This window comes from Adiantum capillus-veneris, chromosome 27 (genome assembly GCF_014529385.1).
Source record: "Adiantum capillus-veneris isolate H3 chromosome 27, ASM1452938v2, whole genome shotgun sequence".
NCBI lineage: Eukaryota > Viridiplantae > Streptophyta > Polypodiopsida > Polypodiales > Pteridaceae > Adiantum > Adiantum capillus-veneris.
The window spans coordinates 30,674,282-30,746,370 of NC_140957.1; the positions used below are offsets into that span (position 1 = coordinate 30,674,282).

General features: G+C 44.7%; 1 protein-coding gene across 2 annotated transcripts; it reads left to right on the forward strand.

The window, feature by feature from the left end:
* The first annotated feature begins 9,408 nt into the window (after positions 1-9,408).
* On the forward strand, positions 9,409-60,356 carry VPS25 (E2F/DP family winged-helix DNA-binding domain-containing protein). Of its 2 annotated transcripts, XM_086502736.1 has the most exons (7): positions 9,409-9,646; positions 9,738-9,877; positions 9,952-10,005; positions 10,309-10,397; positions 23,437-23,512; positions 49,752-49,863; positions 59,916-60,356. In XM_086502736.1, the coding sequence occupies exons 1-7, from the start codon at positions 9,594-9,596 to the stop codon at positions 59,929-59,931; spliced, it is 540 nt and encodes a 179-aa protein (XP_086358862.1). In that variant the 5' UTR covers positions 9,409-9,593; the 3' UTR covers positions 59,932-60,356. The 2 variants fall into 2 exon arrangements, with proteins under 2 accessions (XP_086358862.1, XP_086358861.1); XM_086502735.1 differs by lacking the exon at positions 49,752-49,863 and having other exon boundaries at positions 9,418-9,646.
* Positions 60,357-72,089: the final 11,733 nt, after the last annotated feature.

Consider the following 72,089-nt stretch of genomic DNA (forward strand, 5'->3'; position numbering starts at 1 on the left):
AGTGTGAGAGAACCTACTATACAAGCTAATATACAAGAGATGTAGAGAAGTGATGTACTACCCTACACCTAACTGCTTGCGAAAATGCGCAAAAGCTCTCTGAGGGAAGTCCTTTTGTAAGTAGATCAGCAGGATTTTCTGTGGTGTTAACTTTGACAAGCTGAAGTTGCTTATCCTCGAGCATTTCCCTGATGAAGTGATACTTCACATCCACATGCTTTGTCTTTGAGTGATAAACTGGATTGCGAGCCAATTGTATAGCACTTTGACTATCACAATATAACACAGGCATCTCTTCTTTGATTCCCAAATCTGTTACTAGTCGATTAAGCCAAATTGATTCTTTGCATGCCTCTGATGCTGCAACATATTCAGCCTCTGTAGTAGAGTGAGTAACACAATCTTGTAATCTAGAACGCCATGATACTGCTCCACCAGCCAATGTAAAGACATACCCTGACGTAGACCTTCGGTTGTCTAAGTCACCTGCATAATCTGAGTCTGTAAAACCCTTTACACTTAGCTCCTGACTCCCATAGCATATACACATACTCTTTGTAGCTTTCAGGTATCTCAATATTCCTTTCACTGCCTCCCAATGTTTCTTGCCTGGGTTTGACATGTATCGATTTACTACTTCCACTGCAAATGCAATGTCTGGGCGAGTAGCAATCATTGCATACATCAAACTACCCACTGCAGACGCATATGGAATCTTATCCATTTCAGCCTGTTCTTCCTTAGACACAGGACAATCTTGTTTGCTAAGTTTCACATATGGTGGCAATGGAACACTCAATGCCTTTCCCTTCTCCATATTGAAACGTTGCAAAACCTTGTCAATATACTCTGTTTGAGATAACCAAATCAACTTCTTTGATCCGTCTCTCTCAATGCGCATACCAAGTATATGACTTGCCTCACCCATGTCTTTCATGTCAAACGATTTTGCCATCTTTGACTTCAAAGCTGAAATTTCTTCCAAGTGCTTGCCAGCAATCAACATGTCATCCACATACAAAATAAGGATCAGCCAACTACCATCCTTAGCCTTCTTTGTATATAGACAGTGATCGAACTCACTACGTTTGTAGCCTTGAGAAAGCATAAACTTGTGGAATTTATGGTACCATGCCCTCGGTGATTGTTTTAAGCCCTAAAGACTCTTTAACAACTGGCATACCCAATCTTCTTTGCCTTTCTCAACAAACCCTTCTGGCTGCTGCATGTAAATTTCCACATCTAAATCACCATGCAAGAACGCTGTCTGGACATCCATTTGGTGCAACACCAAATCTAATATGGCAACCAATGCAAGAAAGCATCTCAATGTAGTCATCTTGACCACCGGAGAGAAGACTTCATCAAAGTCAATGCCTTGTTCTTGATCAAAGCCCTTGGCAACAAGCCTTGCTTTGTACTTTGGCTGACTATCATGAGCGGTGATCTTATACCTGTAAACCCATTTACAAGGTAGAGCCTTTTTGCCCTGTGGTAATTTAACTAGCTTCCATGTCTTGTTTTTATGCAGAGCTGTCATCTCTGACTGCATGGCCAATTGCCAATTCCCGGAGTCCTTCATTTGCACTGCTTCCTTGTAACATGAAGGCTCATTGCAATCAATCAACATGACATAGTTCATAGATGGAACAAACCTATCAGGAGGTCGCGTGACACGTCCAAATCTACGCACAATAGGTGGCTCAGGCTCAGCCACAACCTGTGGTTCCACTCTATCCTGTCCTTGCTCCTCTTGAGCCCTGACATTTTGTCTTGCATATGCCTCACAGCGAAAGACTCTGAGATGCTTGTATGAGGGCATTTTGCCTGACCATACCATCTCTGGCACTGAATCCTTCTGCAAAACCTTGCTAGGAGATCTATTTACAAGATGAACAGCTGTTGATACAGCTTCAGCCCAAAACCCATTTGGCAGTTGTGCATTAGACAACATACTTCTGACCTTCTCTTGTATGGTCCTATTCATCCTCTCAGCAACACCATTTTGAGGAGGATTGTAAGGAGCAGTAAGTTCACGTTTTATACCTTTTGACTCACAAAAGTCCTGAAAGGCCTTTGAAACATACTCTCCACCATTGTCAGTGCGTAAGCATTTAAGCTTCTTGCCACTCTGATTCTCCACAAGTGTCACAAACGTTTTGAAAACACTAAACGCTTCATCCTTGTGCTTGAGAAAGTAAACCCATACTTTCCTCAAGTAATCATCTATAAATGTCATAAAGTAAGAAGCTCCCCCCAGAGATAGGTTAGGCATAGGTCCACACAAATCACTATGAACAAGTGCCAACTGTGTATCTCTTCTACTGCTTCTATGCTTATGTGGCTGCTGTGTTTGCTTACCATACAGACAATGTTCACAAAATTCAAAATCATTAAATGAAAAGCCATGCAAATAACCAGAACGAGACAAGATTTCCATTCCCTTCTTGGACATATGTCCTAACCGGCTATGCCACAAAGAAACATTCGGCTGCTCGGTTACATTGATTACATTTTTAGAGACATTTGATACATAAATCATGTAAAGTCCTGCAGACTTTACTCCATGTGCTACTGTCATAGAACCCTTGGATATCTTCCACATGTTCTGTCCAAAAGTGGTGACGTAGCCAGCATCATCAAGTAAACCTGTGCTGATCAAGCTCTTTGTAATTGCAGGAACATGTCTCACATTCTTCAGTGTGAAAGAAGAGCCATTCTGAAACTTCAATTGAACATCTCCAACACCTAAGATCTCACATGTCTGCCCATTGCCTAGCCGAACATGATCTTTAGTGGTCACATACCACTCCTTGTTTGGAGACACATGAAGTGATGCCCCTGAGTCTATAATCCAGTCACTCAGTGCATTTCCATCAGATGCTGTAAGAAGAGCTGAGTCCATTGTATTCTTCAAGAAGTAGATGTCTCCTGACACTAGACTGTCATCCTCTGCAACAATGTTTGTCACATTTATTTCTTGAATCTTCACTGAGGACTTGTTCTTCTCACTATGGTCTTCAGCTTTCTCTTTGCCTTTTTCTGCTTTCCATTCTCTGCAGTCTCTTTTCATGTGACCCTTCTTACCACAATGGTAGCATTCTATGTCACTCTTGCCTTTAGCACTGCGGGACTTGCTACGAGACTGATTCCTCTTTCCACCTTTGTACTTTTCTTTGGTCCTTCCCCTGACAACTAAGGATGTTCCTTTGCCTTTGTCCATTGTCTTTCTATTGGTTTCTTCAGTAAGCAGACTTCCTTCTACACCTGCTATGTTCAAACCATCTGGAGGTGCATAATTACTCAAAGCTGTGCGAAAAGTGTCACAACTTTTCGGCAATGTGATCAACAGGAACATAGCTCTAACAGGTTCATCAAACTTGACACCTTGAGCTGACAACTGACTATAGATTGTGTTGAATTCATTCAGATGATTGGACATAGGTGTCCCTTCTTTCATCTTCAAGTCAACAAGCTTCTTAAGCCAGTATACCTGTGAAGCTGCACTCTACTTCTCATAAAGATCACTCAGCTTTAACCATGCTTGATAAGCCGACATCTCGTCTGCTACATTGAAGTAAACGCTTTCTGCCAAAGTCAGCATAATGGTAGAAAGTGCCAATTCATCCATTTCGCTCCATTCATCTTCGTCCATATCTTCTGGTTTTATCCCCTTGAGCTTTATAGGTTTTATCTGCTTCTTTTGTACCAACACGTGCCAAATCTGTTTCTTCCACAATGGGAAATTGGTTCCATCCATCTTCTTGATATTGTAAAGAGCAGTGTCCTGTGATCCAGCCATAGCTACGCTTCACAGTAGTTTACTTTTCTGGGAAAAATTCGGCAGAGTTTCCCCTGTAAACTGACCTCTGAACCAATATCAACCTGTCAAATGAACCAAGAAAGCTTCAGATTCTGCAGAAATTTTGGCAGAGTCTCCTTTGTAAAATGGCTCTGGTGTACTAAAAACAGACCAAAAAGCAGCTCAAAAAACACCGTCTCTCTGACACTGTAAGCTGCGGGTAAACCTGTCGTGCACCTGTACTGTCTCTGACTGTCCTGTAAGCATAGACTGCGACAATGCCTCAATAGCAGTAAAGCAAAGATGCAATCCCAGTTGTCTAACTCACAGTCAATACATCCTAGCTGCCTATCTAAGGGTGCTCGAGGGATCGCTCCAAGACCTGTATCACCGAAAGGATCTCAGCATTCGAGAATCCCCCAGCTCAATAAAACCTCACTCGACCCTCAACAAAGGCTGCAGTAAATCTGGCAGTACATAGACTTCCCACAAAGTCATACATCCACAAATTTCCCACTGTATGTTGTAACCGCTGCGGCGGTTGTTTGCTGCGTGACTCACAGCCAGCAAACCCTCAACATACATACATCATCTCTGACAATACATCCCATGTGGAAGTACCTGCAATGTCAGGATGAAATTTGGAATATCAAGCAGCAAACACAAGCTACTTGATGAACTAGTGGATGTCGACTACAGTCTGTGTGTAGATGCGCCCGTGTCGTATGTGACACGCCTCCAAGAACTGTGAGCCGTCCTTCTATGTGTAGACAGCCACAAATCAACACTCTGGGAGTGTCGATATCCTCAGCACTTGCAGTCGTAGGCCGAAAAACCCAAATTTGCAGAGTCGGATCTGCACCCGCTGAGACCATGTAGTCGAAAATGGCCCGCGCAGAACTTTGTCGAAGCCGAACGGTGACCGAGATGACCTCAGAATGAAATTCTGAGCACACCAAGGCCTACGGGTACTCCCACAAGATTTGGGGCCGTGTCTTCGCCTGTCGAATTTCACTCCAATCTGAGCTGGTGACTCTAGCCTCCTGCAGTGCTGCCCCGAGCCTCGATCTGAGCTCTGATACCAGTTGAAGGAGTACGAGCAGAAGTGCGACGCGAGAGAGAGAGAGTGCTAGAAGAAGAGCACGACAATATGGTGAACTCGCTCTACTATAATGTGTAGAGCATAGTGAGTTCTTATTAGGTTTTTACAAAAGAACATGTGTACATACCTGGCGGCCCGCCCACTTACCTGGGCGACCACATTGGGCTTTATACCCCAACAAACAATGCTCGAGATCACAAGACTCTCCCACCCAAGAGCAAACCACTGATCAAGCAAAGAAGGTGAGCAAACAGTCAAGCTCACTAGCCTCTGCAATAGCCTCTCCTCACTCCTGCGAGAGTGAGTATAAGAACACCAAACTGTGTCCAAATTGACAAAACCTGTCAAAGTGAGAGTAAACACTCGATCACTATCAAAGTGGGAATATATCGACCACTGTACAAGATGGCATAACACTGTAACTTTTATGGAGAGAAGACAGGGAAAACAAACAGAATTTCCTTTGCAAAATGAGTCAAAACGCAAACTGCAAGCCAAAAAACTGTAGATAACCGCCAAAGTGGGAGTCAAATCCCATTAAACCATCAGAGAGCAAACTGCGAATACACATAAACCATGGCGAGAAATCTTGGGAAAAATCCGACAGAGTTTTCCCTGGAAACTAAGTAAAAACTCAAAAAATCTCACCAAATACGCATGACAATAGACATTGTCTCAGTAGCAAAATCCACAAAATGGTCTACATGCAATGCCAAAATCCTGGCAAACTGGCTCACTCCTGACTGAGTAGCTCCATGGACGTGTACCTATCCAAAAAACACTGCAAACCTGTAAACCTACTACTTGCGAGCTATGGCTAGCTCAAACTGTATCCGCATAATGCATGCATAGCATGATGATGCATAGTATGAAACTTCACAAAACCGTGCTGAAAAAGCTCTCTGAAATGCCCCACACAGTCAAAGAATGCGCATGAAACCGCATCTGGATGTGTAACGATCCAAAAGTCACATCCCAAAGTATCACTTGCATACGAAAAAATGAGGTGAATTCTCTCTCAAATAGCACCACAGTGTGCCATACATAGCCAAAGATGCAAACCGCATCACTCTCTACAGTGTAGGAATCAAACGGTAAAACCTTGATATGTCGAGATTGTTGACAAGCTGCTGCAAAAAATTCAATGCTCAAAAATTCAAAATCCTGATATGACCAACACCTCTGGAACGTGCCAAAACCTTAGGGTAGACTCCTAGATCACATGTATCCGAGTCCGAGTGTGAGAGATATGCCAAAAGCTTTCGTTTTCAGCTTAAAAACACAACATAAACTTGCTGATGTTGCACTTGCTATAATTTCAGAAAATGGATATCACATCGCCTCTGGAATGTGCCAAAACCCCAACCTAAACTCCTGGATCGTATCCATCCGACTCGTGCGACGGAGATATGCAAAAAACACAGTTTCAGGAGCCAAAAACAGCATAAACGAGCTTCAACACTTCTTGTTTCTGCTCTTTCTCTGCAAAATTCAGCAATGGCTTGCTAGACAAGCTGTACACAACCTGAATATACATGTCTAAGCTGAGATCTGACACCATCGAGCCATATCCACCGCCGCCGAAGCCAAGCTTTGTCGCTTCCGTCTCGCCGGGAGGCTGTCGCGTGCGTCGCCAAAGCTCTGATACCAATTGTGAGTGCACGAATGCGGTGCGTGTGCGGAGAGTCAGAAGGGGGGAGAGAGAGAGAGTACACAGGATGTGGGTGGAGCTTCCAAATCTCACTGTATGAGCACAATGTGAGAATGAGTGAGAGCTCCTTATGCTTTGTATGTATAAAAAATAAGGAGATAAATGTGGGCGGTCGGACACTGGCCGACGGACACGGAAAAAGCACGGTGAGGCACACTGCCTTTACCTAACAAATAGTGCTTCCTCAAGGAGGGGAGTGTGGCTTGCAAGATGGGAACGTTTTTTTTTCTGTTGGAAGACATCCAACTTCTATTGAGAATGCTAATGACTGAGAAAAATAGTTTGATGCTTGCCTCCTAGGCATAGAAAGCATGTCATGGCTTCCTAGATCACCTCTATTATGTTTAGGATCATCAACATTCTTGCACAAATAGAGAGTGTAATAGGATCGAGTTCAAGCTACAAGCTTGTGATAGATTGTAATGATGAGTGTCATTGCAAAAGGACAAAAGAGTCTCAAGGAAAATGCAGACTGGAAGGAGGATTGAAAGATCCATATAGATGATGGCATGCAAAAATATTTCACATGTGTGTATGTATACTTAATTCTTAAAAGACCCATCCACATGCTACCTCTAATTGGTCATTGTCAACTTAGAAGAGCCACACCACTAAAGACTCTCTCTTGGGATGTTATGGTAATTTTTTATTTGTTGATCATGCTAAGTATTTTTCATCATATATTACTGATGTTGCTAGGATCTTGTCTTTTACCCTTTGGTCTCACCAAGAAAGGAGTCGGTTCAAGATTTTGCAACATCAAGATATTTTTTAATTAAATATAACTCACTTCATTGACTATTGGAAGATTTTCTCAAATTACTTGCTTCAATCATAAAAAATTGACCAAACCCTGGCTCCCAATTGTAGGAGTTCCCCATGCTAATGCAAAGGAGGGTGCACCATAATTATTTCAATAGGGGGGGATAGCACCACCTCCCCTTGCACACTTGTGTTTGTAGGTTATGAAGTCAATGGTTGGTGTAGAATGTGCACATAAGTGACTAGTTCTTAATACAATTAAAGAAACTAATACTAAGATTTATCCCTATCTCTTGCTTTTGGTTGTTTAAATTAGCAAGGAGAGTGATGTTGCAAGAGCGCTTCAAAAAGTAAAACTAGTGGCGTATGTGGGAGATGGTTTGCAATCTCGACCTATGTACTTTAGAATTATGACATTTTTTTCTCCTATTCTTCCCAAACTTTGAACCTTGCATACATCCAGTATGCGATGTGAATGTTCATAACCTAACTAGTTTCTTCATAACTCTATTATAAATCGCTCATGTAGCCACTCAATGTAGAAGTTTCCTCATAACGAAGATAATGCCTACACACACTTACACATGAAGCCTCTAATTCTTGATTTAGTACATTGTATTCACACTTCCTTATAGTTGATAAGCAAGCACATGCACACACCAAGTTGGACATGAATGGCAAAGGCATATGGGGACAACGAGGTCTTGGTGCTCATTACCTTGTTGACAAAGCATTTACCATGCATTGGGTTATGTCAACCACCTTACCTTTCATTTAGTATATAATTATCCATTGCTACCACACACCTAACCAAGCAACCTTTACCCCTTTGCCTATTTGGGATGCTTGTTTTTAAGCTGCAACCTACTTCACACATTGCATTGACAAGCTCTTGAAACTATACCTTGGAACTAGTACTATTTTCATCATGCTTGTTTTTAAGCTAAAACATACTTCACACATTGCGTTGACTAGCTCTTGAAACTATACCTTAGAACTAGTACTATTTTCATCATGATATTGTCATGCGCCCCCCCTTAAGACTAAGTAACACGGGGTCTTCAATGAAGCCTTGACCATGGGATCCACGATGGGGAACTACAAGCGGGAATCACTAGATGCACCACACCGTTCAATTTTTGAAAAATAAACGAGGACTAAGGTCACATGATGCGCGCGGGCATGGTGGTTATGCCATCAACCTTGCTAGTAGGAGGGCCCGGGTTCGAGACACATGGGTGCAAGGGGGGGGTGCATTTTTTTTGTGCCGCCCATCTGCCTCGAGATTCTTGCAAGGGGTCAACAATCGTCGATCCCACCGCCTGCAGCTCTTAAAGACTCTTGTGTTACTTAGGTTGGGTTCACAGTAGGCGCCAACAACACGTAGGTGAACCCAACAACCTATCAAATGCGCCCACGTGGGCATGCACGTTCACAGTAGGCGGCGGAAGTGCGCGCTGTTTGCTGCGAGTGCATGGAAGGGTTGCCCCTTTTGCTTCCAAAACTCCCCCCCCCCCCCCCCAGGGTACTTCCACCCTCCACGATGGACAGCTTGTCATCGAAATTTCTTAAAAAAGCCTTTAAAAAAAGTGACTACAAGGACTTTGAAGCCTTTCCAAAAATAATTAACACACCACCACCAACCCACATACACACAAAATAATTCCTTCCACTCTTTGTTCCCCCGTCACCCAATGTTCACACTAGATGGCGGAAGAAAACAGAGTCACTTTTCGTTCCACCCTCTATGTGAACAATTGGGTGGCGGAAGTGTGCATTTTGCAACTCTACCACCCGGAGAGGCACCTTTTGGAGTGTTTCTTTCGCCTCCTCGATGTGAACCCAACCTTAGTCCCCCCCCCCCCCCCCCCCCCGGCGCCCCCCATTTTGACTCTTGAGCCCCCACTGAGGGTAGGCTAGGATCTCTCTATAACTTAATGGAAATTGTGAGGTGACGAGGCTAGAAGGCTGGCCATTGACTAAGAGGTCTTAAGTTCAAGACTCGTCCGATAGCTCTTTGAGGTCTTCAGTGAAGGATTCACTTCTTGTCTTGCCTTTCTTATTGCACTTCAAAGTTCTAGAAAAAGCAGAGGCTGCAGGACGTAAGGATTGATCATAGCCAAAACCAATGCACTTGTTATTCTGATTATCGTTTGAACTCAGGAGCTACACCCCAGAGTCGAGGAGCGCATTGCACAGGACAGAAGTGTTAGGCTATGGAGGAGGAATTCCAGTGGCCGTATTTCTTTCATTATCCGCCTTACTTTACGTAAGATTAGAGCTTGATGTGCTTGCACCCACAACTCCAATCGGCACCTCACGATGATCTGGTTTGTGTATGCATGCATTCGAATCATCAGCTTGCAGCCCGTAAAGGACACGAGGGACAAACAGATCCAGGTCTGGAAAGAGCTCATACTCAAGTACTGCAAACATTTCAAGGTCTTCATCCTCCACTTTGAAGATGATATCCCCTTGTTTTTCAACGCTTCCATTGACAGTATGTATGTTCCATCTTTTGGATATGGGTTTCCTTATATGCCTTGACTTTCAGCCATTGTCGGCTTTTGACAGGAAAGCTCACTTATGAGGCCCGACAGCTTTTTCTAGGTGCTCTTGTCTCGGAAGGTATTCATGCTGATATGTTCTGTGAATAAAGATATAAAATGTGTGTGCTTATATGCCATTAGATGTGTGAATTCACATGATATCTATTGCGGGAAGTTAGACTCTTCCACATGAATAACTCAGGTACTTCAGCATGTCATTGGATGTGCAAGTGCATGTGGAAAGTTAATTTCTTCCAAGATGGTTCAATTTCTTCCCCATTTTTTCTTGTCTATTTTGCACTCAGAAGGCTAAAGACAAATGGCTTGAAAAAACGCAATTCTTATGATCATAATTTCTGATGTCTTAGGTTTTGTTTTGTAGGTAGAGCTGAATGGCTGGATAAAGAACATCAAAAGTGTCTGATACTTTGGAGGAAGATTCAAAATTGGGCTGATATTATTCTTCAATTTGTAAGTTGCAGGCTCGCGTTGTTCAGAGATGGAGCTAGGACTAGAACATGCCTCTTAGAACTAAGTTTTTAACTGTATCATTGTTAGGCCTCAAAAAATGTAGATTGGTTGCTTAATGTTAGGCCATCTATTATTTTGGAAGCCTGTTTTTGTTAGTATTGGACCTTGGTCAGGGTCGCATTTCCAACATTGGCAGCGGCCTTTTTGCACAGAACCATGATGACACAAGCCATACTCCATAAACGAGCGTAGGGAGTGGACATCAGGCTCACCTCCCATCCATAGAGCCAATACGGGTTCACCCTCGAGTGTGGGAGCTTGCAGCCAACAGGCTAGCCTCTACCACTGGATTCCTTAACCGCCCTAACCATAGGGCCGTGTTCACAGTTGACCGGATATAGCTTAGGTGCCCATTGTGATGCCTGGGACATAATACTTCCCCCCTCATTTTTAATTGTTGTCCTCAACAATATCCTCGGTTATAAAACTGGAGAAATGACTCGTCAACAATCTTATGGGTGCTTCCACTAGATCAAAGACTCGGGGAAAGAAGCCTTTTGAGAATGCTTGACCCTTTGATCAAGAACCAATTTGGGTTCAAGTGGAATGTAACGAGTGGTATCCTCCAAAGGCAGGACTTCCTCCAGAGGAACCACGTGTTCATCCTGTCCCAACTGCTACTTCAAGCCGCCAACGTGTGAACACAGGGTGGACAATAATGTCGGAGGGTAGATCCAGTTTGGAGGAGACATCATTTATCTTCTTGATAATTTGAAATGGCCCACAATATCGTGAAGATAATTTCGAGCATTCACTAGTACACCCATATCCTTCGATACCTAAAGGTACACCGATATCCCTGCGTGGAGATCACGAGGCTCTCGATGCTGGTTAGCATAAAAGGAAGCCCGATCTTGGGCGGTCTTGATGCTTCCCTGAGCGATCACGGTCATTTCTTGCATGTCGCGCAAGAAATCAGATGCGGATTATAATAGGCTTGGACACCCCAAGCTGAGGATACAACACACGTGAGAGAATTGAACAAAACTGAGAAAGAAATGACACGGCACGCCGAAGGTTCGTGCCCAAAGAGATTGGCCTCAAAGCATAGTCACAAGGGACGCGTCAGGGGACGTCAGGGGACGGGGCTCAAATGGATTTTTAGTGTAAAAAAGAGGGCGGGACGGCAAGTGGGGATGGAAAAGAGGGGTCGGGAAGCGCAAAATGGGCGTCCCCTGTGACTATGCCTCAAAGAGTGGCCTCAAAGAGTGGCGTCCCTTGTGGTATTTTGTTATTATTAATGCTTCACAAAGTACAATGTCAAAGGGTCCTCTTCTCCCAAGCTAATCTGCTTGAGACTGAGGCCCTGATATAGGCCCTGAGCCTTCCAAAAGCAGTATACATGAAAAGCTTCAAATCTAAAAGCATCTTGGCCCAAAAGCTAGCGTTAGACGCTGCCAGCATGATTTGCGGAAATCTATACGGCTTGTCATGTCAGCAGCGTAAAACGCGGGCGTCAGGACTCAGTACAACTGCCACGTCATCAGCCTGCCACGTTTTTAAAAAAAATCCTTGTGTCCCTGAGGCGCTATCGAACAGGGTCCCATTGTCAAAGGTGGCAGTGGAAGATGCAATGAAGACAAGAATTGGCTCGTGATCCAGTGGGTGCCTCTATTCCGATCTAGAACACCTGTAATGCCAAACACATGAACAAGGCACACCTGTGGAGAAGAGAGATTACTGAGGTAGAAAGAGACAGAACATCTGAGAGAGAGAGAGAGAGAGAGAGAGAGAGAGAGAGAGAGAGAGAGAGAGAGAGAGAGAGAGAGAGAGAGAGAGAGAGAGATTTGGAAAAGGCTCTCTATGTTGATAATAATCAACTCATACAAGTGACCAAGGGTGGTTCAACATAGAACTGATATGCCCAATGGATAGACCCGAGGTACACACAACTGCAACTGCTACTGACGCTGCCAACTGCTTGTGCACACGAGACCACTGTCACGGTCTCATCATGGGCAGCCAACTCCAAAGTGCTCCTCCTCTTGATACCAGCTCAGATCTGGAGAGAGAGATCAACATCCCTCGAGACTAGCCACTATATGACTGCCCTCTAGAGGGCGAAACATCTCTCACCACCTAGGCCTGCACCATCGGAAGGGTGCTCTGCATTTGATTGTGATCGCAGACACGAGGAGAGCACGCGGCTGGACTGCTGCCCACTGTCACTGCACAAGGCAAAAATGCCAGGGCTGCCAGCCCTAAGGGCCTGCCGGCTGCACAAAAAACGCAAGTGAGGGGGCTGCCCAAAAAACGCAAGTGAGGGGGCTGCCTCAAGGGGCTGCCCAAGGGAGGGCGGCCCAACCTGGGACTGAACTGCATACCCAAAGGGGTGACACCCCCTTGCTCCCTATATAGGGAGAATATATGACTGCCTGACCCAACCCTCAGCCCCCCACGACCTGGTATAAATCCCATAAATGGGAAATTAGGGGGAAAAATAGGATGCTGGCCACTAGAGCCCTGGGAGGTGACTCGACTATAAGGAGGCAAAAATTAAAATTCCCTATGGTAGAAGGAGCCTACATGGCTATGGAATTGAGCCAAAACCCGAGCTAAACATGGCTAAAGACAACCTGACATGAGAAAACAACCTCACACTGGCCGGGCACAGCCACAAAACAGCCCTCACTCCCTAGCACCTGTCCCTGGGAGAAACGGGGACCGACTGGACGAATCCAGAGAGATGATTGAACTCTAACACCTCCTGGAAAGGAAGTCGGACTAGGGAGCTGGAGTGAGCAATCTGCAACTACAAAGAGAGGGTTTCAATGACGAGGATAGCTGCTAGAAACTCTAAGGTTGAATAGTACCTGCCAGTACACTATCCAACCGCTACGCCCGAAAGACATCCGGGAAGTATAATGCTGTCTGCTGAAAGTAAATCCAGTTTTATCAAGAATCTCCTCAAGCCAACCGACTCACAAGTCGAACAACCAGCATCTGCAGAAGGTATTGTTGTTGATCGCTCCAAGAGTATGCATCAAAATTGAGGGTAAAGGTTTAAATGATAAAAGACTGGTATTTGGATCATTTCCCAACTCTAAAGTACTCCACCCTCGAGGAAAGAGTGGGAAATCTACACCTCCGATCATATACCACCTGCCAGAAACTCCAAGTTGCTACGAAAGTCCAAAGAAAGGGACAATCGAGGCTACTAAGGAACTATATGTCTGATGACAAAGAATTGCACCAACCGTCATATACAACGATGAACTGCAACTTGTAGCTGTAGGAACTTCAACGAAACCGAGAAAGAAGCTGTAACTGATTTTCAGCTATCTGGAACACCACCCGAGAGAATATCACCCTACTCTCAGGGTGATTCGGGAACAAACATCCTACAAACACACATCAATACTGAGACTGCAGCTAACACGTCAAGATCAAGAGAAGATCCTGCTCCCATGCTCCCAAGCTCTGCAAGAGAAGAGCAAGGTGGTGTAGAAAGCCACCAACTAGACTGCCAATCTTGTCCGCTGCAGATGGAGCCACAAGAACGGTATGGAAGTAGTTTGCGCAAATTGACTCCCAAGCTGGCTCCATATCCCCCTCTAATGGGAGAACACCCGAACCATGGATAACTGTCATAACTCTCCAATAGTCTCTGTCTGTGTAACCGGATCACCCAATGGAGGTGAATCCAAAAGGAAAATCTTTTACACGTGGAACTTGGAACCAAATCTGGGAGAATGAAGAAGATTGTCTCCCCACTATGAAGAATGCCGGTTAACTGTAACTAGTTCCTAGTCCAAGGAGGACCACTATCCGCTTGTATGAAAGATAACATGCCAGTCTAAGGATAAGGGAAATAGGTGTGTCCTAAAATGGTACAGTCTCCAGGGATCAATCTGGAAGACGAGGCATAAGAACTCTGCTTGGATGCACTGGGAAGAGCAACCGTCACACCAAAAATCCAAAAGACAAGGCAACCACCGAAATGGCTAAGGAAGAACATCCGCAAAGATACTATCTGCACTGTGGGCTCAAGCACACCATCCAAAGCCGCAAGAAATGGGCAAGGGAAACCAAAGACTGAAAGACACCGTGCATGCTACCCCGTTGAATGGAGCACTGGTAGTTGATTGAAGATAATAACCTGGAAGCCCCCTCTGAAAGAGAAGTATCCTCAAAAGTACGCTCTGAGGTAACAACTGACTCAACCCACGTCAGAACATAGCAAACATTGTCACTGAAAGCTCCAAAGCTAAAGCTGAGAACTCCCCCCAAGATGGGAAGTCCCCCTCTTGCTCAATCCTGGGAAAAGAGAATGAGTCTATGAGAACCACCAGAAAGAAATCTGAGACAAACCTGGAGTAAAACTGCTTCCTCTGTAATTGAATAGCAAGACTTGAATCTCATGGAACTTGAGACTCAAGGAGAATCTCACCAGCGGTAAACTCGGACTGCTAAGAATAGGAAGATGTGAAAGGTCGTCACCTGAGGATCATGTTTGCCAAAGAAGCCATCGGGGTCCAATAAGAACCTAGCGATCAAGCAAAATTCCTTGAGATCAAACCAAATCTTCGCCACATCTTTGCATTTGCCGAGATCAAACCTGTAGGTACAATCCAATACAATATGCCAAATTGCATACAGACTCAGAAGAGCACATATACTCCCACTGTTGTAACTTGGTTCCTTAAATCTTCATTAAAAACTGTCTTTGTACTTGTGCTGAAGAGAACATACCCACAACTGAACTGTGGAATCAATATCCAATACACAACATGACTCCAATACTCAAGCGGAGAGTAAAGGAACCGGCTCGGGAAACAAACCCGTGAAGAACGCTTGGGCTAATTCGTATCATGCCAAAAAACAGGGAAAGGACTGCAAGGGAAGAACTTTGCTGTACTAGCCAGCCGTGGCCAAATGTGCACACCTGAAAAAGGGCTGTCCTCAAGGTTGGAGCTCTCCAAAGGGATGTATGGAAGAAGCATCTGAATGTTGCTGATTGCGAGAGTAGGAACTAGACGTCCCCACAAACTGTCGACAAGAAGTGTAAACCTGTCATCCAAAAGATCTTGACAAATTTGCTTTTCGATCATCAAGAAAACCGCACGTAGAAGGTTGCAAACCTATCCCGAAACTAGTGCTGACAAGCTCACAAGAAGTCGTAAACTATCCCACAACTGGTACTGACAAGCTCACAAAAGGGCAAAGAAGCGACTCTGTAGGGGCACACTACCACGAGGGAAGGAGAGAACATGGAGATAGGAGAAGTCCGTACTCCTACAAAACCTCCTCGAATTGTTGTCATTGTTGGCTAAGGGTTTGGCACCACATGCTCCACCTCTAAACCTCATCTAAGGAAGTCGGATGATCAAACAAGAAATGGTTCTGGAGATAAAAAAGTATCCCCCTTTGCTTGTCAATGTCAACTCCAAGACATGCACTATAAACTGCACATGAACTGCTGCATACCGGATGAACAAGGTTAAACTGAAGACGGAACTGGAACTTCCATCCTTAGATGGACAATGGAAAATCAAAGAACATCCTTTACTTCAAGCGGGAAGAGATCCCCCTCTGTCATCTATAATCCACAATCTGGGGACTAAAGGGCAACCGAATCATCAACTTGCTACCCATTGGATAGGTAGCTCCGTTGGCAATTCTAAGAAATATGTGCATTTGCAAAAGGCAAAGCAAGTCTGCCGATACATCTCCTTGAAGAAGACACAGCCATAGAAACCTGCTCCAGAAGTGATGAAGAAGATCCTACAGTTGTCCAAACGCTTCTCTCCGAAGAAGATGGAAATGAGTAGCTCCCCCTCTGGATCGAACAACCGCATGCTTGCTCCCCTTGCCGGAAGGCACAATAACATGACTCCATCTGGGATAACCAAAGCAATCCAGCACTGCTTACCAACTTTCAAGTCTTGCCGAGTGGCCTATTTTTAAAAGATCAGTTCCTACGAACTTATGGGTGTAAAGAGTTTTGCATCTCTCTGGATTCGTCCGGTCCGTCCTAGTTTCTCCCAGGGATAGGTGCTAGGGAGAGGGGGCTGTTTTGTGGCTGTGCCCGGCCAGTATGACGTCGTTTTCTGATGTCAGGTTGTCTTTAGCCATGTTTAGCTCGGGTTTTGGCTCAGTTCCATAGCCATATAGGCTCCTTCTACCATAGGACATTTTTCCTCCTTATAGTCAAGTCACCTCCCAAGGCCCTAGTGGCCAGTAGCCTATTTTCCCCCCTGATTTCCCATTTATGGGATTTATACCAGTTCGTGGGGAGCTGAGGGCTGGTTCGAGTAGTCATATATTCTCCCTATATAGGGAGCAGGGGGGTTCACCCTTTTGGGTATGCAGTTCAGTCCCACGTTAGGGTGCCCTCCCTAGGGCAGCCCCTTGAGACTGGCACCAAAGGTTAGGAGGGAGGCAGCCCAGCGTTTGTGGGCAGCCCCTTAGGGCTGGCAGTCCTGGTGTATTTTGCCTTGTGCAGTGGGCAGCAGTCCAGCCGCGTGCTCTCCTCATGTCTGCGATCACAGTCAGATGCATAGCACCCTTCCGATGGTGCAGGCCTAGGTGGTGAGAGATGTTTCGCCCTCTAGAGGGCAGCCATCCAGTGGCTAGTCTTGAGGGATTCTGATCTCTCTCTCTCTCTCTCTCTCTCTCTCTCTCTCTCTTTCTAGATTTGAGATGGTGTCAGGAGGAGCACTTTGGAGTTGGATGCCCATGACGAGACCGTGACAGTGGTCTCGTGTGCAGGAGCAGTTGGCACTGTCAGGAGCAGTTGGAGTTTGTGTACCTCGGGTCTATCCATTGGCCATATCAGCTCTATGCCGGACCACCCTTGGTCACTTGTATGAGTTGATTGTTATCAGCATGTAGAGCCTTTCCCAGATCTCTCTCTCTCTCTCTCTCTCTCTAGATTTGAGATGGTGTCAGGACTCAGGAGGAGCACTTTGGAGTTGGATGCCCATGACGAGACCATGACAATGGTCTCGTCTGCACGAGCAGTTGGCACTGTCAGTAGCAGTCGGAGTTTTGTGTACCTCGGGTCTATCCATTGGGCATGCCAGCTCTATGCCGGACCACCCTTGGTCACTTGTATGAGTTGATTGTTATCAGCATGGAGAGCCTTTCCCAGATCTCTCTCTCTCTCTCTCTCTCTCTCTCTCTCTCTCTCATTCTCAGATGTCCTGTCTCTTTCTACCTCAGTGATCTCTCTCTCTCTCTCTCCCCCATTCTCTGATGTCCGGTCTCTTTCTACCTCAGTGATCTCTCTCTCTCTCTCTCTCTCTCTCTCTCTCTCTCTCTCTCTCTCAATCTCAGATGTCCTATCTCTTTCTACCTCAGTGATCTCTCTTCTCCACAGGTTTGCCTTGTTCATGTGTTTGGCCTTGCAGGTGTTCTAGATTAGAGTCGAGGTACCCACCGGATCACGAGCCAGTTCTCGTCTTCATTGCATCTTTCGTTGCCATCCTTGACATGGTATTCGAGCCCTATGGCGATACAACCACCCGGATGCTCCGATGTGGCTGATCCGGTGCGGTTTTGGACATGATTGAGAGAGGAGAAGCTTGCTGTTTTTTTCCTGGTTTTCTCCAAGTTAAACTTCTTCTCCCTCTTTCACTAGAGATTTTAGACTTACACCACTCTGTTGCTTCACAGGTCTAGGGCATACATGTATAGCTAGTGTGCCTTCGGGCTGGCCACCCTTTGCATATGCATTTAAACTGCACTGTCCAGCCGCCCACTTCTGGGCCGGCCGCCCACCTTTGTCCAAGCGCCCTCATATATTTCCATATATCATTTATTTCTTGTTGGGTCGTGGGGGATTTTTCCAGGCTTTGCCCTACCTCCCTTTGGGCACCTATTTATGGGGGCAAGGGGGTACCACTTGCTGCTCTGGTAGTCAGTGGGGGGACTGATCGCCCCCTCTTCCACACATAGCGTTTTGTGTTCTCTCTCTCTCTCTCTCTCTCTCTCTCTCTCCCGCACACGCGCACTCTCACATGGTATCAGTCGCCAATGTTGAGGGCGAGCCATCTTCTGCATCAGGTTTTTCTCCCAAGGGTTGGATCAGCCAGTTTTTCAGCAGATCTGCCAGCGTTTTGCAAATGCTAGGCACGCGATGGAATATGGAGTTTTCTGTCGCGGAGGACCCCACCTGCTGTTTTTTCTCTGTTTTCAGCCCTGCGACAGCTGTGTGCACAGAGATAAACCCTCCCTGCACCCCCTGCACCGCTCACGACTCTGCCGGGAGTGTACGAGCATGCTGAAAATCCTGGACAGCAGCGTTTTCATCACCTCGCAGTTGCGTTTTTGGGTGGACAGCAGCCTCTTGGCTTGTGTTTTTCATGAAGTTACCTCCTGCCGGGACACCATCCGGTGGTGGTCCATGCGGTCTCTCAGTGACTGTTGCAGTACACGGTATCTTCAACATCGGCTTGTTCATCTACGGGCGTACGATCCTTGGGAGATCCATTCATTCTAGCGATCATTCGGCGGTTGTGCACTCCAGAGGGGGTGGTGAAAACATTCTGCTCTTGTAACCTATAACATGGCCCTCCTTCATTAAGACTGCTCCCAGACTGCGACCACAGGCATTACAGTATACCTCAAATGGTTTTTGCAAGTGTGGCAAAACCAACACTGACCAATTGTCAACTCTCATTGAGAGTCTTGAAGGCTGCAAACTGAGATGGTCCTTATGTGTAAGGAATCTCTTTTTGTGTCAAAACCTGTAACGGAGAAGCAATCTCCGTAAATTTTTGAATGAACCGTTGATAGTAAGAACACAAACCCAAAAAGCTTTGAACTTCGCGAACATTCTTCAAATCTGGCCAATAATCTTGAACAGTCTCAACCTTGGCCGGGTCCATTTTGACACTCTCCGGAGAGATGACGTGTCCCAAAAAGTGGATCCCTGGTAAGAAAAACTCGCTCTTCTTCCCATTAAAATATTGATGTTGCCGCGATGCCTGAAAACCCCATAACAAATGGTGTCGATGCTCTGCCTCATTCTTGGAGAATACGATGATGTCATTGAAAAAGGTGTCCACAAATGACCTATACTCTCGAAAAATCCTTTCATCATCCTTTTGAATGTTGCAGGAGCAATTGTGAGACCAAAAGGCATCACCAAATACTCCTACAATCCAAAGGACGTCTTGAACGTGGTTTTGTATACATCTCCAGGAGCGATCTTGATTTGATGATAGCCACTTTTCAAGTCGATTCTACTGAAACATGTAGAACCCTGTAGCTTGTCCAATATATCATCGATTGTGGGTATTGGAAACGTGTTCTTGATAGTGATTTTGTTGAGAGCATTGTAGTCAATGCGTATTCTCCAAGATCCATCTTTCTTTAAAACCAACAACAATGGCGAACAGTAAGTGGTGTACTAGGTTGAATGCGCCCCTTCTCTAAAAGTTCTTTCACTTGGTTCATAATTTCCTCGTTTTGGGCTCTGCTAACTCTGTAAGGTGGCCGGTTGGTGGCGTACTTCCGGGAATCAAATCAATGGTGTGATCTTCAGGATGCTGAGGAGGTAGCTCTCTTGGTAAGCCTTTAGAGAAACAATCAGCCTGAGCTTGTAAAAAGTCTTGTTGTTCCTTCTTGAGGTACAAATTTGACATTTTCTTGCCATCTATCTCATGTAAGAAGATCGAGTAAACAAATTGATTGGATTTCATCAATTTGGAAATGGTCGAAGCCGATACAAGTGGGATGGACTCGCCCTTTAATTTTACATCAAGAACTATATCTGTATCCTTTTCATTCTTCAAAGTTACTGTTCTCGCCTGTAGTCGACCACCACATTGATCTTATGGAACCAAGCTATTTCCAAAAGGACGTCACACCCCTCCAAGGGCATGATGTAGAAGTCCTTGTGCCCTAAATACCCTTGACAATGCAACTGAAGTTTGCCTATGACAGGAGTATTGGCAACATCTTGTCTTGGTGCTGCTAGAACTGCTTCAGTCGGTGGTCCCATGGGCCATTTTCATCTGGCATAATTCCAAGTTGAGCCGCCAAGTCAGTCGAGATGAAGTTGGCCTCGGCTCCTCCGTCTAAGAAGATGAGGGCTTCTTGATCTCGTACTTTGCTCCATGCTCTGCAGAGCTCTGTGCTTTCGTCCATTTGTTCAGGGTCTGTCCCCACAAAATCTGCTACCAGTCTTGATTTTGTCTTTTCTTTCTTTTCTCGCTCCTCCGCTGCTTTGGAACTCTCTGGCTTGTCCTCAAATTGTTCTTTAGGTGCTTTGTTAGGGCACCTGGCAAATACATGCCCCTGTTCCCCTCAACTGGAACATTTATCCTCTTTGAAGTATTCGGCACGTTGCTTTGCTGATAATCGAGGGCCTGAACGCTTCTTTTTTAGTTGTTTTTACTTTCTCTTGTTACTGTTGTTCGATTCTTGTCCAGTCCGAACTGCGACCAACTTGTCGGTAGGGTACGTAAGAGTGCCCCCGTGCATTGCAAACCCTTGCTTCGCATGTCCCATCAGTCATTGCATGGACTTGGACTTCTGCAGCAGACAATAATCCTGTATCTCTTTGGGTAGACCACAAAAAGATCGCTCTTATCTGCTGCTCGAACGTGATTTTCTTGAAAGAGGCCGGTAAGAAAGTGTTCCAAAATCTTTCACAGTAAGTATCTAGTGTGTCTTCCTTGGTTATCCTCAGACGATTCCAAGCTGTGATCACATCGTGTTCGTATTCTTGAATGAGCCATGAAGAAGTAAAAACTCACTTGAATTGAAGCCTCTTCGTTGGTGCCTCCCTTTGTAGGAGCAGGGTAGATCACCAGGTTTGTGCATTCCCCTTGAGGTAAGATGTTGCCCTCTGGCCCTTGGAATGCTTTGAATAGCGTCCTCTAGAGTAGGTTATGTCAAATTGTTGGATAAAAGCGAGGGCCTTGTGGTATCCTTAAAGCTAGCAAAAGTATCGAACTTTATTGCCTGTCCACCCTCCTTGAAGTCCTTGGGCCTCTTGTCCTTGTCCTCCAGAAAATCATAACATTGGCTCATCAGAATGCGAACTATCTGAGGAGGAAGAATCCTTGTTTGAACCATCAAAATACTTCCGAGATCTTCTGTGGGATCGGCTCTTCTTCGCGTTCTTCTTGCCTTTGCTATGTCTCTGAGTCTTTCTCCTCTTCTTGCTCTTTCTTTTCTCGTCTCTAGACTCATTAGGAAAGGAAACTGTATGGTCAGGAAATAGCTGGTTAAGTTGGGGAACTATCTACTCTTGATGCAAAGTGGTTGGACGATGAGGACTTGGCAAATACTCCTCAAATACTGGAGCTTTAGCTTGAGGCTTTTGGTTTAGTTGTGACTATTCCAGAAGTGCATGCCAATTTAGTAGGTTGAATCTATTGCAGTGCGTATTGAGCCACTCTATTTCTTTGTCACAAATTGCTATAGATTGAGAGTTAATCAAGTTCTCTTCCCTATTTTGGAGGTGCTGACAGTACTCTACCTAGTGACTTTTTTTGTATGCTTTGTATGTAGATTGTTTACCATGATATGTGAATGTTATGGTTGGAAATTGTTAAAACTAACAGATTGATTTACTTTTGTAAATGTGTGTTTGTTTGAGTATGTGACACGGGTGATGAGATATGAATGTTGAATATGACGAGATTTAGTGCCTTAAAACATCTGCCAGAGATGGGTGAGATTTGGATGTGATGGCTAAGTAAGTCATAATGACCATGATGCGTGTTTGATATCTCGACGAGGATAAATGTGAATGTGATTGTGATAATTTAGTGATGAGTGTTCTTTGTGCCAGACTCCAGTGCATGGTTTGAGTGGTCAAATTGCATGTGTGCATATAGTCAGTGTCCATTGAGTTAGTTTACTATTTAGTGTCTGTCTGTTTTGCCAGCGTAACCGAGGGCCATTACTCTTCTTAGGAAGGATGGCAATATCAAAACTGACTAGAGAGAAACAGAAACGGCTGTTTCTATCGGCCCAGAATACGTGCCACGTTTTGTGTTGCAAATCGTGAGTGGCAGCGTGGACCTTTTTTTTGGCGAAAGTTATTGAAAGCGTTGACTTTTACAGGGCCCCGGCCTTTTGGCCTTTCATGGCGTGGAACTCCGCCACTCTGTGTGTCTCTCTCTCTAAGGTTCAAGTTTTAACATTTCTTCAAGTGGGGTGGCTTGCTATAAAACAATGATTGATCATTCCTAATCTTTCTTTTTTTGAAATTATGGTCTTTCAAATATAAATAATGTTTTGACTATGTGTCCTATAAACAATGTATAAAATAATTTCAAGATTTCATGAGTCTAAATGGAGATAAAATCCATACTGTTGAGTATCGAACACTAAACATTCCCACCTTGAAGTTCTTGATTTTGGTTCTACTACCACTGGAGCGTGAGTGGTACTGTTGTAACTTTCCTTTTCGATTCTGCCTTATTTTTTGACCTTCACCCTGTATTCATTCTGTTGAACACTATACATTCCCATCTTGAAGTTCTTGATTTTGGGTCTACTACTACTTGGGCGTGAGTGGTATCATTGTGACTTTCCTTTTTTATTCTACCTTATTTTTTGACCTTCACTATGTATTCATTTTGTTGAGGAATCAAATATGATACTTACTGCTAAAATCTGAGGCTGGCTTGTTGATGGGAGAGGCTAGTAACCGACTTAATGTTTGTCACAATGTCCTTATTGGATTCTTTCGAAGAGCAATGGAAGATTGTAACAATTGCAATAGAAGACCTGCTTAGTGAAAATAGGCTTGTCCACAGAAAAGGTTGCACTATCTCAGAAAAGTAAAGAAGTTTTTTGGAAAGTGAGGAGGTTGATGGAAAACCATATATACTTGACAAGATCGTGATACTCTCACAATTTTGAAGGAATTTGCTACTTGGTCTCTGTTTTCAATCTTCCCAGATAAATGCATGTTCCTTGTGCCGACTCTAGAAGCATCATGAGAGAGAATATAATACATCTTTTTCCCTTTGAACTAAATATCTCGATTTGATTTTTACTTATGAATGTGCAGGTTCGTGACCATGGTATGGACGATGGTGTGATGACAATTGAAGAGATTCGATCTGGTGATGAAACTCGCGGGACAGGTATGGTGTAGGAACTTAATTAAGAATTAAAGATATCGCGACTGGTTTGTGTAATAGGCTTGGATACCAAGTGAGAAATCAATAGCAACACACGAATAGAAAATGCAACAACTGAAACTTGAATATATGTGTGTGTGTGTGTGTGTGTGTGTGTGTGTGTGTGTGTGTATATATATATATATGTGTGTGTGTGTGTGTGTGTGTGTGTCTATATATATATATATATACTATCAATGGAGTTCTGCTTCCAGATTTTCTTACTGGCCCCAAAGACTGGCGCCCCTTTTCGTATTTCTTTCTTTATTGATGATCATAAAGGTACAACGGTCGGGGGGTGCTCCTTTGCAATCTGTTGCCCAAGTGATTTATAGAGCCCACCCCCAAGGCTCCTTACAAAGGTTACAAGGAAGCCCTAAAGTTGGGCGTCCCCAAAAGCTTTTAGTGCCAAAAACAATGCCTCCATAAGGTAGCATCAAAAGCTGCAAGAAACAAACTGTATGGACTACCACGTGGTAGCGTGCAATTTGCGGTGCGTTTTATGGAACTGCCTTCCAGCTTTTGCTTACGTTATTTTTGATGCCTCGCTTTAATTTATGTTTGACTAAGCTTTAAGTGGGCCCTTTAGGTCCACTGAGTAATGCCACGTGTCACAAACTGCTGACGTGTCAAAGCCCTGAAGAAGGGAACCAACTTGCAGATGCTGGCGGAGGGGCCTAAACCCTAAGAACAACAAGTAACAGAAGAAGTCCTACCAATGTATGGGGACCCCATCCGATGGGGCCCCAAGAGACATAAAGGATTAAAATAAAGTAGGACCCACACACACACACAGAAAGACTTGTGGCATTACTGATGATGTGGCAGTTGTACGGTCAAATCCCGAAAATTGCACTTACATGATGACGTGGCAGGTTGTACAGATTTCTGCGTTTTGCGCTGACTACTGTACGGAATTCCGTGATTTACTCTGATAGCTTTTTGGCATTGCTTTTGGATCAGAAGCTTTTGAGTTTGAAGGCTTTTCATGTAAAATTGCTTTTGGGGCCTAGGGCCTTTAAATATGAGGCTAGGCTCATTCTTTAGCATGCTTCTTGGAGAAGGTGCAGAGTCTGGAGTACAGGCTTGTACTAGGTTGATGCAATATAAAGAATACCGAAAGGGGCGCCAAAGTTTGGGGCCAATACTCTCTGGGGTGGAATTCCGCCACTCCGTGCCGGGTGTCGTCTTTCTCTCTCTCTCTCTCTCTCACTTCAGTTGTTATTGAAGTGCTAAAAGTCTGTTTAGTCTGTTCTTTTCTATTGGCACGTGGTCTTGTGACAGTGGTATCGGAGCATCAGGCGTGTGCTTTTCTGAAAGCATACCGGTCCCACAAAAGAGCAGACCAAAGACTTTTGGAAAATTTTTGAGGTATCTTCGGCCTCCGACCTCGGACTTATTAGCCACTCCCACCCTTACTTCATCGCGCATCGGGTGCGCTCCCGTCTTCACCGCTCATGTCTTGCAGGGCATAAGCCATAAGGATTACTTGCAAGAGAAGGATCCAGATTTGTTTCGAGTCACTGTTTTTCTCAGAAGCAGTGCCATGCAGATGTAGATGTTGCCGCACAATTGCAAGGACTTGGCAAGCTTTCAACAAAAATTTTGCCGGAAGTTATATGGTTTCTGACATCTTCTTTCCGAGTGCAACTTCTGGCAGAGTGGGCTATCTTGAAATGCTTGCCATGAAAACCCTAGCAGTTTATATCTTGAAATTTCTCGACATCTCTCAATAGATGTCTCTTCACGAGCTGAAAACCTTGGAGGTCCAGTGTGATTACTATCTCTTGGGACTACCAGTGCCGCCAGAAGAACACTCTGTCCAAGAGCTGATGGACGATATTGTGGTCGGCTACGACCTTATGGAAGGAATCTAACCCTAATTTTTAGTACAGGTTTCAGGATGGAAAGTCAGTTGACTTTTTGAGCTCGATCGATGTCAAGATTGCTTTTTAAGTTTGAAATCTATTTGAGAACTTGTTTGGTGATCCTGTTTGGAATCTGTTTGAAATGGATGGTATCTGTTTTGAACCTGTCTTGGTGCCGATTTGAACTGTTTGACTTTGGTTTTAATACGGGTTTCATTGATTGGTGATTGTACTCTCGGGTGAAGAAGTTTGAAATACTGTTTTGGTATTGTTTGAACCTCGGAATGATGCAGGCCAATGCTTGGGGAGCGTTTTGTTGTATGTTTGAAAATCTCGGAACGTCGCAGGCTGATGCGTTCCGTCGTATGCTAGAAAAACCTTTGAACGACGTAGGCTGATGCTTGGGGAGCGTTTGGTTGTATGCTTGAACATCCAAGCGACGCAGATTGCGGTCTTGGGAGCGTTTGGTTGTACAGTCCTCTGAGCTCATGGCCCAGACCTTTTTAGGTTATTTGCGGGGGGAGTGACGAGGTAGTGTAACCGGCGAAATAACAGAACAACAAGGATGAAAACAGGCGTGAGGGTTCGAAAGCAGATGAGGAATGTGGATGAAAAGGCAAGATGAAAACAGGATTGGTTCCAGATTGCATACTGACCCAAGCACGATTGATGAGAGTACAGAACTTTGCTAAGCTTGGGGCAAAGTAAAAGACCAAGAAGCCCTGATTTTCTTTGATGGAGGAGCCAAGGCCAACTTCATTTCATTCGAATTGGCGGCGCGGCTCGAGATTACACCCTATCGGATGGGACCACTAGCGGAGGCAATTCTAGCGGCACCCGGCAGGGACGTAGCTATTACACTTGTCATTGGCAAACTTCAGTTGCATTGTCAGGGGTATTTAGGGCATGAGGACTTCTACATAATGCCCTTGGAAGGTTGTGATGTCCTCTTGGGAATCCCCTGGTACCATAAGAACAACGCCGTGGTCGACTATCGGACGAGGAAAGCGACTTTGACTACAGAGAAGGGCCGAACCGTTGTATTGGATATGAAACTTAAGGCGAGTTTGTCCCTATTGTATCGGCTTCGGCCGTTTCAAAGTTAATAAAATCCAGTCTGTTTGTTTACTCGATCTTTTTGAAAGAGTTGAATGATGAGAATAGGACAAATATGTCTGAACTTGATAACGAATGCCAGGATTTTCTCCACACTCATGCCGATTGCTTTTCAGAGGGCCTGCCAGGCGAGCTACCACCCGCTCGTCATGAAGATCATACCATTGATGTGATACCTAGAAGCACACCACCGAACCGGCCGTGTGAGCCGAGCCCAGAACGAAGAAATTATGAACCAAGTGAAAGACCTCTTGGAAAAGGGTCTTGTCCATCCTAGTACTTCACCGTATTGCTCTCCAGTGTTGTTGCAGAGAACTCCGTTTGAAGGGTTATCTCCCAAAAACCTTATTATCCACAAAAGTATAAGTGAGTATATACAAAGAGTTAGAGGTACGTGAGTTAGGCGGGCGGGCGGCCATATCCGTATAAGAGGCCACTTGGGCTTTAATCCCAACAACCTCCCACTTAAAGTCCAATGTGGCACTTTAAGTAACTGTAAATCTATGAACATAAATGTACAAAGATTTACATCGCTGCCATCTATCCAATGCCCAATAACTCACGACAATGCACAAAGCCCTCTCCTCGAAGTCCCTTTGTGAGTAAATCAGCAGGATTGTCCTTGGCGTGGATCTTCAGCAGTTGTATCTGCTTGTCTTCAAGTACTTCCCTAATGAAGTGATATTTCACATCAATATGCTTAGTCTTCGAATGGAACACTGGATTCTTTGCCAATTGTATAGCACTTTGACTATCACAATATAACTCTGGCATATCTACTTTGATTCCCAAGTTTGCTACCAATCTCCCAAGCCAAATAGCTTCTTTGCATGCCTCATTTGCTGCAACATACTCAGCTTCTGTAGTAGACTGCGTAACACAATCTTGTAATCGAGATCTCCATGATATGGCACCTCCAGCCAATGTAAAGACATAGCCTGATGTAGATCTCCTCTTATCCAAGTCTCCTGCATAATCTGAATCAGTGTATCCTTTGACACTCAAATCCTGACTACCATAGCATATGCGCATACTCTTTGTATGTTTTAAGTATCTCATGATACCTTTCACTGCCTCCCAATGTTTCTTTCCGGGATTTGACATATATCTGCTAACCACTCCCACTGCAAATGCAATATCCGGATGTGTAGCAATCATTGCATACATCAAACTACCCACTGCAGACGCATATGGAATCTTATCCATTTCGGCCTTTTCTTCCTCAGACACAGGACAATCTTGTTTTCTAAGTTTCACATATGGTGGCAATGGAACACTCAATGCCTTTCCCTTCTCCATATTGAAACGTTGCAAAACCTTGTCAATATACTCTGTTTGAGATAACCAAATCAGCTTCTTTGATCCGTCTCTCTCAATGCGCATACCAAGTATATGACTTGCCTCACCCATGTCTTTCATGTCAAACGATTTTGCCATCTTTGACTTCAAAGCTAAAATTTATTCCAAGTGTTTGCCAGCAATCAACATGTCATCCACATACAGAATAAGGATCAGCCAACTGCCATCCTTAGCCTTCTTTGTATATAGACAGTGATCGAACTCACTACGTTTGTAGCCTTGAGAAAGCATAAACTGGTGGAACTTATGGTACCATGCCCTCGGTGATTGTTTTAAGCCATAAAGACTCTTTAACAATTGGCATACCAAATCTTCCTTGCCTTTCTCAACAAACCCTTCTGGTTGCTGCATGTAAATTTCCACATCTAAATCACCATGCAAGAACGCTGTCTTGACATCCATTTGGTGCAACACCAAATCCAATATAGCAACCAATGCAAGAAAGCATCTCAATGTAGTCATCTTGACCACTGGAGAGAAGACTTCATCAAAGTCAATGCCTTGTTCTTGCTTAAAGCCCTTGGCAACAAGCCTTGCTTTATACTTTGGTTGACTATCATGAGTGGTGATCTTATACCTGTAAACCCATTTACAAGGTAGAGCCTTTTTGCCCTGTGGTAATTTAACTAGCTTCCATGTCTGGTTTTTATGCAGAGCTGTCATCTCTGACTGCATGGCCAACTGCCATTTCTTCGAGCCAACCACTTGTAATGCTTCCTTGTAACAAGATGGTTCTCCGCAATCTGTGAGCATGACATAATTTAGAGATGGCACATAACGATTAGGTGGTTTGGAGACACGCTCAGAACGTCTCACCACAACTGACTCTGCCTCTCTAGCCACTATAGGCTGTTCCTGAGCCTGACCATGCTGTCTTGATGTGCTAGCACTAGGTCCATCTTCCCTGAAGACAACTCTTCTGATCTCCTCTGTCTTCTCTGGCTTAGCGTGAAACTTGGCTTCATTGAAATGCACATCATTGCTACGAATAAGTTTTCTTGACTCAGGATCCCAAAGCCGGTAACCCATCTCGCCCGATTCTCCGTAGCCAAGAAATATACACTTCTTGCTCTTTGGTTCTAACTTATTTCTGAACTCCTTAGGAATATGGCTATAAGCTTCACAACCAAAGACTCTGAGATGCTTATACGAAGGTGCCTTGCCTGTCCATAGCATCTCGACCACTGCACTCTTATCCAGAACCCTACTAGGAGACCTGTTGATCAAATGGACTGCTGTAGCCACTGCTTCCGCCCAAAATCCATTAGGCAACTCAGCATTTGACAACATGCTTCTGACCTTCTCTTGTATGGTCTTATTCATACGTTCTGCAACTGCATTTTGTGAAGGATTGTATGGTGTAGTAGGTTCCCGCTTTATCCCTTTTGCTTCACAAATGTCTTGAAAAGCTTTGGAAACGTACTCTCCACCATTGTCAGTTCTCAACTTCAGCTTCTGACCACTTTGATTCTCCACAAGCTGCAAGAATGTCTTAAAGACCTTGAGCACCTCATCCTTGTGCTTCAAGAAGTAAACCCATACTTTGCGAGAATAGTCATCTATGAATGTACAAAAGTACGCTGCTCCCCCTAGTGACAAACTAGGCATTGGTCTGCATAGATCACTGTGCACAAGAGCTAACCGTTCGTCCCTACGATTCCTCTTTGATATGTGCGGTTTCTGTGTTTGCTTACCATAAACACAATGCTCACAAAACTCGAAATCTTGAAATGAAAAACCAGGCAAATAACCATAATGAGAAAGTATTTCCATTCCTCTTTTTGACATATGTCCCAGCCTACAATGCCACAGTGACACACTTGGCTGCTCAATCACATTAATTACATGGTTTTTAACCTCTGAAACATGTAAAGTGTACAGAGTTCCTGACTTGCTGCCATGTGCTACAATCATCGAACCTTTGGAGATCTTCCAAGCGTTGTTCCCAAAGACTGTCACATAACCCGCATCATCCAACTTCCCTGTACTGATCAAGCTCTTTCGAATTGCGGGAACATGTCTGACATTCTTGAGCCATAAAGAAGAGCCATTCTGAAACTTCAACTACACATCTCTCACTCCAATTATGTCACAAACCTGCTCATTGCCAAGTCTGACATAATCTTTAGTAGTCGCATATGATGTAAACCACTCTTTGTGCGGAGAAACATGTAAAGATACCCCTGAGTCGATAATCCAATCACTCATAGCATGTCCATCCTCTACAGTCAAGAAAACAGAATCAAGATTGCTTGTGAGGAAGATGTCACCAGCTGCTATACCAGAATCACTGTCTGAACCAGATCCTGTGACATTCACCTCTTCAATCTTCGCTGAACTCTTCTTTTCATCTTGCTCAGAACTCTTTGTTTTGCCTTTTTCTTGTTTCCACTTCGTACAGTCTCTCTTCATGTGACCCTTCTTGCCACAATGGTAGCATTCTATGTCATCCTTTGACTTTGAGTCACGAGACTTACTTCGGTTTTGTGTCTTCTTACCCTTCTTCTCTTTAGACTGTTGTCTCCCTCGAACGACGAAAACACTATTGCCTTTGCCTTTGTCAATGTTCTTCCTGTTTACTTCCTCTGTGAGCAAGCTGCCTTCTACATTGGAACTTGTAAGACCTTCTGGCGCGACAGAATTACTTAACGTTGTACGAAAAGTATCCCAACTGTCTGGCAAAGTGATTAAGAGAAACATAGCCTTCACTGAATCTAGAAAGACTATGTCCTGTGCTGTTAACTGGCTGAAAATTGTGTGAAATTCATTGAGATGATTTGACATAGCTGTCCCTTCCTTCATGTTCAAATCCACCAATTTCTTGAGCCAGTAAATCTGAGAAGCAGCACTTTGTTTCTCGTACATACCACATAGCTTTTGCCATACGCCATACGCTGTAGTCTCTTCTGCTACGTTGAAGTAAACATTTTCTGCCAATGTCAGCATGATTGTGGAACAAGCTAACTCGTCAAGCTCTTCCCACTCATCTTCATCCATACCTTCTGGTCTCTCCCCTTTGAGCTTCAGTGGCTTCACTTGTTTTTTCTGCACCAAAACTTGCCAAATCTGCTTCTTCGAGAATAAAAAGTTTGTGCCATCTAGCTTCTTTATGTTGTAAAGAGTCTCACTCTGAGAAGATGCCATATCTGCCAAACTGTTTACTTCTGGGAAAAATCCGGCAGAGTTTCCTCTGTAAACTGGCCTCTGTACACAGTAAATAAGCTGTAAACAACAAGCTGAACACCTTTCCTCAGGAACTGTCAGTATTTTGGAAAAATTTTGACAGAGTCTCCCCTGTAAACTGAGCTCTGAGAACCAAAAGATAGCTCAAAAACAATCATAAATAGCTGACCAGTGACAAATCTGAAAATCTCTGTAATATGCTGTCCTGTAAGCATACACTGTCTCTTGTCTGGGCGATCACAGAACCTGTATCTGTCTCAAGACTGAACCCTGAACAATGCCTCAACGGCCTGCTGCATAAGATGCAATCCAGTGTCTACACAAAGTCATACATCCTATGGGATAAAAGTCGCCGAAGAGGATGCGTGTAGAGGGGAACTCCAGCAACCTAATTCACCTCACACTGGGTAACCCAGCCTCCAGTGCTTGGCTTCAAAAAACCTCACACACGACCCTCACAGATGGCTCAGCAAACTGCCCAGAACTAGCATACATCCTACAATAGACCAATCACTGTCCTATGACCGCTGCGGCGGTCTGTCTGCTAGCGTGACTCACAACTAGCAGACCCACAATCACAGTACATCAATCTACAATACATGCCAGTGGTGTCAAGCCGTCGTATGGCCACACCTCCCCTGGAACCTGGCAAGCACAAGAAGTAGCAATGCAGACTGCAATATATATATCTGATGATATATATGTGTACCTGGTCTATAGATGATGCTTTGAAGACGAATGAGTGATGTATGTCGATGCCGATATCGATGCCGACCACCTCCTGCTTGCCAATCTACACAAGACGGATTTCTTTGCGGCTGAAATCTATCTTCTGCTGTAGTGCTCAGAATGAAATTCTGAGGGCATAAACGGCTTCGAAGGGGGGGGGTTAAAACTCCAGGCCGCCTGGTGGAAACGCTCCCGAAACGCAGAGTGTGAAATTTCAAGCTTCGGATCCTGAATCTGCCTGAAAAGTGCGCGCGCGCGATTACGCAAATACGCACTGAACCAAGCTCTGATACCAATTGAAGTCGCGGAGCGGAGCGTGGATCGACTCTCACACACACACACATAGATACACAGAGAGCTTACACAGTACACAGTAGGCAGAGAACTCTGTTTGAAGGGTTATCTCCCAAAAACCTTATTATCCACAAAAGTATAAGTGAGTATATACAAAGAGTTAGAGGTAAGTGAGTTAGGCGGGCGGGCGGCCATATCCGTATAAGAGGCCACTTGGGCTTTAATCCCAACAGTAACAGGGAATGGGCGGCCTTTACCCATACGGCCCCGCTCCTGGGAAAGTATTGCAATGGTTTTGATTTTTGATCTCCCGAGAACACAGAGTGGCACGATGGTATCTGGACTGTTACTGACAGGTTTAGCAAGCAAGCTCATTTCATTCCAGTGAAGAAAACAGTCAATCCGGACCACTTAGCGAGACTGTTTGTGGCCGAGATCTTCAGATTACATGGCATGCCCGAGGCGATTGTCTCCGACAAGGATCCCAGATTTACGAGTTTGTTTTGGAAGGTTATTTGAGAGAACATTGACACGCGGTTGCAGGTCTCGTCTTCTTTTCACCCACAGATTGACGGGCAATCTGAGATTTCCAATTCAGTGGTACTAGATTTATTGAAGTCTTACATCTCGGATCAGAAGACTCAATGGGAAAAGTATTTACCTTTGGTGAAATTTGCCTACGATAACACGATACACTCTTCGACATGGAAGGCGTCATTTGAGATTATTGAAGGTGCTACGAAGGTTCCACCCTTCATAGCACGAAAGATAAGATTTTTGGAGCCCATGAGTACACGGGTGACTTGGACATGGCTTTTGCCAAGGTCTGCGAGGCTTTGCAGAAATCTTAAGAAAGACAAAAAAAGGCAGTAGATCGCCATTGTCGGGATTTGAAATTGAAGGAGAACGATTGGGTGCTCTTACGTTTTGAGAAGGCACTCTTGAAAAAGAAAAAGGGAAAGGAGAGGCTTTTTCTAAAGCTTAGTATGCGATACTACGGACCTTTCCAGATCTCCGAAAAGATAAATGATGTCTTCTTTAGACTGAAGCTGCCCGAAACTTGGAGGATTCACAATGCTTTTCATGTGAGTCTGTTGAAGCCTTTTAAAGGCGATGTGCCCGAAGATTGGGAGCCTGATCAGCAACCCGAAGTGGAAGAAAACAAGGAGATCCTTGTTCCAGAACAGATATTGGCACATAAAGACAGAAAGATTAAGGTTAAAACGATAAGGCGGTTCTTCGTTAAATTCAAGAACTATCCTGCATTGGATGCGAAGTGGATGGGGGAGGAGGACCTAGCAGATACTCCTCATATTGTAAATCTTTACCTTGAAGCATTTGGATTAGCTTAGTCTATTCTAAATAGAACCCCGAATTCAGCTTGGGCGGAATCTAGTGCAGCGGGTATGCACAATTAGGGGAGTCGCTCCACTCCTTTGTCAACGGATTACCTCGATTTTTGATATTAAAGTCACATAATGTCTCTTTGACTTTCAGGGATAGTGTGAGCTGACAGTATTCTGTTGTAATGACTTTATGAACTGGAATTCTCGATAATATGATACTGATTTGTTCTTGACTTGTTTAAGCGCAGGAACTGATAGACGAAATGACTGCAGCATTTTGGTCTGAATGATCTCGATAGACATGGTTGCAATAGGGATTAGTCAATCGGACATCTATGAGGTCGTGAGTGGATCTAGATGCGATTGCTAATTGCATTGCCGATAAATCATGGTCTGAGATCCGAATGAATATTGAATGTGATTTGTCATGTGATGTCAAGTGATGTCCTGTGATGTCGTGTGATGTGACTGTCCATTGGTACATGTGCTAGATGTGTGTTCCTAGTGCGCCGGTACTAACAGTCAGTGTCTGCTAAGACAGTTTGTCACCAGCATGTGACTACTATCTATCCTTTTTGTTGATTTCTTTCTTATTATCTATTTACTTTCACTTTTTGGAAACACCCCTCGGGAAATCTAACTGCCCTGCATTGCATAGCTAGTGTGGAACTGTCCAGAGGGAGTCCAGGCATGAGGGCAAGAGAGCACTAAGGTTGGACAAGGACTATGGTTAGCCAAGTGGGGTCATTGACTAGCCAAAGTGGAATCCTTTGCTACAGAGGCTACATTTCAGTTCTGGATGTGGCCGCAGTGTACAAAGAGGGTCGGATGACCTAGAAAGATACAATGGCAGCATCTCCTAAAATTTAGGGAACTGCTATTTTGGGACCTGAAAATGTGTTGGCGTCATTACCGCCGGAATGACAAGGGGAACATTTTCTTACTCTGCCGTGAAGTCAACTGGGCAACCGGTTGGGATATTTTTAGCCGGCAACCCCGAAACGGGAAAATGCTTATAAATGTGCCAAGTGGCACCTTCTGGTGCACTTGCCTCATGCATCAAGAAGTGGCGCTGAATTTAGGAGGGGGAGAGCCTCATTTTCAGATTTGTCACAGGTTAAGAGCTATGGAGCGCTTGCTTTCCCTCTTATGCACAGTGCGGTGCCAGGATTGATGCCCTGCACGCTACGCACTGCCCTCTCTCTCCCCTTTGGCAGTATGTTATGCCCCTCTAGTGGGCTCTTCATTTGACCAATGTACAGTTGTGTGGGTTCATGCACGATTGCCGAGGCAAGAGCCTCTTGCACAGGTACTGGATTAGCTAGCGGCTAATCCCCCGCAGGTACAGGTGAATTCGGAGAGGTTTCATGCCAGAAATCTCGTCCGATTCAAAGGGCAAGTAGCCCTACAGGTGCGAGAGCTCAAGGACTTGCTACGGATGCGACCGGCACGCGAAACAGAGCCCGAGACAGTAAATTACAGCCTGCTGTGTATTTTTGCAGGTTTAGGGTTTTGGCCCTAAACGGACCCTAATACCCCCAGGAGGTTCGGGGACGCAAGGGGACCGCCGTACAGGTGATCTGGCGCATTTTCGGGGCTGAAAACAGAGAATTCAGCGTGCTGCAGATTCTCGCCAGGTTTTACAAAGTGCCCGTGTGCGTCGGGAAAGTCGGCCAATGCGTGGGAATACTGACTGTGAAGGGTTCTAGTACAGTTATGTTGCCGAAATCGAGCTGGAACAGTGGAAATTCAGCCGAGTTTGTGCGGGGCAGCTTGTAGGAACCACAACGTTTATTCCCTCTTTTGAACAATAAAGAAATACCGAAAGGGGCGCCTAAGTTAGGGGCCAATCTGGTGTCCGTCTACTCATACTGGTGCAATCTAGCAGCTTGTATCCCTCTCCCCTTTGTTGTGTCTTGAAAGTACAGGTAAAATAGACGACTAATAATGGGTGAAAGCTAAATCAAGGTTTGAAGTAAAGTCTACCGTCCTTTTCGGATTGAACAGGCCGGTTTCACAGTTTATTGCTTCTGTCTGTTTTGCAGGTGTAATCGAGGGGGATATGTCACAAACTGGTGATGTGGCCCATTGTAAACACACACCTACCCCTAGGCATGGACAGTCCCGCGGGAAAACCCTGTTGCAATGCTGACGTGGCATTGCCGTACGGCTCTCAGAGATTCACGACGGAAAACGCGGCGCATTTTGCGGACAGCCATTCACGTGGTAGTACGTACGGACGACAGCTTTTGGGCCAGTTTTAGGCTACGCAATTGCTACGCAAAAGCATGAGAGAGAGAGAGAGAGAGAGAGAGAGAGAGAGAGAGAGAGAGAGAGAGAGAGAGAGAGAGAGAGAGAGAGCTTTTGAAGCACTGCTTTATTTTTAAAAGGCTTTTAACTTTGAAGCTTTTGGGGCTCTGCTGTTGGACATCCCTTGTAACCTTTGAATAAGTGGGCAGGCTTCCCACTTCTTAGAGCTGTTGGAATTAGGGTTGCATAGAAACGCACACAGCTTGGAGAAGACGAAGGAAGCTCAAGGCACACAATAGAGAGTGTGTTACTTAGTGTGCAATGGAAAGATAGATAGCCCTAGAGTGATGGGCGTATATACAATGCTTGGGGGAAAAAATCTCTTAAAGAGGGAAAAAATGCCCGGGCGGTCCTAGTGTGTTCACACACATCACTACCACATGTATATGGTAACAAATCCCCCGTGGAGTGATGCGCTTTAAGCGGAAATACCCATGCATGCCTGGAGTAATCATCAATGAAAGTCATGAAGTATAGGTAATTGCCCAAGGACGGAGTTTGCATGGGCCCACAAACATGACTATGCACAAGCTGCAACCTGCATGTGGCCCTAACTGAGCCATCCTTTGGAAACTTCGAACGACAACCTTCACAAACATGTTTGACAGGTGCTTCAAGAGGCGGCAAAGAAGCAACCATATCAGATTTCTGCAAACGCAGCAAACTGGGAAAATTCAGATGACCAAAACGTGCATGCCAAAGTTTTGCATCTGAAATAGCCCTTGAATCTGCAACAGCATTTGCAAAATTTTGTCCACACTTGTCATACAAAGTGAGCTTATACAGCCCACGGCACAAAAGGCCAGATGCAACAATTTCATCACCAAAACTGAGATCATGAACTGTACATCTGTCATCCACAAATTTGACTACAAGTCCAAGTCTAGCAAGTGCGGATACAGACAAGAGATTCTTCTTGATCCCAGGTACATAAAGTGGATCAACAAGTATGAAGGAACTGCCATTTGCAGCAATAAGCACAATCTTCCCAACTCCCTGAACTGGATAAGAGGCATTGTTGGCACAAGTGACAGAATTCCCATGAGGGACAGACTCGAGAGAAGTGAACAATTCACAATGTGAGGTAATGTGCTTTGTAGCACCACTGTTGAAATGTTGGAATTAGGGTGGCAGAGAAACGCACAGAGCTTGGAGAAGACGAAGGAAGCTCAAGGCACACAATAGAGAGTGTGTTTCTTAGTATGCAATGGAAAGATAGATAGCCCTAGAGTGATGGGCATATATACAATGCTCGGGGGAAAAAACCTCCTAAAGAGGGAAAAAATGCCCCGGCGGTCCTAGTGTGTTCACACACATCACTACCACATGTGTATGGTAACAAATCCCCCCTGGAGTGATGCAGTGAAGAAGAGCTGGTACATGAGTAAACGGAAGTGCCATGCCCTGAGGACATGATCAGTCTACAAAGGGGAGTAAGCCCAAAGCTTTGCGGAAAGCTTCAAGCTTCTCACGAGACAATGCCTTTGTGAAAAGATCTGCAAGGTTATCCTGTGTTGGCACACAAGCCAAGATGATCTCTCCTGCTGAGAGCCTCTGCCTGACATAGTGGTAATGCACCTCAATGTGCTTTGTGCAAGCATGAAAAACTGGGTTCCTCGCAACTGCCAGTGCACTCTGACTGTCAGTATAGATAGTGTTGGCAGTGTCCTGTCCAACACCCAAATTAGCCATAAGGTATCTGAGCCATACACACTCAACCGTAGCTGTGAAGACTGCCCTGTACTCAGCCGCACAACTCGAAGTGGCCACAGTAGGTTGCTTCTCGCTCAACCATGATATACATGAACTGCCAAGCATGAAACAAAAACCACTTGTGGATACTCGCGTGTCAAAACAACCAGGCCAATCTGAGTCCGAAAAAGCATGTAAGTTTGGCGGCAATGATCCCCCTTTGGGATAAAACAAGCCAAGATGTAAAGTGCCACTAAGGTAGTGGAAAATCCTCTTGACAGCCTGCCAATGCTTAGACCCTGGGCTATGCATAAATCTGCTGACCTGTGAGACTGCAAACTGAATATGTGGCCTCGTGTTGCATACATAAATGAGGAAGCCAACAACAGTTTGGTAAAGAGTGACATCAGCAGGATCGCCAGCATCATGTAGACTCAATTTCAAACCTGTTTCCATGGGAGTGGCAATAGGTTTGCAATCCTCAAGTCCAAACTTACATAGCAATGTCTCTGTGTAACTTTTCTGACACAAGGCAATACCACCATCACAGTGCTTAAACTGTACACCCAAGTAATGATGCAACAGCCTCAAATCATTCATCTTGAAAGTAGCATTCAAATCAGCCTTAAATTCATCAATATGTCTCTCATTTGGTCCGGTGATCAGCAAATCATCGACATAAAGAGGATCAATGAGAAGTACATCATCCTCACGCTTTACATACAATGTGCTTTCTGTTGGACTGTTACGAAAGCCTCGTTTAACCAAATGAGTGTCAGCTTTCTCATACCAAGCACGAGGAGATTGCTTCAACCCATACAAAGCCTTCTTACATCTGCACACTTTGTCCGCTTGTCCTTTTATGACAAAACCGCGAGGCTGCGTTACATAAACTTCCTCAAATATGTCACCATTCAAGAAAGGAGTAACAATGTCTGATTGATGTACATCCGAACCAAAATGAGCTGCCAATGCACATAGAAAACGCACAGTAGTCATATGACAAGTGGGAGCAAAAGTCTCTTCATAATCTATGCCTTTTTGCTGTGCATAACGCTTTGCAACAAGTTGAGCCTTATGGCGATCGATCTCACCATCCGGTTTGCGTTTCAACTTGTAAACCCACTTCGTACCAATGGCCTTTTTGCGAGGAGGCAAATCACATAAAGTCCATGTGTCATTTTCTATAAGTGCATCATATTCTGATTGCATGGCAGCCATCCAATTTTCTGAATTCTGTGCTTCATCAAAAGACAGAGGCTCCTCATTGTTGAATCTTCTGTGAAAGGAGACAGTGATGCTGATGTCAATGCAGAATGGGCTTTTAGCGCAGAGTGTACTTACAATCCTGTTGTCCATGATGCATGCTTGTCAGTTGCTGCAGATTCACGTGTGTGGTATTTCGTGTTACCATACACATGTGGTAGTGATGTGTGTGAACACACTAGGACCGCCGGGGCATTTTTTTCCTCTTTAGGAGGTTTTTTCCCCCGAGCATTGTGTATACGCCCATCACTCTAGGGCTATCTATCTTTCCATTGCATACTAAGAAACACACTCTCTATTGTGTGCCTTGAGCTTCCTTCGTCTTCTCCAAGCTGTGTGCGTTTCTCTGCAACCCTAATTCCAACAATTGGTATCAGAGCAGGTTGCGTCCTCCCGGGCTCAGTCGCCAGCTGCTCCAGTACACGCCTGCTCACTTTCTCCGATTTCAGTGAGCTTTGGCGAGCGTTCGCAAGCTCATTTCGACCTCCGTTTCCACTACAGGCAGTACTGCACCGGCTATTTCGTCATTTTGTGCAGAATTTTTGTCAATGCCGTTTTCTGCATAACAGGTGCCTCATAGTCTTCTACGGTTTGTGCTATATAGCACATAATGTTCCCGCTCCGTTTCTCCTATTTTCGGGCAGTTTTCACATCAGGTGCAGCATTTACCATGGCTGACAACAACAACACAGATGTGTTCAAGATGTTTGCTGCTGAGGACGGGTTGGATGGGGACAACTACCCTATCTAGGCTTATATGATGCAACATGTTCTTGTGTCAAAGGGCGTCTGGAACATATGTGCAGGGGATTGATGTACGTCCTGGTTTTGAGGATATAGGCGATGTTGAGGATGTTGCAGGTCTTGCTGCAAGGATTGCTGCTGTTAGGGTTGTTTTGCCTACGGCAGAACAAGCTCGTTGGGATGTTAAGGATGTGCAGGCTCATGTAGTGATTGCATTGTCTGTGAAGCGCACCATTGTTCCTCACATCCGTTCAGCAAAATCTGCAAAATAGGCTTGGGATATTCTAGCAGGTCTTTATGCAAGCAGCAATGAGGCTAAAATTGCTTTGCTGCGTAAAGAGCTGGAGTCGAAGATTATGCATGAGGAAGATGATATGGACACTTTCCTTGCTAGTGTCAAGGATATCAATGAGCAACTTATTTTTGCAGGTGAAGTCATTTCAGACAGCTCCCTTGTGCAGACTGTTCTTGATTCCTTACCAGACTCCTACCAGACTTTTGCTAGTACTTGGAGACTGATGACCCAAGGAAATCCTGAAGTTGTCAAGTTTGATGCATTATGCACATTGCTGTTGCAAGAGTAACTTTCTAGAAAAAATAGGACTAGGCAGCGTGCAGTTTAACAGGCTTTTATTGCTTCTCAAAGAAAGGGTGGTAACAGTAATGCAGCCACTTCTTATGGTTCTGCTGCGAGTGGCAAAAATTCTGTTCCTAATGCTTCTGCTGGCAGCAATTCGTCTGTAAATTCTGGTGATAAGGGCAAAAAGAAGATACGTTGCCATTATTGTGAAGCTAATGATCACTTGATTAAGTCGTGTCCTAAGTTGAAGGCCAAAGAGGCTAAGAAGAAAGAGGGTGGTTCCGCTGCAAATGTTGGTTCCACTACAAATGCAATCATTGTTGAGTCTACTGCTTCTGTTGGCAGCAATTCGTCTGTAAATTTTGTTCCTAATGCTTCTGCTGGCAGCAATTCGTCTGTAAATTCTGGTGATAAGGGCAAAAAGAAGATGCGTTGCGATTATTGTGAAGCTAATGATCACTTGATCAAGTCGTGTCCTAAGTTGAAGGCCAAAGAGGCTAAGAAGAAAGAGGGTGGTTCCGCTGCAAATGTTGGTTCCACTACAAATGCAGTCATTGTTGAGTCTTCTGTGAAAGCAGACTGTGATGCTGATGTCGATGCAGAATGGGCTTTTAGTGCAGAGTGCACTTACAATCTTGCTGTCCATGATGCATGCTTGTCAGTTGCTGCAGAATCACATGTGTGGTATTTCGACAGTGGAGCTACAAAGCACATTACCCCACGTCGTGAATTGTTTACCTCTCTCGAGTCTGTCCCTCATGGGAATTCAGTGGCTGCATTTGTAGTGGAACCAGCATTTGCAGTGGAACCACCCTCTTTCTTTTTTGCCTCTTTGGCCTTCAACTTAGGACACTGCTTGATCAAGTGATTATTAGCTTTTCAATAATGGCAACGCATCTTCTTTTTGCCCTTATCACCAAAATTGCCAGACGAAGTGCTGCTAGTAGAAGCATTAGGAACAGAAGTTTTGCCACTCGCAGCAGAACCATAAGAAGTGGCTGCATTGTTGTTACCACCCTTTCTTTGAGAGGCAATAAAAGCCTGTTCAACTGCATGCTGTCTAGTCCTGTTTTTTCTGGAAAGTGACTCTCGCAACAGCAATGTGCATAATGCATCAAACTTGACAACTTCTGGATATCCTTGGGTCATAAGTCTTCAAGTACTAGCAAAGTTTGGTAAGAATCTAGTAAGGCATCAAGAACAGTCTGTATAAGGGAACTGTCTGAAATGACTTCACCTGTAGAAATAAGTTGCTCATTGATATCCTTGACACTAGCAAGGAAAGTGTCCATATCATCTTCCTCATGCATACTCTTCGACTCCAGCTCTTTACGCAGCAAAGCAATTTTAGCTTCATTGCGGCTTGCATAAAGACCAACCAAAATATCCCAAGCCTGTTTTGCAGATTTTGCTGAACGGATGTGAGGAACAATGGTGCGCTTCACAGACAACGCAATCAATGCATGAGCCTGCGCATCCTTTACATCCCAATGAGATTGTTCCGCTGTAGGCAAAACAACTCTAATAGCAGCAATCCTTGCAGCAAGACCTGCAACATCCTCAACATCGCCTGCATCCTCAGAACCAGGACGTACATCAATGCCCTGCACAATATTCCAGATGCCCTTTGACACAAGAACATGTTGCATCATGTAAGCCCACATAGGATAATTGTCTCCATCCAACCTGTCCTCAGCAGCAAACATCTTGAAGACATCTGTGTTGTTGTCAGCCATCGTAAATGCTGCACCTGATGTGAAAACTGCTCGAAAATAGGAGAAACGGAGTGGGAACAACATGTGCTATATAGCACAAACCGCAGAAGACTGTAAGGCACCTGTTATGCAGAAAACGGCACTGACAGAAATTCTGTACAAAATGACGAAATAGCCCGTGCAGCACTGCCTGTAGTGGAAACGGAGGCCGAAATGAGCCCGAATCAGAAGTCTGAGCAGACCAAGCTCTATGACCTCTCTTGAAATGTTTGTCAACCAACGAATGCTCGCCAAAGCTCACTGACATCGGAGAAAGTGAGCAGGCGTGTGCTGGAGCAGCTGGCGACTAAGCCCGGGAGGACGTAACCTGCTCTGATACCAATTGTTGGAATTAGGGTTACAGAGAAACGCACACAGCTTGGAGAAGACGAAGGAAGCTCAAGGCACACAATAGACAGTGTGTTACTTAGTGTGCAATGGAAAGATAGATAGCCCTAGAGTGATGGACGTATATACAATGCTCGGGGGAAAAAACCTCCTAAAGAGAGAACAAATGCCCCGGCGGTCCTAGTGTGTTCACACACATCACTACCACATGTATATGGTAACAAGAGCATCTGGACGCAGAGTCTGAGAGTAAGAGCCTCCCACTTCCTTGTACTTTGAGTTGCAGATTAATACAAAAAGAAATACCGAAAGGGGCGCCAGTCTTTGGGGCCAATATCTCTAGGCACGGAACTCCGTTGGGCTAGTGTCGAATTAATTGTGAACTGTGAACTGTTTTGAAGTGAATTCTTGTGGTGTCGCGGTAGAATCTCGACTTGGAGTGTCCAAGTCTGTTATAGTATCAGAGCTTTGAAGAGTTTGCACTAATCCGCTAATCCCCAAAAAGTTTTTTTCTCTCTTGTGTTTTTGGTTGTATTGGCAGCCCTTCCGTGTATACCCCTCCCACTCTTGGAACAGTAGGCTTGCCATTGCGCATAGAGCCGTGCGCCTTGAGCGTCAGAAAATAGCAACCAATTGTATACCGGGTGTTGCATGCAGGGTGCACCGACGAGGGGGTACATAGTCTCTGGAAGATTAGTTTGCGACCTTCCTTGAACCAAGAGGAGATCCTTGCATGGTCAAGACTCGTAGCTGTATGGATACCTCCTCCAATCAAGAAGGCGAGCAAGTGCCACCTATGGATCCTCCTAGCCCTCCCCCCACCCCTCCTCCTTCGCCACCAAATCCCATGGATGCTATGATGCGGATGATGATGGAGTTGATGATGCGGCAAGAAGAGACACGTCGACTAGAGCGGGTGGAAGCAGCGGAGTGTGAGCAGCGCGGATTGGCAGCCGAAGCCGAGGCTCGTAGACGGGAGCACGAGGAAGCGGCGGAACGAGAAGAACGTCGCTTGGCGGCCGAGGATGAGACGCGTTGGCAAGAAAGGGCAACCATGCTTGATCTCATCATCACCTTGGCGGTGCGATCCGATACCTCTCCTTTCAGAGCCCGATTATGAAAAGCTTGCCAAGACCATTGCGGAGGCAACTGTTGCTACACGGACGACCAATGATCCAATTCTCGAAAAGATCACATTTAGTAAGTATGACAGTAAGATGGATGCTATTGTCATTTACTCTTGGTTGCATGAAAAAGTCTGAAAATAACAAAGTTCTCTTGGCTTGCATGCATCTCACGGGTGATGCCATCACTTGGAAGGATGAGTGATGGAGAAGAAGCAAGAAGCCCACATGGCTGCCCATTCCGAGTCTCTTCTCGTTCCCCCTCTCGAGCTTAGTTGGGAGGAGTTTGAGGAGGATCTAAAGTCTCGCTTCTTACCTCCACAATACTTGAAGCAATTGAAAGAGGATTTTCGGGCTTTGTCTTAACAAGGTAGACCTGTGATTTTGTATGCTAACTGTGTATTGCGGAAATTAGATCAGGAAAGGTTAGAGGCTTTTCTCTTTGGATTGGACCACTTGATCAAGTTTGATGTGGAAGCGGGTGATCCAAATACATTGCAAGATGCTATACGCTTGGCTCAACTCCAAGGAGCACAACAAGGGTAAGCTCAAGACTGCCTTAGGTAATGGTAACTCTTCCTCTCATGACTCGTCTAAGGGCAAGGATTCTAATGGGAATGGTAACCATGAGAAGAACTCTCTCAGTTCTTCTTCTCAATCTAATTCTCCATCTCAATCTCAATCTAAGGGCGGTAAATCTAAGGTTAAGGGTAAAGGAAAATCTGATAAACCTCAACTCACACTTGGCGAAAAGATTGCTCAAGGAGTTTTAGGTGGTCAATTTAGTGAGGAAGAGCAGGCATTGTATACAAAAGAACATAGGTGTTTACATTGTTCATCCGTAGGTCACATGACAAAAGCTTGTCCTAAGAAAGAATCTAACAAGGAAACCTCTATTGCGTCAACTTCTCATGCTACCTCTCAAGTGAACGCTATGAGTGTGGTAGAGTAAGAAACGAAGCAGGAGGGGATTTTTGAAGATGATGAAACTCATAAAATGTTATGGACATGTGAATGATCAAATGGTCATTGTGTTGTTTGATTCCGGAAGTTCTCATGATGTCATAAGTGAATCTCTTGTGAAACGTGCACGTCTTCGGACTTCTCCCATCCCCACCCTCCCGGTGCAAGGGTTCTTTGAAGGCATGGAGGCTTCGATCTTTCAAGAATGTGATGATGTCAAGTTGATCATTCAACAAACCCAATTTACTCGTCGTTTTGTAGTCTCTAAACTTGTAGTATATGATATCATTTTGGGCATTAAGTGGTTTTGCATGTTCAAGCCCATTATCGATTGGGATAAGCTCACGTTTCTCATCAAAGATAATGTGTCGCAACCCGTCCTCATTCGAGGCGAGCGGTATTCCCTCTCACAGGGAGCTATGTGGAGGAGCCCAAGAGGCGGTCATCTTTGTCAACCCCTCAGAGGTATAGTAATGGGTTTGTCAAATTCAATTCATGTTTTTCCTAGGATCATCATTCCCCTCCACACTATCTCCATCGACCTATGGACATTGTCTCTGACCAATTGCAATACGAGGAACACGTAGGTTAAAAAAAATTCTCCATCGGATAAAGAGAAGCCAAAACCAGGTGATTACTCATTTTACTAGTTCTCTTTGTTCGTAAGAAATCAAACTCATTTCAGTTTTGTGTGGAATTCAGAGCACTCAAGTCAAGGATAGTCAAATCTGGAAGCCGAGACCTCACATGGCCGTTTCTTTGGAGCGTCTACAGGAGGCATATCGAGTTTCCACAGTGGACATGACGAGTTGCCGCCATAAGGGTGGACTTCCAAAGAGCAATCCAAAAGAAGAACCACCAGAGATTGTTGTCATCAAGTCGAAGCGTTTTCGAATGCTTCCATTTGAGTTTGACAATAAGAAGGAAGCAAAGCAACATTTCCTCAAATTCAAGGATTGAGGGACACATGCAGATGCTTGGGTGGACGATGACTTTTTCATCCATTTTCTAGCCTCATACAAGGAAGCCATGTAGATCGGTACCCATACCTCACCTTAAGCAGGAGGGGATGTCATGTGCACATGGCTTTGTGTGCCATGTGGACATGCTTCATCGACTTCTAGAGCCAATTTTTCCCTTCTTCTTAGATAGGGATGTCTAGAATCCTAGGAGGATTAGTTCCGGCAATTTTGTGAGCCTGTTTGCAGGACCTGCATGTGCAGATAAATCCATTAGCTTAGGTTTTCCAGTTTTGGAACCCTCTTGCATAAATGGTTTGTATACGCGTTTTGACAGATGTTATTTCACTACGGTGGGCATCTGGCAAGACGAGCATGTAGTTGTAGGTCAGAGGAATCCGACGTGCCAGACCCTGCGTCGATCGGATTCGTGGGTGGGCGGATGTGCGACAGTTGCACCCAGATTTGGACCCCCTAAACCTATTTTTAAAATGAATCATTTTATGATTTATTTGTTGGAAAAGCTAGTGGACAATTGCCCTACCCAAGCCTAATAAAATTTATAAGGCCTATACCTCAACTATGAAGGGAGCAGGAGAGCTCCCATTATCAAGCCAAGTTGCAGATTGCAAGAGCACCAGAAAATTGCCAGGCTTTTGGGGAACAAATCAGCCTCAGCGTTTTTGCCGCCCTTCAGTCCCCGTTTTCAGATTTCAGCCCTAGCGCCGGCAGCCTGCAAAAGATCAGCCAGCGTTTTTCCAGCCCATTCCGTCGCCGCAACGTGGCTCGACTCTGTCTTCGCGTAGTCCAATTGCGGTCCGGTACTTCGGCAGCCCATCGAGCTCTCCCATCGGCCATTCCCTCTCCGGCATCGAGTGCTCACGTTGCTGCCCATCATCGCCGTCACTGCGTTTTCAGACCTGCATTACGTGAGAGATCTGTTGTGTCCAGTTGCGGTCTGGTACTTCGGCAGCCCATCGAGCTCTCCCATCGGCCATTCCCTCTCCGGCATGGAGTGCTCACATTGCTGCCCATCATCGGCGTCATCAAGATCTGTGTTTTCAGCCCTACATTACGTGAGAGATCTGCGTTTTTGCAGCCAGCATTCAGCCCTTCATTTCTCTCACATCGGGAATGCAAATCAGCCCCAAATCTACCCTTGGTGGCCATCCGCAATACCACATCGAGAAGGATCCAAGGTGCCTTGTCACGTTTGTGACTTAACTACATTACAATACTTACTCGTTGATGCAGATACGCGAAGTGCCATGCCAAGGAGGACCCCTACGCTTGGATGGTTGCGACTCTTCGCTCAAAGGACATGCCTCTTCGCCAAAAGCCACACTCCTTCGACGATTGGTCACACCCCTTCGCTCTACGGGTGCGACTCTTTGCCCAATGGTTGCAGCTCTTCGTCGAAAGGATGTGTCTTTACGTCTAAAGTCATGTCTCTTCACCAAGAGACGTGTCTTTTCATTTGTGTCTATTCGTCTCCTATATAAGGAGCCCTTGTATCACACATTCAATCAATCAAACACAGAGTCTTCTTAAGTCTTTCTTTGAGTTCAGTTCAGTTTCTTAATTCTTAATCATGAGTTTAAGTACTTAATAGAGGATTAGTACCTAGAATCCTCACAGTGGTATCAGAGCAAATTTTTTCCCGGGACCCGAAGGTTGTGAGCCTCTCACCCTCGCCGCTACCCTTTCCCCCCCCCTTCCCGGAGTTGTATGGAAGAAGGAGAACGAATGAAATCCCCAAGATTTTTCTCTCTTTTCCCCCCGCACATGTGTTAAATTACCACTTTCGGGTAACACTAGTGTAATGCAAGATGCTCTCTTAAAGTCTCGGAGGTTCAACATGGCATTGATGGCGGTGCCCTGTCCCGTGTGACGCATGGAGGTACTCAAACTAGCCCCCCCATGTCCCTTTTACCCTCTAGGAGCCTCTCCAAGTGATGCAACCCTTCGAAAGGACACAACTTTTAAAACATGCCCTTTCACATGGAAATGACCTTTTTCTTTAAAAAAAAGTGACCCTGGACTTTTTAAAAAAAACCTAACCATTGGGCACCCTCTCCTACCTCAAAAAACGGAAAAAAATAAAAATAAAAAATTTTCAGCCCCCCTCTTTGACGCGCGAGCATATCAGCCCCTCCCCTCTTCGATTGCGCGCAAGAAACCAACCTCCCTTCCCTTCCTTGGGTGCGCCTCATCCCCCGCCCCCCCCCCCCCCCCCCCCCCCCCCCCCCCCCCCCCTCCCTCCCCCCCCCCCCCCCCCCCCTTGCGCGTGATGTGGGCTCGCAGTGTGCTCTGGAAGGCGGATTTGCATGGCTGTCCAGAAATTACAGCAGCAAAATACTTTAATTTTCAGCACCGAATGATCTTCTTCTTCGCCACTTTTACCTCCCAAGAGTGATGGTTATCAATCTCCCTTTCTAATGCTTGAGTACTACATGCTTTTTCAGCCCCCTCTGTGGTGAACAGTTTTCATTCCCCTCAACAAGAAGGAACCCCTTTCATTGGCGTCCGAGCAAAGCCTTCCTTTTCATTAATGGTTCATGCTCGAGTATGGACTCTCACCTCTCATTGTGGAAGCATCGGGTAGCCGCCTTGGAACAAGACATCTCCTCACTTACAGTGAAATTGGAGGCTCTCCGGCAACAATTGCAACAACCTTTTGGTATCAAACAGTTTTCGACGGTTTCTCAGCAATCTATGTCTCACCCTCAGCATGTTTCTTCAGAGACAACCCAACACAAACTCACTTTGCTTCAGCAACAACATGCTCAGAAGCAACATTCTTTGCAGCATGACTGTTATAACAAGCCTCAACCTCAAAATGATCATCGGCAAAAGCAGCAACATGAAGCTTTCAAAAGATCTCCCCTTGAAGAGCATTCAACCTCTTCGAAGTGGGCTCACATAGTGGCACATATTTCCGACCCTAGTCAAGTACTCGGTCGTGAATGCCGCAACGCTGGACAAGTTCCCCCTTGCGAGCCATGCCATGCTCCTCTTACTCTGGAAGCCTCAATACCCGCTGATAAAGCTGAAGATTCAAGAGATTTTGGTTCATGTGTGGCATCCCAAACGCACACAACTTCTTTGGTTGTGGTCCAGGCAAAAACAACAGCCTCGTCACCGCCCTTGCAGAATGAAGTCTTTGTTTCTGATGAGATAACTGATGCTGTGGTGAATGATAATTCTTCAAACTTGAAGATACCAATTCTTACCTTCAATGATATAAAGGATAAAACGGATACAAAATCTTGCAGCACGACTTCAGTTGCTGCAATTGAATATTTGGACACAACTTGTTTCACAGATAAACCTTTACAGATGGACGTACCTCCAAACACTACTATGTCTCAGTCTACAACATCCCTTCAAGAGGATTTTACTGTTCCAAACAAACCAATGGAATACCTTACAAATTTCCAACCAGTGGTCATCACTCAACAGAAAACGCAAGTCAGTTTACCAATTTCACTCGAAGCAGATACAGATTCAATCTTTTATTGGACAAAGCTCGAAGTTACAAATGACTTTGACAAAAGCACTAATCAAGTTGCAGATGTGATGTAACAAATTGTTGACGTGTCAAAGCCCTGAAGAAGGAAGCCAACTTGCAGATGTCGGCCGAGGGGCCTAAACCCTAATTTCTGCCAGAAACCCTAACTGCTGAAACCCTAATTCTGGAAACCCTAACCCTAAAACCTGCAAACCCTAATTTCTGCCAAAAACCCTAACTGCTGAAACCCTAATTCTGGAAACCCTAACCCTAAAACCTGCAAACCCTAATTCTGCTGCTAGAAACCCTAAAACTGCAGGAACCCTAACCCTAACCCTAAGGACAGATTTCTGCGTTTTGCGCTGGCTGATGACGTGGCAGGCTGTACGGATTTCCGTGATTTACGCTGGCAGCTTTTGGCATTGCTTTTTGGACCAGAAGCTTTTGAGTTTGAAAGTTTTTCATGTAAACTACTTTTTGGACCAGAAGCTTTTGAGTTTGAAAGCTTTTCATGTAAACTGCTTTTCAGGCCAAGGGTCTTTAAATATGAGGCTAGGGCTCATTCTCTGGCATGCTTCAGTACGAAGGTGTAGAGTCTGGAGTACCGGCTTGTACTTTGATGATGCAATATAAAGAAATACCGAAAGGGGCGCCAAGGTTTGGGGCCAATACTCTCTGGGGTGGAATTCCGCCACTCCGTGTCGCGTGTCGTCTCTCTCTCTCTCTCTCAGTTCAGTTGTTATTGAAGTGCTAAAAGTCTGTTCAGTCTGTTCTTTTCTATTGGCACGTTGTGCCCGCCTTGTGACATGTGATACTGATACTTTTGAAAAAGATGAGACAAGTTGCAGATATGATTAGTTTTGAGTTTGGCAAAATAGTCATGATCAATAACAGTGCCATGACGTGGGAATTAACAAAAAGAGCTTTGGATGCAGAAGCACAACAACAATACATTTCCTCCTAAAAGTTTCTACAACTACCCTGAGTTTTATTTTAAGAGGGAGGGAATGTCACGTTTGTGACTTAACTACATTACAATACTTACTCGTTGATGCAGATACGCGAAGGACCCCTACGTTTGGATGGTTGCGACTCTTCGCTCAAAGGACATGCCTCTTCGCCAAAAGCCACACTCCTTCGACGACTGGTCACACCCCTTCGCTCTACGGGTGCGACTCTTCGCCCAATGGTTGCAGCTCTTCGTTGATAGGATGTGTCTTTACGTCTAAAGTCATGTCTCTTCACCAAGAGACGTGTCTTTTCATTTGTGTCTATTCGTCTCCTATATAAGGAGCCCTTGTATCACACATTCAATCAATCAAACACAGAGTCTTCTTAAGTCTTTCTTTGAGTTCAGTTCAGTTTCTTAATTCTTAATCATGAGTTTAAGTACTTAATAGAGGATTAGTACCTAGAATCCTTACATGCCTCTTCCTGAGGAGTTACCGCGGTGATTTGTCCTCATCAAGTCAGTAGAGTGTGCATTGAGATATTGCATTGTGTATACATTCCATTTACGCAATCTAAAGCAAATACCACATTGGTAACAGTGTGGGGGGCCCTTGAGAGGGTTGGTTGGGACCCCGTCGGGTGTCGCTCTTCTCTTTTATCTCTTTCTCTCTCCCTCTACACGTCTCTATTGCATTCTCTCAGCCCCCCTCTTTAGGGGGAAGTAAAAAGAACCATCATTCAAGCACAGAGCATTCACTAACGCAAGGAAAGAAATGTACAACTAGATCTTCACCATATTCAATTCCGCTACACCTGACATCCCTGTTCCCATTCTAGCTTCCTGTTCCAAATTCCTGTTTTGTGTTTTAGACGTCAGTATCTTTATAACCGGCCCGTACAATGTAGAGGGCGGTACTATTTCAATTACCTGTTAACTTTACACAGAGCACTGAGAAGGGAAGAGAACACAGTTGCGTCCAACGACTAGAATGTCATTGCGCACACGAGACCGACACCCTGTAGGCCCCAATGACTGGCGCCCCTTTCGGTATTTCTTTATTCAAATTAAGGTAGACGATCCGACCACTTAGCACAAGCTTTCACAAAGCTGTCCAAACCTGGCGAGGGCTGAAAACGCAGGTTTTCGACTAGATTTCTATAGCATAACGACGCAAAAACCCTTGTAGGTCAAAAACACCTGTCTAGGACGGATTCCCTCGATATCTGGAAGCTTTTTGGTGAGCTATCACAGAAATTCAGCGGGCTGTAATTCTCTGTTTTTCACTGTCGGGAGCCCAAAAGCCTGTACACGCATCCCAAGGCTCTCACGAGGCTCCCCCGATGTTCCCTTGGAGTTTAGGTGCCAAAGACTGGCGCCCCTTTCGGTATTTCTTTATTCAAATTAAGGTAGACGATCTGACCACTTAGCACAAGCTTTCACAAAGCTGTCCAAACCTGGCGAGGGCTGAAAACGCAGGTTTTCGACCGGATTTCGATAGCATAACGGCGCAAAAACCCCTGTAGGTCAAAAACACGTGTCTAGGACGGATTCCCTCGATATCTGGAAGCTTTTTGGTGAGCTGTCACAGAAATTCAGCGGGCTGTAATTCTCTGTTTTTCACTGCCGGGAGCCCAAAAGCGTGTACACGCATCCCAAGGCTCTCATGAGGCTCCCCCGATGTTCCCTTGGAGTTTAGGTGCGAAAACACAGCAGGCTGTAATTCCCTGTTTCGGATCGTTTTTAGCGGAGCGAACACGCCTACGCGTGTCCCAAGGGCTCCCGCACGCAATGGGACAGTTCCCCTGTGAATTGGACGAGTTTTCACGCGAGAAAACTCTCCAAACTCGCAATCTTTCGTGATGGAACTGTGCGTACCTGTGGGGGATTAGCAATTAGCTAATCCGGTTCCTGTTCAGAAGGCTCTTGCCTTGGCAAACGCGCATAAACCCTCAGAACTGTACATAGGTCAAATGAGAAGCCCACTAGTGGGGCATAACATACTGAAGGTAGGGGAGAAAGAGAGCAGTATGTAGCGTGCGGGGCATCACTCCCGTCACCATACTGTGCATAGAGGGCAAGGTAAGCATTCCATAGCTTCTGTACCTGCTACAATCCACCTGAGGCTGAAAATGGCGTCCCCTTTGTTGATATGCATCTCGTTTTTGCCTCCTAGAGTGGCAGAATCGCTCAGAGGCTGACACGTCGCCCAGTTTCCGAGTTTGGGCTTTCCCTTCTAAAAATATCTCAACTGGTGCGTCAATTTACTTGGCAGCAGAGCAATAAAATGTTCCCCTTGTCATTCCAGAGCTAATGACGCGAACACATTTTCCGGTCAAAAATAGCAGTTCCCTAAATTTTAGGAGATGCTTCAATGGCGTCCCTATCGGTCTCCTGACCATCATTGAAGACTACCATTTGACCAACATCTACAATGTGGGTTAATTTACTGGCCCCTTTCAACTTATAAAGTTGCTGTGACTTGACGAGTGGCCCAAATTCCAGTTTGGCGCACACGAGCTTCCATACTCATAAGAATTCAGTGGTAACTGGCCCGGGCGGTCCGTGTCTGACCGACCTAGATCCACGATGTGAGAAACCCATTTGGCTGCAGCCGTTTCACACTGGCCATGCAATGTCCATTTGCACCTTTTCAAGGGTTTTGGGGACAAACAAGTAAAAATAAAATAAATATATCTAATACTTATTTATGGAAGGCAACAGGAAAAATACACCTCCTGGTGACACACCCCACCCTTGAAATACTGCAAGCGACCTCGCTTGCATGCCAATAATATATGCAGATATCTCATGATATCACATATATTCTATGATGTGAATCCAAGATATACATGCTTCCGGAAATGTAGCGTTGGACGATTAAACAATCCCACCAACCTGGCTACGACACATATATCAAGCATAGAAGTCTTCTAGTGTACTCTTGAGCACAAACTTCTCTAGCTAAATTCTGTATGGAAAGAGTAGATACAATTGCTTAACTACTCTCTTGAGCATCATGAACCATGCTCTTGCCTTGCTCCAAAAAGGCTACATCAAGTCACTGTGGGTTCCATTTGAAAGGCTTCGAGATACAATTGCAATAGCTGAGGTGAATCAAGCAATTCAGACTCTTCCATCCATTTGGCATCTAATGATGGATAGTTCTTGAACTTCACCAAATAGCGTCTTGCAACCTTTCCTCTAACCTTTCTTTCTTTATGTGCCAATATCTGTTCAGGAACAAGGATTTCATCCAATTTTTCCACTTCGGGTTGTTCCTCATCAAGCATATTCTCTGGCACATCACCAACAAAGGGCCTTAGAAGACTGACATGAAAAGCATTATGTATTTTCCAGCCTTCTGGTAGCTTTAACCTGTAAGCTACATCGCTGATCTTTTCTGAAATCTGAAAAGGACCATAATATCGCATACTGAGCTTAGGAAACAAGCGTTCCTTGCCTTTCCTTTTCCTTAACCTGGCCTTTTCAAAGCGCAAAAGTACCTAATCACCAAGTGAAAATACAAGTTCACGACGGTGACGATCAGCAGCTTTCTTTTGCTTAGCCTGAGTCTTCTCAAGAGCAATCTTTATCTTCCCGTATGTTTCATCCATATCTTGCACATACTTGTCTGCCTCAAATATCTTGTCCTTAGTCTGCAAAATGGGTGGGACTTTGTTTCCTCCTTCCACTATCTCAAATGGTGCCTTACGTGTTGATGTATGCACAGTGTTATTGTAAGCATATTCAACCAATGGGAGATGGTGTTCCCAAGTTGCCTTGTGCTCTGAGACATAACATTTGAGTAGGTCCAAGACAGTAGAATTTGCCTCTTCTGACTGTCCATTAGTTTGCGGATGAAACGAAGAAGAGAACTTGAGGGTAGTGCCCATGTTCTCAAACAATGCCTTCCAGAAAAGACTCGTCATACGTGGATCCCTGTCACTGACAATTGACTGAGGCATCCCATGATATTTAAAGATATTGCTCATGAATATCTTGACCATGTGTTATGGCTTTATCTTCTTCCTAACAGGAATGAAATGGGCTTGCTTACTGAACCTACAAATGATAGTCCAAATCCCATCATTTCCTGTTTGCGTCCTTGGAAGATCAAAGATAAAGTCCATTGCTATACTTTCCCATGGCCTATCAGGGATCGGCAATGGCTGCAACAATCCCGGTTGCTTTTGTCTGTCAAATTTGACATTTTGGCATACTAAGCATGATCTTACAAATGTGTCAACATCTTGACGCAAAGGTGGCCAATAGAAGAATGCCTCAACCCCTTTCACTGTCGCATCAATTCCACGATGCCCAGCATAAGGTGGAGCATGACTTTCCATCAAAATCTTTGGCCGTAACTGTTTAGTAACGCATAACTTTCCATGCATCATGAGAAAGTCATTCTTAAGCATATAGTGCTCATGATGTTGCCCATCAAAAAGCTGGTCATAGATCCTTGCAAATCTGAATCTTCAGCATATTGTGTCTTCATTTCGTCTAGTTCACAATGGTACGGAATTGACACTGCTGAAATTTGGGGCTTTCGTGACAACGCATCAGCCACCACGTTCTTTTTCCCTTGCACATGCACAATCTGAAAATGGAACATTGACCAGATGTTTGCCCATCGCATGTGCTTCTCAGACAACTTCCTCTGTGTAAGAAAATATCGCAAGGTTTGATGATCCGTTTGGACAACAAAATCAGCCCCTAGCAAATAGTGTTTCCAACTAGTGAGAGCATGAATTACTGCCAGCAATTCTTTCTCATAGACTTGCAAGTTCCTTTCAGTCTTCAAAAGAATTCTGCTCTCATATGCGACTACTCGGCCATTCTACATTAAAACTGCACGAAGACTATGGCCACACGCATCACATTGAACCACAAAAGGTTTAGAAAGATCTGGCAAAATAATTACCGGATCTGAAGTCAGCTTCTCTTTCAAGTGTTTTAATGCTAAAATTTCCTTGGCTGTCCACTTGAAAGTAACTCCTTTTCCTTGCAGTGCATGGAGTGGAGAAGCAATCTCAACAAAATTTCGGATGAACCTCCTGTAATAGGAACATAAGCCTAGAAAGCTTCGAATGTTATGTACGGACTTCAAGTCTGGCCATGACCTAATTGCTTCCACTTCAGCGGGATCCATGCGTACCCCATCCTTTAAAACAATGTGCCCAAGGAAGTGAATTTCTTGCAAAAAGAACTCACTTTTCTTCGCATTGATGAGTAGCCTATTCTTGCGTAGCTCATTGAAAACTGCGGTCAAGTGATCCCTATGCTCCTCTTCAGACTTTGAGTAGACAATCATGTCACCAAAGAAGGTACCCACGAAGTTTCTATGTGGTCTAAAAATTCTGTCCATCATCCTATTAAATGTGGCAGGAGCATTTGTGAGACCAAATGGCATGACAAGAAACTCATAGAGACCAAATGTTGTCCTGAACGCAGTCTTATGGACATCTTTTGGTCTAATGCGTATCTGATGATACCCGCTCTTTAGGTCTATTCTTGTAAACAATGACGCTCCCTCAAGCCGATCAAGAATGTCATCTATCCTCGGTATGGGGAACCTGTTCTTGATAGTATTCTTATTCAAGGCGCGATAGTCAATGCACATGCGCCATGAACCATCCTTCTTCTGCACTAAGAGTACAGGCGAACAAAAAGGGGATGAATTGGGCTGAATCAGCCCCTTCTCTAAAAGCTCGTTGACCTGACTCATAATCTCTTTCTGCTGGGCTGCACTAACCCTGTATGGTGGTCTATTCGGTGGACTAGAACCTGGCACAAGATCTATTGTATGATCCTCAGGTCTCTCAGGAGGTAACTCCCCTGGCAAAGAGTCCGAAAAACAATCACTGAAACCACTCAAAAAAGTTGACCTGTCTTTATCTAAGGTAGACAAATTAGATACAACTTGAGGTACTTCTTTTGCAAAGATCAAGTACGCAGAAAGATGATTCTTTATTACAGATGAAATAGCAGAAGCAGAAACAACTGGAACAGACTCGCCTTTAAGCTTTACATCAAGGACATGAGTCTTTCCTCTATGTACAAGGGTAATCTTTTTGTTGTAAGTATCCACCATAGCATGCAACCTGTAACACCATGGGATACCCAATAACACATCACAGCTCAAGTGGTATAATATGAAATTCTTCCGCATCCACATAGCTCTGAATGTGCAGACGAAGCTTTCCCAGAAAGGGAGTAACAGGCTCTGAATGTCCTGGGCATGCCAAACCTGCTTCGCCTGTCATACCTATCTCCTCTACACGAATGCCCAACTTTGATGCCAATTCTGGTGATATGAAATTTGCACGAGCTCCTGGATCAAAGAAAACCAGCATTGTCTGGTCTCTTACTTTGCCCCAAGCTGTGCACAGCTCTGTGGCATCTGTGTTTGGCTGATCTCCAACCAAATCTGGAACAAGTCCTGCACTCGGCTTTGGCTTCTTCCCTTTATGGTCTGACTTGTCATCCTTATCCTGTGACTTCTTCTGTGGGCACTCATTTGCAAAGTGTCCTTCCTGTTCACAAATGTAGCATTTCTTGGCCTCCCTAAGAGCTTTCCGTTCTTCAAAAGTTTTGCCAGAAAAATGCCTCTTTTGTCTTTGTCCTCGTCCCGAAGAAGACTTAGATTGCTTCTTGGACGTATCACCTTCTTCAGTGGAGGGCTTCTATGTGGGAGGCTAGAAGGCTTTGCTGCAACATTGCCCTTGGTTGAAAACTGTTTGCCCTGGGACCCTTTCTTGTGGCTATTAAATCCATCGGAATCTCCCTTCGACAGATTGCTGCCACTCTTGCATTCTCTATCAACTGAAACATATTCATGACAGTAGTCTTTGTGCAGTAGTCCCTGATTTTCTTGGGCAATCTGCAACAGTACTTCTCAATCTGTTCTGACAATGGCACAAACCTGTAAGAGGTGACTGGCAACAGTGTGGCCCAAAACTGTTTATGGTTCACTTCCAAATTCGCACACTGTTTAGCATTCAACTCGTGCCATTCCGTCATTACATCCACTTCAAAAGTGTTTGTCAACCATGCAGGCGCAAAAAGTTGTTTGAATTGGACCCACGTTGTTGGGGCTTGACCTTGGTTCAACAATGCGGTCCACCATTGAAGCGCATTCCCTTTCAAGAAAGTGGCAGCCTTGCGTATCTTTGAAGATTCCGTGAAGTTTCCTCCAGCATAAGCTGCATCGAACTGTTGTATGAAGGTCAAAGCCTTTAATTGGTCCTCAGTTCCTCTGAAAGTTTCAAACTTCACTCCCTGCCCACCTTCCTTGTAATCCTTAGGCTGACTCAAAGGAGCCACATTATCATAAACAGGTGCCTGTAACAGTGGTGCTCCATGAGTGTTCATTCCAGCACTCGCATCAACTGTTTTCCCTGTCATATCTGCATTTTGTACGTATGGCTGCGAAAAACCAGCCATACCAAATTGACCATGTGTGAAGAAAGAATACTCTATCTCCTCCCAAGCTTTAATGGAGAGCTCAAGCACTCGAAACTGACCATAGGCACCCTGAAAACCTGGTTGGACACCCATGTTCACGTACATAGGGTTACCCATGCCTGTTTGCATTGTCCCGAACACATTCCTTGGCATATAACCTGTGGAAGGTCCAGCCATAGCTTGAAACACTGAACCACCTCCAAAATAACCAGGATAAGTATTAGGTAATGAAGGGTTTGACGCATAGCCTGTTCATTACTCCCTTGACCATTCACAAACGGTTCCTGTCCAGCTAAAGCAAGTTGCTTTGGATCATTGGACACCGCTAGTTGCTCAACCACATGGGCTTACCCTCGAGCATCATGAGTCCTCTGCGCATTGGAAATCTCCTTTTCCTGCAACGGCTCAGTCATGCCCTGTGTAGGAGGCTGAAAACCCTGTGTCGGAGCCTGTAAGAATTCCTGCATCCTTGGGTTGTTAGCCAACTGCTGAAACATGTCCATGCAACAATGCAGTTGAGTTCTAAACAACCTGTCCTCTTCTTGAAGAGTTGAAGGAATTTTCTCTGTGCCATGTGAAGAAGATCCCTCTTTAGGTACTTGGTCTCTCTTCTCTGCCATAACGACAAGCTCTGTGTTGCTTTCACCCACAACAATCCACGCTGCACTTTTTGAAGAAAAAGTGACTATCCCGTCGATGGAACCATATAACCAGCCCGTACAATGTAGAGGGCGGTACTATTTCAATTACCTGTTAACTTTACACAGAGCACTGAGAAGGGAAGAGAACATAGTTGCGTCCAGCGACTAGAATGTCATTGCGCACACGAGACCGACACCCTGTAGGCCCCAAAGACTGGTGCCCCTTTCGATATTTCTTTATTCAAATTAAGGTAGACGATCCGACCACTTAGCACAAGCTTTCACAAAGCTGTCCAAACCTTGCGAGGGCTGAAAACGCAGGTTTTCGACCGGATTTCGACAGCATAACGGCGCAAAAACCCTTGTAGGTCAAAAACACCTGTCTAGGACGGATTCCCTCGATATCTGGAAGCTTTCTGGTGAGCTGTCACAGAAATTCAGTGGGCTGTAATTCTCTGTTTTTCACTGCCGGGAGCCCAAAAGCCTGTACACGCATCCCAAGGCTCTCACGAGGCTCCCCCGATGTTCCCTTGGAGTTTAGGTGCGAAACCCTAAACCTGCAGAAAAACACAGCAGGCTGTAATTCCCTGTTTCGGATCGTTTTTAGCGGAGCGAACACGCCTACGCGTGTCCCAAGGGCTCCCGCACGCAATGGGACAGTTCCTCTGTGAATTGGATGAGTTGTCACGCGAGAATACTCTCCAAACTCGCAATCTTTCGTGATGGAACTGTGCGTACCTGTGGGGGATTAGCAATTAGCTAATCCGGTTCCTGTTCAAAAGGCTCTTGCCTTGGCAAACGCGCATAAACCCCCAGAACTGTACATAGGTCAAATGAGAAGCCCACTAGTGGGGCATAACATACTATAGGTAGGGGAGAAAGAGAGCAGTATGTAGCGTGCGGGGCATCACTCCCGTCACCATACTGTGCATAGAGGGCAAGGTAAGCATTCCATAGCTTTTGTACCTGCTACAATCCACCTGAGGCTGAAAATGGCGCCCCCTTTGTTGATATGCAGCTCGTTTTTGCCTCCCAGAGTGGCAGAATCGCTCACAGGCTAACACGTCGCCCAGTTTTCGAGTTTGGGCTTTCCCTGCTAAAAATATCTCAACTGGTGCGTCAATTTACTTGGCAGCAGAGCAATAAAATGTTCCCCTTGTCATTCCAGAGCTAATGACGCGAACACATTTTCCGGTCAAAAATAGCAGTTCCCTAAATTTTAGGAGATGCTTCCATGGCGTCCCTATCGGTCTCCTGACCATCATTGAAGACTACAATTTGACCAACATCTACAATGTGGGTTAATTTACTGGCCCCTTTCAACTTATAAAGTTGCAGTGACTTGACGAGTGGCCCAAATTCCAGTTTGGCGCACACGAGCTACCATACTCATCAGAATTCAGTGCTAACTGGCCCGGGCAGTCCGTGTCTGACCGACCTAGATCCCCGATGTGAGAAACCCATTTGGCTGCAGCCGTTTCACACTGGCCATGCAATGTCCACTTGCACCTTTTCAAGGGTTTTGGGACAAACAAGTAAAAATAAAATAAATATATCTAATACTTATTTACGGAAGGCAACAGGAAAAATACACCTCCTGGTGACGATCTTTAACAGTGAATGGCATTCCATGCTAGTTGCTTTTCCCCGTTCTGCGTTCTGATTTCCTGTTTCGGGTAACTATGCTAGTGGGTAAGAGGTAAAACCCACAAAATGATGATGAATAATGAGAAAGGTATAGTGACCAAGCAGGCATTCAAGCTAAAACCCACAAAATGATGATGAACAGTAGGAAGGAACCAAGGAGGCATTCAAGCTAAAGCTAAGCTCTAAAATGGCCAATGGGACTTCCCTAATGTCAACAGAGAATGGTAAAATTTGCCTAAGCAAAAGCTTAAAAACTTGAAAGCTCTAGGAGTAGTGATAGAAATAGGAGAAGATTAAAAAACCCAAGAAGTAAAGGGGCACGCTCGTCTCATGCACATGAGCGCGTGCACATGCGTGCACACACACACACACACACATGATAGAAAAAATATGTTTGGTGCTTTATGATTGTTAATTAGGTGCAAACCTCTTAAGTACATGTATTTGCATGTGCCTGCGTGTTTGTGCATGTGCATACATGCTCACAAGTTTGTTTGTTGGTGCTGTTTTATAGAGTTGGCTGGAATTGATAGAACAGTGCTTGTACGAGCATTGAAGCTTCTGGAACAGCGTGGCAAGGCTGCCATGTTTAAGGGAACTTCAGAAGACGATGAGGGGGTCAAGTTTTCTGCACAGTGGTAGACTTGAAAAGTACAATGAGAATTCGATAAGCCTTCTTCTCCAGTACAAAATTTCAGTCATCAACCCCACCATGATGGGCCATATTGGAGCTTCCTCGACAGGAGTGATTGTTATTGCCCTCTTCAAATGATTCGGATCATTTGATTGAAAAGTCTTCTTCATAGAGTGTTTTGGAATATCAAACAGGGGGGTGCATTTCTGTTGGATTCACATCGTGTCATTATGTACCCTAAAGCAGTGTAAAAACGCCCCTTTTTTGAAACTTTTTAAATGAACCTTCTGTGTACAGTAATACACATTGCTTTAAACTTTACCTGTCTTTTGTTGCCACATTGGCTCATTGTGACACCAGTCTATACCTTGCACTTTGCTTTAAAGGTGAATCTGGGCTTATCCAGGTATGTATATATATAACTGTATTCATCACATTTTTAACTCTTAGGTGTGTTGTTTATTTCAAATGATAGCTGTGTGTTTTAAGTCTTTGTTAGTGAGCAGGTTGCCTCCGCAAAGGATATTGTTTTGTGCTGAATGACGTGGATGACGGTCAGATCAAATCATAGGGCTGTGTCCCAAAACTTTGTTTTTTTTTTTTGCTGGCTTTCTAATATAATTTTACCTGAACTTATGCTTGAATAAAATTGCACGGAGACGGTAAAAGTTTTTAACAAGGCCGAGTTGTAGATAAACCAAAGCCTTTATCCTTCATTTTTGAGAATGGACTTTGGATTCCAGTAACAGCTCAGATGTTTACTCTTTTTGTGTTTTATCGACATGCACCATTGCCCCCTCATGCAACATATTTCCTTACAAAATGTCACTTGTTCATCTAGGAACGTCGCTTGAGCCTCCTTTGTCTTGCCTTCTTGGTTGAGCCTCACTCAGTTATGGTAGCCACCTTCTGGTGGACATCTTTCTGGTGGTTTTTTTCTCTCGTCTTTGTGTCTCTTGTACTTATGTTTGTGTTTATGGATTTCCTAGGATGCTCACATGTTGCAGTAGACGAGGGTCCCTCGTTTCGATTCATCTGCCTTGGTGGGAGGCCTTTCTTCTTTCCCTTGATTAGGTTGAGGGGGCACTTTAAACACAGGCGTGCAGGTGCGCACAGAGAAATGAAATGACACGAGAGAGAGAGAGAGAGAGAGAGAGAGAGAGAGAGAGAGAGAGAGAGAGAGAGATGAAATGAAATGAAATGTTATATTAACGTCCTCAAAAGGCCAAAATGACCTATGAGACCAAAAAGTTACAATTGGTGAATCTGATACCATGTCTGAGTACGGAAATTACTAAGTTACAAAGAACTAGCACTAAAACACTAAGGAGAAAGGAAAAGGGGAGGGAGGGGGGGGGGGGGGGGGGTTGTGGGTTCAGATGAATCAAAATCTCTCATCGGTTGCTGTTGACCATCAATTTACAACAAGGACTAATTTACATATGTGAACTATGTCCCAGGAATATACATGGAACTATGTGTGGATGTGTAGGAGATTCAATCGTACAATTTGTTGAGGTTCATGTGTCACCTCTTATAGTGGAGACCATAACTCACAGCAAGAACTGTTAGATGTGCACTCTTTTTATGAGTATGAATTATATGAAGTACGTGAGTGCGTGTGAGATGCCAACAATTAGTTCTCATTGCACATGTTGTGGGGAACAATGTGCCACGCTCATGAATGTGTGTGTTGGATCCGAGCATGTACTGATTCACAGTTTTCTCAATAAATATAATGCATATCTCCTAAATGGATTCAAAAATAAATAAATTTAGTGCAGACATATTATAGTGGAAGAAGCTCCAAAGAGAGATAATACAAGTGGAAAATGATGCAAGAGAATTAAAAAAAAAAGAGAGTACAATTCAAAAATGACACACATATTGCATGAACGGTGGACAACCTCTTTATAGGGGCATGTAAAGTTTTTAGACTTTCCGTTTTCATGAGGCTTCCATTTCTTAAACTCACCCTTAACTTATGTATTTGATATGTTTTGAAAGGATTTTTCTTCTTCCCAAATGGTGGAGACCTAATTGCAAGTGTTTAGTAGTCCAGTAAATAGTGTCTGTGATGAAGCAACTGTTTATATTTCTTGTCAATGACTACCACCAGCCTTTAATTTGGACTTTTCTATGAATGTGAATTTTGAATTCTCTAGGATTATGTACCTCTGTGTGTCAGGGTTGTATGTGCACATTGCAAAGTTTTCTATGAGCTGTAACCTCTTGAATTTTGTCAACTTTCTATAAATTTGGTGTAGCATATTTCCAATCATTTTCTTTAGTGGCTTGGAGTTTTTCATGTTAAAAACTGACTGATATTAAGAATGACAATTGATTGTCAAGGGGGGGGTTAGCCTAGCAATAAACACGCGGGGCTTTAAGCACGCCCGCTATGGTTCAACCCCCACCACATGCGGGTGTGGTCGCAATCCTATGAAACTAGTGGGTTCTCTTGTTTATTACAAAGAATCTTCACGGATGCCTTCTCTTCCCCTCCCCTCTGTAGATTTCAATCTAAAAATTATAATATGAGGGCTCGAATTACCTCATCACTGTTGGCATAGCCACTGGCACAGACAACCATGGTTGTGATTTCATGCGCTTTGCACATATTAAAAAAAGATTACTCTCGCCTTCCCTCTCACTCCGGCTCTTTTGTTTGCCTACGCAGCGCATCCTTAATGTCTATCAACGCTTCCCTCACTTTTTTGTTTCTTTGCTTCCACGTCAAATTCCCACTAATACAGGATTTTACAAAATCCTAAGCACCTACTAGATGAGGGGAAAAGAAAAAAAAAGACAATCGACTGTTAATCATGGTGTTTGCATACACAAAAAATTGATTAACTTGAGCAGACCATGCTAGTCTATAAAGAAAATGTTGGGGTATAGGCGTCTGTGCCTTGCCCGACCGTCCAGAGTTTGGGCGCCCACTGACTTGTATACCTTATACATAGCATAAGTGTATAGGGGGCTGCTCACTCATTGGAGTCTCCCCACCCACATCGTGTGTGTCTCCTTCTCTCTCTCTCACTCTCCGTCTGTGGTGCTCCCCGATCCCCTTCAAAAGAATCAGAGCTATGGTGACCGCGGAGAGCACGATGGCTTTGAGAGCTTCAAGGCGATAGCTCGTTCGCTCTCGACGGTGGAGTTCGATCGCGGAGTTTCACGGAGAGCGATTTTAGCTTGAGGAGCATTGTCTTTGGAGCTTAGGAGCTTGGTGTGGTCAAGCTTGGTCGAGGAGGCGATTGCGGCTTCCTTGGTGAGCAGGAGGTTTTGAGCTCAGTGGAGCTCGTTAGAGAAGTACTCGGCGGAGGAGAGCTTGACATTCGAGTGCTTGGATGCTGTTGTGGCAGAGCTCTTGTGTTGGAGCTTGCATTGAGAGGACATTGCATCACACAGAGTGGAGCAGGAGCAGGTTCAAGGCTGTGTGCATCTCGTTTTTGCCATTTTCGGGCTCTAAAACGAAGTTTTTTGCGTAGCTCCGTCATACAGAGTCAGATCTACATGATCCAGGAGTCTAGGTCAGGGTTTTGGCACTCTCCGGACGCGATGGTGATGTCTATTTGCTGAAATTATGCTTTGAATTACAGCAGGTACATCAGCAGGTTTATTTGTGCACTTTCGGGTCCCAAAAACACTGTTTGGGGTATATCTCACACACACGGAGTATTTTCTGCAGCAACCAGCAAATTCATAGGTGTACACAGGTTTTTGGATATGCATTTGTCCAAAGAGCCACTCATGCGAGAGTGAGCTATGTTGCCATGGTCTTGGCGGTTTATGTATGCCATATATGGATTTGTGTATTTGTTTGTGGCTGAGATTATTTGAGATTTGGCTCAATTTATAGAAGAAACTTTGTTGGATTTTATCCAGGTTCTCGCCATAGCTTCTACGTATCCGTAAGTTGCTCTTTGACAGTTTAGTGGTTGAGTTTACTCCCACTTTGACAGGTGATTTTCAGTCATCATTTGGTTGGAGTTTGGAGTCACTTGTGTATGCCCTTGTGTGCCGTATTTTGCATTGCGCATAGCGACAGATCTTGCAAGGTTTTGCGAAATGTTGCTATAGTTATCTGGCAGACATTTGGTCATCGATTGAAAGGTATTTTGGCAGCAATCATCACTTACATGTATGTCATTTGAGGTGCCGTTGAGTGGTACTTTGGCAAGAGCGGGTATGCTCATATGTATGACTTTGTGAGGTGATTCCGGTCGAGTTTATTCCCGGATTGGCCATTGTGGCATATATTATTGTCTCTTTGAGGTTTACTGTTGAGATTTTGCTCCAGTTACAAAGGAGACTCTGCCAAAATTTTGTCAGATATTTATGCGCGATTGAGTCATATTGACTTGTGATTTTGTGCAAGGTTTTGCACGGTTATTGGTGCAACTTTGCATCAGGTTTTGAGCCATATTTGCAGACTTTTGTTGATGCGATTCGAGTCAGTTTATGGTTGATTTGGTTGACATTTGCTACTCATTGTTGGTTGCTCTTTTGCGAGCATCATGGATGATTTTTCATTTGACTTCCAGTGTTATGGTCTGACACAGTTTGATGGTGCAGATTTTGTTGCTTGGAAGGAGCATATGCTTGTTGCATTGGCGGATTTGGGGCAGGATAAACCCTTGTGTGGTTTATCGGCGAAGCCCAAGTCTATGCGTGATGATGATTGGCAGGATCTTGATGAGTTAGCAATGTCTACGATTCGTTTGCATCTGGTTGAGTCTATTGACTGGCAGGTCTCGAGGGAGACTACAACTCATGCTTTATGGCAGAGTTTACATGCTATGTACGCGACATCCATGTCTACAGGGGAGTCTAGTCCCACTTCTATGTCCATGGGAGAGATTGATCCCACACGCAAGTCTCGACATCATAGAGACTTGACATGTTGGCATTGTGGACATAGAGGGCACATTAGGCGTCGATGTTTCAGGCGTTTGAGACAACGGAGGCGACAGATGCGTGATGCAGATTTGGGCATGACAGATGCTAGTGATCAGTAGGGTGGCTACTGAGTATGCTTGTGAGGGTGATGTCACATTTACATCTAGCTTGTCTTCAGACGATCTTATGTCTACGGATTGCATATCGGATTGCACATTGTCTTCACATTGGTTACTAGATTCAGATGCTACTTTCCATGTCACGTCGCATCGTGAGTGGTTTAGCACGTTTTCTAGTGGGAGACTTGGTTGTGTGCACATGGCTAATTGTGCTCTGTATGCCATTGAGGGTACAGGAGACGTATGTTTGTCCTTGCCCAGTGGTATGAGATTTACCCTGCGTCATGTGCGTTATGTGCCAGATCTGAGACGAGATTTGATCTCAGTTAGACAGTTACGGGATAGTGGATGTCAGATTTCGCTACGAGAGCGAGATTTTGTGATGCATTTGGGATCGCTAGTGATTGCGAGAGGTGCCAGGAGTGGTAGAGGTTACCCATTGCATGTGGATCACGGGAGAGACGGTGTTGTCTCTGTGATCATGCAGCCAGGTAGAGAGCGAGAGAGCAGGCGAGTCTCTTTTGCTTGTGGATTGCAGGATACTTTGCATAGAGTACAGAGTAGTGAGCTCGTTGTGCACACAGTTGGGGCACGACTTGAGCAGTCACACAGAGAGGTGACAAAGTCAGACATGCATGCTTTGCTAGTGACTGAGCAAAGGAGAGAGTCAGTTGTGCGAGATACTTCTATGCAGGATAGACAGGTAGAGCGGTCTTGCTCTAGTGAGTCACGGCAGGAGGACGTTGTGCAAGAGTCTATACATACGGAGTTAGAGCATGAGAGCTTTAGTGAGTCACAACAGATTGAGTGGTCATGTTTGCAGTGGATGATTGCAGAGGAGGCTGAGATGTCAGCGATTATGCAATCATTCCTTTCTATGCTCGACAGTGAGCATGGGGATATAGTTGTGCAGGATATGTCTTCCAGCAGACACCTAGAGCAGCTGGTTTGCTCTGAGGTTGCACGACAGGTTGATGCGTCTTTTGTGGACAGTCAGGAGATGCATGTGGCTGACACGCCTTGTCAGTCAAAGATACCTATTTCCAGGGATATATATGTTGATGCATGCTCCGTAGAGCTAGCAGGGCCCGCTAGCATTGCATCGGCATTCGGTGGTCTCATGTATGAGATGTTGATCTTGAGACCGGATATCGCAGCTACAGTGGGAGCATTTGCAGTTGGGGTTGTCAGTCGTTTGTTGACTGATGATGGCATAGTGCACGAGGGAGATATGCAGGTATTGTGTACATACTTGCAGTACGTGTGCCGTACGTCTGGTGGTGTATGGACTTACACGGGAGCATGACAGCCGGATGCACACGATCACAGCCAGCCAGTGGGCATCGGTTGAGAGCGGTTTTCTCTCACCTTTTGTAGTCTTTAAACTAGGTTCCCTTGCTTAAAGGCACAGTCGCCTTTAAGTGGGAGGTTGTTGGGGTATGGGCGTCTGTGCCTTGCCCGGCCGCCCAGAGTCTGGGCGCCCACTGACTTGTATACCTTATACATAGCATAAGTGTATAGGGGGCTGCTCACTCATTGGAGTCTCCCCACCCACATCGTGTGTGTCTCCTTCTCTCTCTCTCACTCTCCGTCTGTGGTGCTCCCCGATCCCCTTCAGAAAAGAATTCATAGTAATAAGTTCCTTCAGAGGTGAAAAACTCTTCTATGAGACGATTGAAATACCTCAGTTTTAGTATATTTCATGAGCGTATGTGTGTGTGTGTGTGTGTGTGTGTGTGTGTGTGTGTGTGTGTGTGTGTGTGTGAGAGAGAGAGAGAGAGAGAGAGAGAGAGAGAGAGAGAGAGAGAGCATATGCACTATATCCATTGAAGAAGCGATCATTGTGCACAGTCGTCGACCATCGTTGCATATCAAGCACATGCAAGTGGTTTTTTTAGCATCTTAGTGAGAGAGGGGAAGAGAGAGAACACTAAAAAGGTCTCTAACACAGTACAGGATGGTGCAAGCTTCTATGTTGATATGGTAACAGGAAGGACTACAAGCCATCTATTTTTGAAGGGCTGCGAGCCATCTATTTTGGAATGGCTACGAGCCATCGATTTGTAATCCATTGGTGATTGTTTTCAAGATCGAACAATTCTATCCAGTTGAGTACCCTTCGATTCTAATAGACAAGCAAGAGTCTTGTTATTACTAATTTTTTGGGTGTTATTTTAGCACTACATACTTTAAGTGTAAAGATTCAGTTGAGTTTTTGAAAGTCTTAAACTCGTAAAGGCTTATCTCTACCAAGGTGTATAGATGAAGTAAGCATTTCTGAAAGTGTGGCTGTTCACGAAAACCCAAGATTATGGACTTTCAATTCTAGAAAAGATCCAGTTGTGAATGCGATTCCAACTTGAGCGGATCTCCTATTTTGTCTATAGCACTGAGAGTGTCTAAATCACTTACTAAGTGTTAATGTTCAATTCTTGGAACCTTCACACTTGCACTTTCAAGAAAAGAAGTCAACAAACTGCCATGGGATAGTAGACAAGTTCAACTTCTAAAGTTCATTTCAATCAGTGTTAGACAAGGTAGTTTGTGTTAGTCACCGTTGGCTGCAAGTTGTGCAGTTGTCATGCAAAGTAATCCAAGCCCATGGTTTTTTTCATTCTTTCTTTCAAGTTTGCAAAGTGCACGTGACTACAGGTAAGCACACGATATGTTCAACCTCCAGGTATGCATATGATTTGGCTTTATTCTCCTTTTCAATATGCTTTTCTTGACTGTTTTAAGTAGGATGAATAAGCTTGAATGCTTTCATCTATTTTGCTCTTCAAAGACATGACAAGGTCATGTAAGAGCAAAAAATTTTGGGCCGCAATATCCCAAATACATTTTTGCATTACACAATTATGAACCTATATGTAGGGTTTTCTTTGGCACATGGGATTCAACATGGTCTATTAACTCAAGGAGTTCGGTTTAGCTAGTGTGGAGCAAGGTTAATGAGGGTGCCTCTCACTCTCGTCATAGAGTGTTTGCAGTTACCTCCACACACAAGTACATCTGGTACTTGAAGAAAGTTCTTTTTCAAACATCTTTAGTTGAGACATATTCCACATGTGGAGAATATGAGTTTCTGGGACTGACATTGGCGCTCATTATTTCAATTATGTGTTGAAACAAAGTCCCTAGATGCTGGTCAAATTCGTTTTATAGACCATTTTTTAGCACATAGTATCACAAACAATTTCAATGGCCAAGAATGTCGAATACTTAGAACGACTTGTTAAGGTTACAAGTGCTGCTAAACAACATTAACGGATGGTTGTTTTTGCATATAACAAGGCTATGTGTTGTTAATGAAAATGTTTCATTGTTTATATCTAAACGTAACTTATGTTTCACACTCTATTATGGTCCAAACGTTTCAACAAGGCTTGCAAATGATTGCAGTAGCCAATATTTAGTTTCTCTCCAGAACCATTTACACTCCTCTTTCATGTGTGCTACGAGCATCATATCCGCCATAAGTATTGGCAACATGTATGATCATGGATATGCAGGTTCAGTTCTGTTTTTTCTGAATGCATGCATACTAAGTGTTATGGGCCCTTGTGTTCAGCAAAAGCTGATTTGGAGCGGCATGCACACTCATGACATAGATCAAACAATCACCAATAGAGATCATGGGTCGGTTTGGATGCTTGTGGATCTTTCACGTTAACCAAGATGGTTATTTATAACATTGTTGATTCCTGTAATGTAGTGTGATCCCTGTTTCCCAATCATTCTAGAAGACTTTTTGTATACAAACGGTGGGAAATACACATCAGTACTATTATTTATCCAAAGATGATATGAAGTGTAATCTTGTGCTAAAGGATATGCGAGCGCATACGTTAGCATCAAGCAATCCAATTACAAAGCATGTATCGCTCGAGTTGGAGTTTGCTAACCATAAGGTAAAGCATGTTTGTGATCAAGTTTAGTCCCTTTATATTTAAGCCGGGTTCTCAACCTTGAACACTAGTTATGGTGGGGTTGTTTATTGATGCGATAAGATAACAAGTGAAGGACTTATACTTTGCTAATGAGTTTGGTCAGCCAATTACTTTCATGGAAAGTAAAAAGAGGTACTCTTTCGGGTACATCTTAGTTGTGATAACTCGTTTAGCATACTCAAGTGAATTCTAAATAGAGTCTACACCCTTGTTGAATATAGGCCAGTTACACAAGACGGTTGCAAAGGGACAACAATGTGAAAAATCAAGGTGTTATTCTTGATTTCATTGAACCTCCTACTGAACCGTCTTCCGGTAAAATGAACAGTTGGATCCTGAAGGATGCCATTGTGGAAATCATTAGTGTTCTTATGAAGGTACAACCACTTTTGTTTTTGAGGACGAAAACGCTTCTCCAAGGGGGGAGTAATGTCAAGCGTAGGGTAAGACTAGTCGACAGGCCAAGTGCCAGAACAGACATGCGATCAAAGGTGCCCTATTATTAGCTTGGCAAGGCCTATATGGGACATGGCCGTGTGGAGAGTTTCATCCTCCAGTCCCCTCAGTCTCACACGAATCAACAACACTTTGTCAAGCTCGAGTATGTCTACAACATAATGATAAACACAAACTAGATAAATGGTAGACCCGCACTTGACATTGCGAGTTTGTAGATGAGAGATGTGTCTCAAAATGGTTTAGAGCACCCACAACACTCATGGGACAAATGGAGTATGACAAATATACCTAGCAAGATGTACTCGTGATGCAAGTAGATATTGAGAAGGCCGATGTTCGAAATCGTGCTTTTGGTGCATTACCTGTGGATCTACCACCATATTGGCTTGTAGCCTTCTTGAAAACCAATCCAATGGCAATATCGATCTTCTCTAGATAGCAATTTGAAGCTTCGAATAATTCCCCTTCAAAGGATCGTGTCCTCATCAAGACTGCTTTGAAGCGGTCATTGAAACGGTCCTTTCGGCATTCTTGAGGTCGTATCCTTGGATTACTCGCTTGTTGCATGTTGATTGTAACCAAGAAGATTATCTTGCATGCTCTTCGGTTGTACTTCTAAAAATTTTGCACTCTCACCTTGCCCATTGCGTTCGAGTTTTCATATCCCTCGAACCCATCGTCAATTTCTCGATTTCAACTAGCACGAAGTATTGCATGGGGTGTTGCCCTTCATACCTTATCCCCACAGTGGGAAAGGCCCCTAGGGGGGCCTTAGGGCACCCTTAGGGAGCCCACTAAAGCCCAAACTGTGAAAACCAACCAGCTCTACGCATGGCAATGGTGGTGGTCAATTCTGCCAGCAACTTTTGCTTCCCCCCCCCCGTTGGGGCGTTGCTCTGTTGCCGTCACCAATGAAGCGAGTTTTCCTTAGCATGAAAGGGCGCTCCTTTTTGGAGTCGGCGGTCCCGCTCAAAACAGTGCAGATCGCAGAGCCTCATCCTCCAGCCAGGGGTCGAGTCTCATGGATCTGTTCCTCGTCGGTGCTGCGTATACAAGGGGCCATTCTCACGGCTTGCTCACTGAATCTTGACCTCGCCATGGAAGAGGCTGCTCCTACGGCCCTATCCTCCTCGAACTTGCCATGCAAACTCGCATGAGAGAGAGAGAGAGAGAGAGAGAGAGAGAGAGAGAGATCTTGAAAGCTAAGCCATGCAAGCCATGTATCCTTCCCCTCTCCTCCATGGATGCTCTCCCCTAAGCTCTGATACCAATGGCCCTCTTGATCGCATGTCCATCTTGGCCCTTGGCCTACCGCTCGGTCTTACCCTAGGCTTGGTAATTCACATTTAGTGAATAGGTGCGTATCAACCAAAAGTTGGAGCTCTTGATAAACATGCTCGGCATCCTCAACATCCGCGTGTAACTGAAGCATGTAATGCTTTCCATAATCTTAAATCAATGATCACACATTGCATGTGCATGGAAATGATATCGAGAAATATTAAGATCAAGTTTGACTTTGCCTTTATCTAGAGGTGGAGTACCAAGCACGACAGAGGCACCAATAGAGGTTTATCTAGGGTTAGAGACCTCTTTCTCATTGGAAACAACAAGCTGAGGAACAATTGAAGGAGGAGGTTGCAAATTAAGTTCATGACATTTAGATTGCATGTGTCCAAAATTTCCCACATTGAAAGCATGAGTTTGCAAATTTTCCCCATTTGAGTTTGAAGGGGCGTTTCTGAATGAGGGTCTCTCGAGTTAACAATAATTCCTTCAAGGGTGGGAACATCCCTGTCCCAAGGCACACAAAACCGATTTGTATTGGCATCAAGTTTGGGAGTTGAGAAGCAAGCATAGGAAGAAGTGTCGCCACGTGCGCAAAAAGTCAACTATTTCCACCCGTACTGGGCACTTGTGGCATGTGAGGCTTTGGTAAGAGCCCATGGAAATACTGTTAAGTTTCACGCCCCGTGGCTAGGTTGTGGTGGGGCGCCCCCCCCCTCCCATTACTCATTTTTTGGATATATAGAGAATAAGGAGAGTGAGATGGTTTTCTCACAAGCTCCACCATATGCTGTTTTTTCCTCTCATCTCCTTCCCTTCCGTCTCTTTTCACTCTCCACATCTGGATCTACAAGTGGTATCAGAGCAAACCCCGATCCCCGGCACTCCCCCTTCTCCCCCCGCACGTGCAGCAACTGAGCAAAGACTTGGAGCTTGGATGCTCTCTATAGGTACTCAAGGAGCAGAATTGCAAAAGAATCGGGCAAGGAGCATCGAGCTTGAGCAAGAGCAGTAGAAGCTCGGCAATCAGTGAGCAGGGGAATCTGCAGACAGTGGGAAATGAGAGCTTGGAGGTGAGAATCGAGGCTTTTGAAATCGGGCGCAGTGCAGAAGCTTGGGAAGGTCAACTCAATCCGTGAACGAAGCCGAGCAAAGCAACTTCACCAGCGGGCAGCAGAACCGAGCTTGACGCAATGCTACACAGGGGAAATAGGCAGCGAGGGCACAGGCGCGCAGCAGGTCGACTCCAGAGTGAGCGAAGCTGAGTAGTAGAATCGGGCAGCCGTTGCGGAGCAGCAATAGAGCAACAGTCGAGCAAATAAATCGACAGCAAGAGG

Bases quoted from the DNA above. Each gene is read 5' to 3' on its own strand.
- VPS25 (XM_086502736.1), top strand. From the start codon at position 9,594: ATGGAGGAGGAATTCCAGTGGCCGTATTTCTTTCATTATCCGCCTTAC. The intron at 9,878-9,951 runs GTATGTATGTTC...GGCTTTTGACAG, and splicing joins TTTCAACGCTTCCATTGACA to GAAAGCTCACTTATGAGGCC. The intron at 10,006-10,308 runs GTATTCATGCTG...TTTGTTTTGTAG, and splicing joins AGGTGCTCTTGTCTCGGAAG to GTAGAGCTGAATGGCTGGAT.